The sequence below is a fragment of the Euleptes europaea genome, chromosome 3 (assembly GCF_029931775.1).
Source record: "Euleptes europaea isolate rEulEur1 chromosome 3, rEulEur1.hap1, whole genome shotgun sequence".
Lineage (NCBI taxonomy): Eukaryota > Metazoa > Chordata > Lepidosauria > Squamata > Sphaerodactylidae > Euleptes > Euleptes europaea.
In genome coordinates this window covers 18250995-18321286 of record NC_079314.1, presented here as the reverse complement: position 1 = coordinate 18321286, position 70292 = coordinate 18250995, and the positions used below count along the sequence as shown (strand labels likewise).

The 70292-nt window shown below is 47.4% G+C and overlaps 3 protein-coding genes across 6 annotated transcripts in view; 1 reads left to right on the top strand and 2 right to left on the bottom strand.

Moving 5' to 3' along the window:
• The window catches only part of LOC130475543 (beta-1,4-galactosyltransferase 3-like), a 6868-nt gene extending 1020 nt beyond the window's left edge, over positions 1-5848 (top strand). Inside the window, exons 2-6 of the mRNA XM_056847340.1 lie at positions 689-924; positions 2818-3005; positions 3786-3908; positions 4647-4751; positions 5672-5848. Coding sequence (XP_056703318.1) covers positions 689-924; positions 2818-3005; positions 3786-3908; positions 4647-4751; positions 5672-5819 — 800 coding nt within the window. The 3' untranslated portion in view covers positions 5820-5848. The remainder of the gene's footprint in view (positions 1-688; positions 925-2817; positions 3006-3785; positions 3909-4646; positions 4752-5671) is intronic.
• A 5584-nt stretch (positions 5849-11432) lies between these two features.
• DYRK1B (dual specificity tyrosine phosphorylation regulated kinase 1B) lies at positions 11433-49512 on the bottom strand. 4 transcript variants are annotated; one of them, XM_056847337.1, is made up of 11 exons: positions 49285-49512; positions 21590-21735; positions 20933-21052; positions 19772-19960; positions 19182-19329; positions 18399-18685; positions 17649-17795; positions 16715-16855; positions 14791-15094; positions 12400-12506; positions 11433-12253 (listed from the first exon to the last, which is right to left on the bottom strand). In XM_056847337.1, exons 2-11 carry the CDS (start codon positions 21650-21652, stop codon positions 11858-11860), a joined length of 1902 nt encoding a protein of 633 aa, XP_056703315.1. In that variant the 5' UTR covers positions 21653-21735; positions 49285-49512; the 3' UTR covers positions 11433-11857. The 4 variants fall into 4 exon arrangements, with proteins under 4 accessions (XP_056703315.1, XP_056703317.1, XP_056703316.1 ...); XM_056847339.1 differs by lacking the exon at positions 49285-49512 and adding an exon at positions 38085-38173; XM_056847338.1 differs by lacking the exon at positions 49285-49512 and adding an exon at positions 37310-37414.
• Positions 49513-52039: 2527 nt separating this feature from the next.
• FBL (fibrillarin) lies at positions 52040-69554 on the bottom strand. The gene is made up of 9 exons (XM_056846415.1): positions 69545-69554; positions 69132-69206; positions 65002-65193; positions 64160-64254; positions 62946-63116; positions 60784-60916; positions 58390-58502; positions 56692-56837; positions 52040-52150 (listed from the first exon to the last, which is right to left on the bottom strand). The coding sequence occupies exons 1-9, from the start codon at positions 69552-69554 to the stop codon at positions 52126-52128; spliced, it is 960 nt and encodes a 319-aa protein (XP_056702393.1). The 3' UTR covers positions 52040-52125.
• Between the last annotated feature and the right edge of the window lie 738 nt (positions 69555-70292).

Here is a 70292-nt window from a genome sequence, read left to right as displayed (position 1 = left end):
TTCTCCTGCCCCCCTTTCCATTTTTTGTTAAACATAACACAACTGGAAACATTTTTAATGTATCACCAGGGATAGAATTGGAGGAGAAAACACAGTAGGACTAGGACTGTTATAGTGGGCTTAATCTTGAATGCCTATTACTCTAACACAAGAACTGTGGGTTGCTATGGAATGGATCCTTGGCTTGCCAAAGCCCACTGAACTACAGTGGTGGTTCCCAAAGTGGGCAGTATCTCCCCCTGGGGTGGTGGGATTACCTAGGGGACACTAAGAGGCAAGAGGGCAGCAGGGGCACTAGAGGTGGGCCCCTTCAACTGTGTTGTTCACTAATTTACAATAGATCAAGCTATGGCACCATGCTGGCAAATTTGGTGGAAAATATCAGAATTTTTTCCCAGACTTTGAAGAAGCTAATAGCACTAGATCAAGTTTATCAGTTTTGTTGAGTAAATTTCAACTAAAAAGGTTTAATTTGATTTTGAATAGATGTGCAATTAATTGTTACTGTTTTGAAATTTTATTGTTATTGTCTTTAGTGAGTCATGCAAACCCCTATTTTGAATAATGCTTTTTATAGGATAGGGGGCGCTGGGGTTGAGTTTGTAGAACCAAGGGGGTGGTGGCCTGAAAGGTTTGGGAACCACTGAGCTAGAGGAAGCCTCATTGCTCTCTGTCTGCCTATCTGCAGGAGGCCCCATTCGGGTGACCTTCCCCCGAGGGCTGTCGCTGGAAGATATAGTGCAGAAGAATCCTTTCGTGAGCAAAGGCGGGCGCTACCGCCCCCCTGACTGTGACGCCACCCACAAAACCGCCGTCATCATCCCCCACCGCAACCGGGAGCAGCACCTCAAGTACCTGCTCTACTACCTACACCCCTTCCTGCAGCGCCAGCAGCTCAACTATGGCATCTACATCATACACCAGGTACGGCGCAGCGCTGTCTAGGTCAGGCAGGAGTCTCAAGTATCCGGGGAATGGGTCTCTTATCTTCCCAGTGCGACTCTTGAAGGCCGACAGGCGTTCTGGCAAGAGCCAATGTTGTAGCCTCTTCTCCGGGTGGGGAAGCGGAGGGGAGGTTCGAGATGCAGCACCCACAGTTGCATAATCCGCCTTGAGTCTCGGCGAGAAAGGCGGGCTACAAATAAAGAAATGCAGTTTTGTCATCCTGTCTTCTAAGTCACAGGAAACTGGGGAGGAGATACTGTGGCTGTTGCAGTGTCTCTACCTTGATGTGTGGCCTCTCTTCTGTTGGGAGGAGCGGGTGCAGAGGCCCTAGCTCAGCTATTCTGCAAGGTTTGTACAAAAAAGTGGGTCTTTTTGTGCAGCTGTGAGTGGGGCATGGCTATTTATTTACCCAGGACAGCCAGTGGATTGGAGGATCTTTCAGGATGTAAGCTTTTGAGAGTCAGACACTAGTAGAGTTTAGGTTCATCGGTAGCTATTTGCTATGAAGGTTAGGTAGCCCATGTTCAGAGGTGGTGTGCCTCTAAATACCAACTGTAGGCAGGGACAAATTACAGTTTTGTAGGCTTTTGGGGCTCTGACCTGGATGGCCCAGGCTAGCCTGATCTCGTCAGATCTCAGAAGCTAAGCAGGGACATCCCTGGTTAGTATGTGGATGGGAAACCACCAAGGAATACCAGGGTTGCTGTGCAGAGGAAGGCACTGGCAAGCCACCTCTGTTAGTCTCTTGCCATGAAAACCCCCAAAAGGGGTCGCCATAAGTCGGCTGCGACTTGACGGCACTTTACACACACAGGCTTTGCGGGGGGCATCATAAGGAAAGCCCTGCTGGATCAGACAAAAGTCCATCAAGTCCAGCAGCCTCTTCACACAGTGGCCAACCAGGTGCCTCTATGAAGCCCACAAGCAAGACGACTGCAGTACCATCCTGCCTGTGTTCCACAGCACCTAATATAATAGGCATGCTCCTCTGAGACTGTAGACAATATGTATGCATCATGACTAGTATTCATTTTGACTAGTAGCCATGGATAGCCCTACCCTCCATGAACGTGTCCACTTCCCTCTTAAAGCCTTCCAAGTTGGCAGCCATCACCACATCCTGGGTTAGGGAGCTCCACGATTTAACTATCGGATTAGCCACTGGTGAAACAGAATTCTAGGCTAGATTAATCATTGGTCTGATCCAGCAGGGCTCTCTTCATACTGTGTTCTAGGACCTTGCGCAGGAGGTCCAATTCTGACTGCTGAAGCAGGTGGTAAAGCTTCTTCCCTTTAAAAGTTGGAGTGATTCATGGCTTTGTGCTATGGAGGGTCTTGTCCTCTGGAGAGGCAGGCATGAGGCGAGGGTTCCTAGGGCACATTTGTGCAGACAGAGAGGTGAGGCTGTCCCAGTTTACTGAACGTGTTATGATCCCTGAACAGGGAGGAAATGTGTTGGCGGTTGTGGGTGAATGAAGCCCCATAAAGTTGATTGAGAGAAAGGCAGGGTAGGAACTGGTGGTTGCCCAAACACAGAGAGACGGGAACTGCGATGTGCATTAAACTGAATAGTTTATCAGAGATAGCACTGCCCATGCTAATTTCTGTGGTGCCAACACCCACCCCAATTCACAGGGAGAAATTAAAGCAAGTCAAGTTTCCTAGGGCTCCAAATGTGCATTGGATCAGAGTCTAATTCTGAGCTTTAAACAGAGTGTGTTTGCATTAAATATACAGCCCAAACACATGTTTGACCAGATACAAACACACAGAACAATCCACGGTCTCTTTGGATTGTAAGTCTTCTCTTGGACTCTGCACGCATGGCCCTTACTCCGGGGTAACTGCCATGCCTTCTCTTGTCCTCCTCAGGCCGAGAACTATACTTTCAATCGGGCCAAGCTCTTGAACGTTGGCTTCAAAGAGGCTATGAAGGACGAGGACTGGGACTGCATGTTCTTCCATGACGTGGACCTCATCCCCGAGGACGACCGCAACTTGTACACCTGTGACCGCTTTCCCAAGCATGTGGCTATTGCCATGGACAAGTTCGGCTACAAGTAAGGCTTTCGGGAGGCCCTGCTCCTTGTCCTGCAGATGCTTCCCCTCCATCTCCTTTTCTTCTAAAACAACAAAAAACAATACCAAGAGCCCTTTGCTCTTTTTCAGAAGAGGGGGAGGCAACACTACAGCTTCCTACTGTGGGGCTGGCAAACCAGTTGGGGAGGGAGCCAGGTGAACAGTCCCCACAGCCACACCCAAGTGGCTACTTGGGGGGAAGGTCATTGAATTGACCCAAGGCAGAAATGTGGGCAGGGCAATGGGCAGGGCTTGCTCCTGCCATTCTTTGGCTCCTTGTACCTGGGTGTGGGTGGCACACAGCACCCATGGCACTGGGGTCTGCCTTGGACCCGACTGGGCTGGCAGGGGAGAGTGCTTAGAGCGGCCCAGTGAGGCTCACCAAAGCCAGAGTTGGGTGGGTGGGCCTGCTTTTGTGCAACTGTGCCACATACAGGCGCTGTTGTGCTAATAGCCCGTTCCAATGTTCTGCCCGCCTTTGCAGTTGCCATGCCATACAAAGAATGGAAACTGCATTTCTTTATGTAGAGCTCCCCTGGTAACTCCGTAGGCAAATGTCATTTTGTAGTTCACCCATCAGCTTGGTCTTGAGGCAAGAAACAGTTGCCAGCCCTTTTGAAATGCTTTGTAATGCCCCGCCCCGAATCCTGAGTGGGTATGACACACCAGGGGGCTAGCCGAGATCCTGTATAAATAGTGTTGGCTGGTAGCCGACCTGTCAACCTCACTTTGCCCATTTTTTCCCCCAATCATTCTCATAGGCTTCCCTACAAGACCTACTTTGGGGGAGTTTCAGCACTCAGTCCAGAGCAATACATGAAGATGAACGGCTTTCCCAACAACTACTGGGGCTGGGGTGGAGAAGATGATGACATCGCAGTCCGGTAAGAGTGTGTCAGGTGGGGCATTTGCTGTAGAAGAGGAGGCAGGTCTGTGTCCAGCCATGTAAGAGGCCAACTATAGCCTGTGGTTATCAAGGCTGTCATTTATATGACAATCAGTCAATTCTACGGTTTATGAGAAGGTGGTATAGTTGTGGGTGGAGTTCCAAGAGGGATTGTGTCTCCCAAGCCCATTGCCTTAGAGCACTGATCTCCAAAATGGTACCCTGTGATTGCTACACTACCTACAGACGTGCTTCCTGGTGTCCTGTTACTCTTCCACAAATCAAAGAGCCAATCCTGGTGTTTCTCCATCTCAATGGAGTTATGAAGTGCTTCAGAAAAGCCCAGGAGGCATCTCAGTTGTATGTGCGGGGAAGTACCCATTTGGAAACAGCTGTCTCCATCATAGGACGACTACCTAGAACTTCCCAGTGCTTTGTGATTGGTCCCCAGCCCCGTGGCAGCTACTATGTGATTGGCTGTGCCCCCTGTGATAGTCCATTTTAGACTGTGCCCCCTCAGTGCTCTCAAGAGTCCAAAAGGATCTACCGGCTCAACAAGATTGAGGGACGCCTCCCCCTCCTTTTTACCTTAGAACTTGGCAGAAAGGGATTGAGCAGGAAACCAGGATGGTTCCATATGCTGCAGCTGAGAAAGGCCATCTAATGGGCGTGTCTTGACTGAGAGCTTTGTGCTGGATCGGAGTCCAAAGGCTGATGCCCATGCCCTTTCCTGCAGGGTGGCGCTGAGTGGGATGTTGATTTCTCGTCCATCTGTTCAGTATGGCCGTTACCGAATGATCAAGCATGGGCATGACAAGGGCAACGAGCAGAATCCTAAGAGGTAAGTGTTTGCCGGGGTGGGGGTTGGGTTGGGAGGTCCTCCTTTCTCCACCAGTTGTCTCCGCAATTACCTTGCGTCCTGCTTTCTTGGCCAGTCCCCTCTGGCACTTCTCTCTCCATCCTCCGTAATTATTTAGCCTCTCCCTAAGCACTGGGAAGTTTTCTTCTTTCCTGTTAGTCCCTTCTTGCCTGCATTAGTTCTTTGCTTTTAACAAAGCCTTATTTTATGGTCTTCTTTTGCTTCAGCCTGGTCTCTGAACTCCCTGTTCTAGGATTACTCCCCAGCTTTCTGCATGCCCTCACCCATACGAGGGTCTTGATCCCAGCCAAACTGACAGTATTCCATTCCCTCACAGAAGTTGGGCTGCAAACTGTTTTGCTCCTTAACCAACTTGAATGTTCCAAAGCATTGCCTCAGTTCACCCAATCAAGGTCAGACTTCACTGCCCCAATGGAGATACAGATGATGTGGGTTGTGTTAGGAGCGTCAGAGTATATAGCCCCAGAAGTTAATCATAAAAGAGCACCCACTTAGGAACTCTTGAGTGGCACTTATTCTTCAGGTGAGGGTCAGACATTTTGTGTGTTAAGTTGCTTCCCACTCATGGCGACCCTATGAATCAATGTCCTCCAAAAGGTCCTATCTTTAACAGCCTTGCTCAGATTGTGTGTGTGTGTGTGTGTGTATGTATGTAATCCTTCTCTTGAAAGATTCCTCTTCTTTCAGGCTGCTTTTCTGCAAATGCTAATGATGTCCTTCTACCCTCACTGCTAAACAATCTGTTTTAAATATAAACAAAAAAGCCCCCTCTGAATGCTTACTTTCCCTCTAAGCAACAGGAAGAGCCATTCTGTTGCAAGGTGGGGGTGGGGGGGCGTGAATTCTAGCCATCAGCTCCTCCCTGTGAATTCCTCCTCCAGATTTAACTTGCTGGCCAAGACACGGAGAACGTGGAAGCAGGATGGTATGAACACACTAGAGTACCAGCTGCTGTCCAAGGAACTCCACCCCCTCTACACCAACATCACTGTCTTCATTGGCACTGAGAAGGGGATGCGCCATACGTGACGGGACTCGCCGTGGAGCGGCACAGGACAGAAGCCCCCGACCCCCAGCCGGCACTGCTCGGACAGAGGAAACCAAAGAATCCACAGTGGGCAGAGCCCTGAACAGCCTGTCTTTTAAAAAATAATAATGTGCTGAACACAAGTGTCTGTCAAAGTGCTCGGGGGTGCTGCATTCCAGAGAACAGATGGGAGTGTCATACGAGACTGGCTTCTCTTCTCCCTCCCCCCTTCCCCAGAACTGCTGTTTTAATCTTGGGGCTGGGTGGCGGTGGGGATGCCTGACTTCCTGGGAGATTTGGGTTTTTGGGATGCCTTTCGTACCTTGACTGAAAGAACGGCACGGCGGCTCAGCTAGAGAAGCAGGGACTGATCTTTTTTTTTTTTTTCTGGCTTGAACTCTGCAGCTGCCACACCAGAGATTGTCTTTCTTATTAAAGTGCAATTTATTTTAAAAGCGTTGTCTGGCCAAGTGCGGTTTTCTCTGCTTGGGGTCAAGCATCGAGAAGGAGGAAATGGTCAGGCACCAGAACCGTTGGAGGAGCTGCACTCTATGCCAGGACATAGTTGGCTGGAAGGTTGGAGAAGCTGGGTGAAAGCCAGCGCCGCTTGTGCGGTTTCCAGTCCTGGTGGATAAGTCAACAAACTAGAGCTAAGACCGTTCTGTTCGGGCAACCGCAAGTGAATTGTTGCACTGGATGAAATCTGGCACAAGGTGCAGACTGCCGCTGGTGCCTAGGAGACGGCACTAAAATCCCGAAGGGATGTGATGTTATGAAGACCTCGTTGTCTGGCCGACTTTGTCCACCCCCTGTATCTGTGCTGTAGGAAGAACCCCGGGCAGATTTCTCCTTTGGGTCAACAGGTCGGAGGAAGGGCTGCGGACTCAGTAGCAGAGTGCTGGCTTTGAATGCAGAAGGACCCCAGGTTCAACCCCAGGCAGCTCAAGTCAAAAAGATGCCTAACTGTACATTGGAGAGTAGCTACTGCTTGGATATGGAAGGATTAGCAAGTCTAGCTCAGTACAAAGCTGTGCTCAACTGCTGCTCCATTCTGCAGTGTGAGCGGTTCCTATCTGTTGGTCTGCTCCCAAATCCCAGTTTACCTGCATTCTCAATAGTTTGGGATTCGTCTCAAGCACCAATGAGCAAGCAGCTGTTAAAACTGTCTGCCTGGAAGTGGAAAGAGAAACAATCTATTTCTAAAGCATGTTTTAAAATATGATTTAGTTATCAGATTGACTAGTTGTTCTCCCATCAGTCTCAGAAGCTAGATGAGATGCAAGCTGAGTGTAAACTGCCTTGCCCTAAATGGCTTTCCAGCCGCCAGTCTTCCATGGCCTCTTCCCAGTGTCTTCAAATGAAGCTGCCTTATACTGAACCAAACCCTCGGTCCATCAAAATCAGTATTGTCTATTCAGGACGGCAGTGGCTCTCCAGGGTCTCAGGCAGAGGTCTTTCACATCACCTACCTGCCTAGTCCCTTGAACTTGAGATGCCGGGGATTGATCCTGGGACCTTCTGCATGCCAAGCAGATGCTCTACCATTGAGCCACAGCCCCTCCCTTCAGAAGCAGGAAAGTTTCTTCTGCAACATAACATTTCTCCTGCCCCACATTCAAGTCCTACTCCAACTCCCCCACATCTTTGTTTTCAAAGTTGAGTGACTTCTATCCAACAGAGGAGCGATCTTGGGTCTAAATACAGACTGACCGCCCCCTGCCCCCATGTAAGGGAAGAGCGCCATAAGGAAGGAGGCCTTAATATTAACAGTAAGGCAATGTCGGCTTTGGCTGTGAATTTCTATTCAGGAGGGTAAGAGGAAAGCTTGATGAGTTTAGGGAAAAGTACAGGTGTGGGGAAAGATTTCCTAGCTGTTCCTTCTGCACTGTGTGGTGCGAGCTTTCCATGTGTTCAGACTTGCTCAGTGCCATAAAATTTGCACATAAAGCACTTTAGATTGATGAAATATGGATCTTGCCCCATACCTGCAGCTATCCTCAACTTCCCCCTCACCCTCATCCATAAACATAACTGTACAGTTGCAGATTAAATAGCTTTGGCATTTGTGCTTTAACATTTGTACCCCACCCCAACATCAACTGCTTAGAACAGCAACTTTGGTCCACACCCCCTTGCTTCTTCTCCCACGCCCTGGAATAACGGGAGCAGAACCTGCTCCTCAAAACAATAACATCTATAAAGTTACGGTAGGAGGTTGAGTGCAACTGATCCTCTTAAAGAAGGTTGGGTCCTTTTTTAAAAAAAACATAAAAACAAAGCTTGTGTTGTGACTTGCATACATTGATGCATTGCTGCATGGCTCATTTTGCACAATTTCTTCTACTCCTGGAGAAGTACAAGGCGCTGGCCAGGGGATGCAGCCACATAATTTGAGCAGGTTCAGTAGCTGACACAGCTGTAGTCCATACCTTTTCAGGAAAAGGCATGCCAGTCCCAGTACAAGACACAACCATGCTGTCGTTTTAGAAAAGGCACAACCTGTGCTGCTCTATTGCCACCTGCTGAAGTGCCCTCACCTGGATGGCCCAGGCTAGTCCAATCTCAGCAGCTAAACAGGGTCAGCCCTGGTTTGTACTTGGGAGACCACCAAGGAATTCCAGGATCCCTATGCAGAGGAAGGCAATGGGTGAACTGCCTCTGAATGTCTCTTGCCTTGAAAACCTTACTAGGTTGCCATAAGTCGGCTGTGACTCGATGACACTTTACACACACTCACACACATTTAAAAAAGTTATCCCTACAGTGGGTTTTATGCAAGAGGCATTCCTTGTTGGTTGCCACAATTAAATTTCTAATGTGTAACCATACAGGTGGATTCTTGTGTGAGTCACCCCCTTCCCAACAGAAATAACACACTTACAAAGATTTCTACCTTGTCACTTTGGCTTGTGGGCATCCATCCTATTATTCCTCTTCGGCGATGCCTCTCCAGCTATGACTTTTGACTCCCCACGCACGACCTGACCACCTCCTATCAGCTGCAACGGGCCAAATTGGTTCCAGCTCCATCACAGTTTCCAATTAGTCTTGAGTCATGCTGAACAAGACTGGAGCGCCATAACTCCCGGCCTGTCTTCGTAGCCCGAAGACCTAAAACCTTGTAGAGTAGGGTGATGAAAGCAAGGGTTTTGAGGATGATTGACATTACACCTAATAAACTGATTTGTGGGGTTGTTGTTTTTCCTTCCCTCGGTGCTTTGTGCATAATCGGACTACACCCAGTCTCGGCCACAAGATTTCACAGGAGCTGCTAAATCTCTATCAAGTATCTTTTTTAAAAAAATACAGACAGAACTACCAACAGTTTACAATGGAAATTCAGTTATGGCTATTCCATGATAACAGCAACTACTAATCGGAGCAGGTTAAAAGCTGCCGCCGCAGGTGGGCCACTCTTACCAGTTCAGGCAATTTACTTTACACAGGAGACAAGTCACAGGTGAAATAAAGCTATCGGTTGTCAAGCAGACTGCACGGACTCGCTTCCGAAGGAGATGGAGGGGACGGTGCGTGGCAAACAGAGCCACAGAAAAGCCGGAGGTCGGGGGGGGGGGGGGAGAGAAGGGGCTGGCCCGAGAAAGAGACGAAAAAAAGAAGGGAAAGCAAGAATACAAAGAATCCCAAATGACCATCGCTTCTCAGCATTTATAATTTAAATGGGTGGAGAGAACTAATGGAATACATTCCCGAGTTAAGCGATTCCTTGCGAAACCTTGGTTTGGCTCAAACCGTAACAAACTTAATTCCATCCAGAACCCCAAGGTTGGCCAGCTTCCAGAAAACTACGGCGCTTGCGACGTGGGTGGTGCTCAACGGACGTAACGTGCTCCCTTGCCCAGTGCCTAATGAACATCATGTCTGCTACAAAATTTTTCCAATTTTTTTTTAAACGGCCCATTTACAGCCCACTGCTGACTCTCCAACTTACACTTCCTACCTGGGCACTGATGCTGTTCCATCATCCCTGCGCTGTCCCCCGGCCCCAAAACCCCCCTCCCTCGCTTCCAGTGGCAGCACATATAAGACTGTGTCTATTGTACAGTTAAGGGTGAAAAATCTGCACCCAGAAAGGCTGGATGCGATATGCAGGTTACAAGCTCTGTTCTGTATAACTGTTAACGGGGTGAAAGGCAAGGAGAGCCCCAGAGATCTGAAACGCCGCTCCCTGGCCAATGGAAACCCCACTGAGCCATAAGCTTCCTGCGCCACCCCCGGTCTGTTCTTGTAGCCATTACATTTCCCCCCTGCTTAAAACACGGTTTTCAGGACGCTGAATTCTACACCCTGTATCAAATTGTTCCATGCTACTGTAGTGCAGACATAGGCCTGAGTATGCATTTACATCTTGCACTCGAGTAGACAGATCACATACAACGAGACAAATTCCTGGAGTAAGCTAGCTGTGACCAACAACTTCTGCCCAGATGTGTCCCCCCCCCATTCTGCCTGCAACTGGGCCTGAGGCCAAATGCCCTATCCCTACAGAACAATGGATAGCACTTGCAGCTTGTTCTAGTATCGGTGGCCAATCTGTTCCACAGCGAAAGGGTTTACTGTCGCCCTCGTTTTGGCTGCATTTAACAGTTCCACCACGCACTGACGCCTGGGTGACTTTAGGCCTCTGTGCAAATCAGCAAAAAAAAAACCACCCATTTTTTTGTGTGTGACAACGTAGGGCCGCCCGGAGGCTTCAAACCCTTGTGAAAGGAAGAGCCCAGCCGCCTTGCTCGACAGGAAAAGCACATGGGCATGCCACGCTGCTAATGAAAGCACATTAATAAAGCCTGGCCTGATAACACCCCTCGTGCCAGGCTGTATGGAAAGGCGGGCACCACGTAAGCTAGCGAGTGACAAGCGGCGGGTGGAAACGAGGCGACCCGTTCGGCAGGAGGCTCCCGGTCTTGCTCTCTTTGCTTCGGTTCCTTGCCTGTTCGGTAGGATTTTGATATTCATGTGAAATCAGTATGGTGGTGGGGGTAAGTCAAGTGGGTGAAGGGGGGGCCAACCTCACATGAGAAGAAAAGAGGGATGGGCTGGGTCATGCCCCACATTCTCTGCACAGTCTTCACACTTTCCTACCCAAGAAAGCAGAAATCTTGAGGAAAACAGCCTGAGCTCAGACAGAATCCCGTGCAAAGATGCATGCGCTCAAGTAAGGCAGAGTTTAAAAAGTTCACAGCCGCGGTCCAGGCTCGGGTCGGGTCCCCCGCTTTGCCGCCTCGCTTGGGTAAGGGCGGCGCGTGCGGGGTAAACAGCCCCGACTGTGCCGGAGCCCGGACCTAGGCACTGTTCCCCCCTCGTGTGCACACGGAAAGAGGCAGGTCCAAGAGGGCTGCACGTGAGTCAGCATAAACATTCAATCGTTGGTTGGGGCAACCCTTTATTTCCAAGCGGGGGTGGGGAGGGGGGTTTGTTTTTAGCAGCAATTCCCATGGGACCAACACAGGCCGCCAAGCCTATCCAGTCCACGTAGTGCACAGGAGTCTGTCTGTCCATCCAAGCACACAAGAGTGTTGAAAATCTCTCGCACCAGGGAAGGGAATGGCTGCCAGGCCCATATGCCGCTGAGTGATTCAAGGGGTGGGGTGGGGTCGGGTGGGGGGGAGGCTCGTGGCAGCAGCCAGAAGGAACCACACGAGTCAGAGAAAGAACTGACCAGAAAGAAGGGGGGAGTGGCATCCGGGCTGTGAGGGTGGGAGGATGCTGGCTCCACATGCTTCCCCCCCGGTACTATTTCCCCCCCTCCCCTCCCCCAACACAACGCTTACCACTTGCAGCAGGGGGGGTGTCCCGGGTAGCAAACAGGACCTGGTCTTTAGGCTGGCCACACGAGCCAGGCAACCTGACCCCGTCCCACCGTTAAAAAGTCCTGGCCCACTCGGACTCTCCCGTGCGGAGGAGCGCTCTGTGGGCAACTGGTTCCCTGCCCTACAGTCAGTCCTGGCCCGTCCAGGCTCTGGTGCAACAAGGGAGTGCTCTCGCCGGGCACTGGCTCCTAGCCTGCCGGGCCAGTCCATCATCAGGAGCTGGCAGCCGTGCCCTGGGGCACGCAGACACCCATCAGTGCAGTCTCATCCGTTTCCCGGTGGCCGCGCCCACGGAGAGGGTAGTTGAGGCCGAGTCCCTCGGGGCGCGAGCCACCAGCAGTCCTAGTCCGGAAGGCCGAGGCGCCCAAGTGCAAGGATGAGGAGCCCAGGCCGGTGGGGTTGCAGTCCAGGTGGCGAGGGCCCAGGGACACCTCCATGGCCTCGGGGAGCGGGGGAGACAGCGGGAGCGGAGGGCGCTGGTACGGGGGGTGCCCGGTCGGAGGGAAACATGGCATGGCCTGGCTGGGTGTGGGTTTGTGAGGTAAGATGTGAGGAATACTCTCGTTGTCGCCGCCAGCCCAGAGACGCATCTGCTGCTGAGAAGGGGCCTGCAACAACAACAAAAGAAAGAAACAAATGCAGATGGTGGCGAAAGGGACATGCACGGGGGGTGGGGGTGGGAGAAATGGAGGGTGAGAGGCGTTGCCAGAAAAAAAATGGAAAGCCAAGGGTCAGACCCTGGCCCACAACCTACTTGGGGACTCTGCATCTCGCAGTCTGCATGCACAGTGCCCATGCTGCCATAGTAACGATTGCTGTAACGGTAACCACGGTTGTCGTTGGAAGAGCCACTGGAACCGCCTGTCAGGAGAGAAAGAGGATCAGAGCGAGGGAACAGGGGCCAAACAGGTACCAGGGGGATGGTTCCGCAGTGGGCGGCGCTGGGAACGGCTCAAGGCCCAGACCCCTAAACCGGGCAGAGAGGAGAGGAGGTGGGTAAAGAGCTATGAACTCAGCACCGGAGTGCATTTCACAGCATGCAAAGCATTGCAGATTCAAGGCCTGGTACCTGCAGCTAACCATCGCAGGTATCAAGGCTGGAAAGAGGCCTTGAGAACTGCTGCCAATTTAACTAGACAGTATAGGGCTAGGCGAAGTAGGTCTAAAAACATATCCGCAAGAGCGCTATACAGCTTGAAGCCTGCATACCTACTCCCCACATGAACCCTACCTGACCATTACGGGACCTTCAGAGGCCCTGCTTCAAGCTAGATGGCTGAGGCTAGATGGCTGGCAACCCAGAGAAGGGTCTTCTTAGTCATGGCATCAAAATCATGGAATTCCATCCCCAGGGAGATCAGGCCCCCTTCTATCCGTCAGTGGGTGAAGTTGCCTTTATTATGTCTGTCGTTCCCTCACTGATCGTTCCTCTCGTTCGTATGTTTATGTGTTCTTCTTAATCGTCTATGTGTGTGTTTTTAATCCTGTTTTAATGTTTTTATTGTTCGTTGCTTTGGGGACCAGGTAGAAAGTCAGCTTAAAATGTTTTAAAATAATAAAACGAGAGAACTGGACACATAATAAAGATGGCCATGGATGGTGCAGATGGTGGAAAGTGCTTTACTTTCTCAGACTCTCTCATTAGGTCTGCTTAGTACTGTTGAGGTTTACTCCTCATGCTGAAGGGTTGTTTTGACCCGGACAAGCCCTGCAGTGTTTTTTTCTATGATGGCTACCATCCTCTGGGATGGGTTACCAGAGGAAGTTTGTAAATGATGTTCCTTGGTGAGATTCCACAACTGTGTAAGGCTGGTTCCCTGTTGGCGTGGTTTCCCCAGATTTTGACAACTGGTGCCCCTTTTTAGTGGTTCTGGGGCTCGGCACTTTGCGTTGGGATATGCTGCAAGCATACTAAGACTTATTATTATGGTCCTTACACCAAACATACATTTTTTGCAGTTAGTAACCCAAACTGGCACTATAAAACAATACATTTTGGTTAAAAACGCTATACAAAATATTACTCTCTTCAAAATGGTTAAAAACTGGTCTACAATACAAATTTAAACAATCAATTCCATCCACAACTTTTCATTTCTATGTAGAATTCCGAAAATTAAATACTGTTCTACAAAACCTGGCCACCAACTTTGTTACCTGAGAAAAGTCATCCTTAAGGAGGCTAACTCTAACAGATTCAGGATAACCAGTTCTCTTTCTCAAAAGTGGGCACAGAATCTTCTCCCTATCCTCCTTATAGTAACTGTACCTAAGAAGGGCTATGCTGTGGTTCAACAATGGTAATACAATTTTGCTTTTATATCTCTGTTTTATTAAAAACACTCTTAGGTGTTTTATACATGGTTGCTTTAACCTCCTTTATTCCCCATTTCAGCCAGAATCAAATTTGTCAGTATACACAATACCTCATTCCTTGGAAGCTCAACGCTGTTTCAATGCAAAACGAACCTGGCTTTTCCCATTCCTCTTCTGGCCTGAATTAAACCGTTCATCCTGGCTCATTCTGGAGTCACAGAGCGTGCATACTCTGTTCTCGGGTTGAGCTTCCCCTTGCCATCATGCCCCACCCTTTTCCAACTCCTTCTTCAAAGCCTCATGCAGGGGAAAACAGAAGATTGGCTTCTCTCACAGCCAATCACAAAGCAGCGTGTAAAGGCGGGGATTCAAGTGCTTCCTGATTCCTGCCACCTTGGAGCTCTTTCTGAGCAAAAGAAAGGCTTTTTAAAAACGAGGCTTGGATTTCTCCCCCCCTTCTTTCAGATTGCTCCGTTTTTTGTTCTTAAAATGCTGTTTTTATATGTCAGTTGGGTTTGGGGGGGAAGGAAATCTTCTCTGCGAGGTAAGCCAATTACAGAGCAGCATTTAAAGGGGTGGGACTTGATTTGAGCTTGGGAGACCGTTTTTCTGTATTCATGGTTCCATTAGCACAGTTTCGTCCCTGATCATTCAAGGCAATGTATACAGTTTCCCCCAACCCGGGTTACTTTAATCTGTGATGAACCCAGATCCAAGCAGGGAGATCCAGCCCATGCATAAAATACCTTAGTGATTTTTGTTTTCTTTTAAAAGCTAGATAGCGGTAAAATTAAAAAAAAACTTTTAAAAAGCAAAGAGGGATGCATACCAGAGCTGGACACCGAACTAGTGGTGCTGGTGGAGTGACTGTGCTCCGTGCCCAGACTTGGCGAGGTGCTGGCGCTTGTGTTGGTGCCCTCGTCGGCTGTTTTCTTGAAGAAGTTGTGCTGCAGGGCGTAGAAGGGGGTGATGCGGCTACGGGGCTCGTAGTCCAGCATGCGCAGCACCAAGTCCTTGAACTTCAGGTAGTCGGAAGGCGAATGACCCTGCTCTCCTGCACGACGCCCGCCTGGGCCCCCGCTCTCTACCCCCAGCACTTCATGCAACCGCCGGGTTCCTGGAACCTTATAATCCTGGAAGGCATCAGAGAGCAGTAAAATTAGCTGGAGGAGGGCTTGAGGCAAGGGGCAGACAGGGCGGGCGAGCGCCTTGCGCTACAATATCCAGTACGTTTGGCAACATGATCTGCTGTGCCCAAAAAGGAAGCAGCGTACAATAAATCTCTCTGTTCTGCATTTGGAAACAGGAAAAAAAATACACTTATATGCAACATGAACCAGTTGCTTTCTGTTCTAAGGAAGGTGTTGAAACTCCACTAGCATGAAGTGTAAAGAAAAAAAAACACAATGCAAAAATTAAGTGTCACGATGATGAAACAGCCCTGGCTCTGCCTCCTGCCTGCACCCTTTGCTTCCAAGAATGTGATACAGGAGGTATTTCCTTTGGAGTGTGGCCAAGGACAGCCGCTAATGTAACTTGCACCAAGAAGTTTACAGAGGAGGTGACCTGGGAATTTGTTAATCTTGGTTTCTATGCCATCGACACAAGACAAAACAAGACAAAGCTCTTCGTCTGTGCTCGTGCATTCCTTAGAATGTACAGCCTGTTTCATGCTCTAACAATGTGCCCATACTGGTAGTTCTGCCAGAAATGGCTTGTCTCATCTCTCTGTTGGCTGAGTCGGTTCTGGAAGACGGGTGCTGTAGGAACCCAGACCGGCCAAGACCTTTTCACACACATGGGGGAGAGAAGTGAACAGGAGCTTTTCCTCCTCTCTGCGGGGGCAGGGGAGTGTGACCACAGAAAGGACAGCATCCTCTGTATGCATACACCCTCTGGCATCTCCCAACAGGGAGGGGAGATGATATGCTCAGATATTCTAAGTACCAAGTAAGGTTAGCAATCATTCACATTTCATTTCTTCTATTAGTCTGCACCATAGCTCTGTACTAGAACAATGCCAGCAGAATAAAGCTTGTATTTGTTTAAGAAGAAGAGTTGGGTTTTTTATATCTCTACTGCTTTCTCTACCACTTAAGGAAGAATCAAACCAGCTTACAATCACCTTCCCTTCCCCTCCCCGCAACAGACACCTTATGAGGTAGATGAGGCTGAGACAGCTGTGACTAGCCCAAGGCCACCCAGCTGGCTTCACGTGGAGGAGTGAGGAAACCAACCCAGTTCACCAGATTAGCCTCCGCCGCTCATGTGGAAGAGTGGGGAATCAAACTCGGTTCTCCAGAATAGAGTCCGCTGCTCCAAACCACCGCTCTTAACCACTACACCATGCTGGCTCTCTAAGAGATAAGAGACTGCCTACATTACTACCTGCGCACCTCACTGTGGCTAACATGACCAAAGCAGCCTTGGTTTGATGATCCTCCTGGTTCCAAACAGGTAAGGGGGCAGATAGCAGGAGGTGACAGCAGCTACAAAGGGGAAGATCCCAAAACTCTTGAAGAGGGTGGCTGGGGAACAGCGGAGGATTCCTACTGTGAAAAGTGGGTTTCCCTCAACAAAAATGACACCCCCCCCCCCAGCTTCTGAGCGGTAAAAACCAAAGGCTGCTCGATGCTTTGCGCTGCATGTTTTGAGTGCATCGAAGCACCTACTGCTTTTGGCTCTTTGAAAAGGGCAGGGATGGCCCGAGTGGGAACGTGGGTGGCGAGCGGAAAAGCTGTTAAAAGCATTACCTTCCTGCCATCTTTGCCCCGCCGGAGGACCCAGCCCCCCTCGGGCAGCTTTTCAAAGTATTTGCGAGCCTTCGGAGCCTGCTCCAGCATGTGAGGGGGTGGCAGCCCCAGCACCTCCACTATCCGGCTCATCTGGTCCGCCTGCAAGGGGAAAGCAAGAGAAGAGGAGCACCAGGCCAACACCTCCCAGCCCCCACAGATCTCCTCCTCACCTCCCACCACCAGCATCCCTATTTGTGTGCTGGCCTCCCAAAATCCATCTACATACTCTTCCACTGCTCTGAGGCATGGATGCTTCCACTTGCTCTGCTGTTCCAGCCAAAACATGAAGGGGTTTTTTGTTGCTGCACTCATCTGCCCAGACAAAAGGATGCTACCCGAAAGGAGTCCAGCAGACACCCTGGCCAACATCTGGTTGCTGAAGCTAGCCTTCTGGAGTAAACTCCCCAAAGGGCCAAAATCTTCTCTCTTTAGCGCTCTCTTTCTTTTCACGCAACAAGTGATTAGTGGGAGTAATACTGTCCTTTTTCTTGACCGGTCATTCCTTACCTACACATGAATACATGAAGCTGTCCTATCCTGAGATCCTTGCTCTCTCAAGGTCAGCACTGTCTGCAGCTCACCACCTACTACATGATACTTTTAACAGGAGATGCTGGGGATGGTTGAACCTGGGACTTTCTGCATGCAGAGTGGATGTCTCTACCACTGAGCCACAGGCCCTTCCCGTATGCATGCACAAAGCTGCTTCTATTGGGTCAGATCCTTGGTCTATCGAGATCAGTATTCTCTACTCCATCAGGCTTCTCCTGGGTCTCAGGGAACAGGTCTGTCGCATCACAGACTACCAGATCCTTTAACGGGAGGTGCTGGGGGCTGAACCTGGGCTCTCACATTGAGCCATGGCCCTCCCCACAAAGAAAGGCCCACCTACCTCATTGGCACCGCTGAAGAGCGGCTCTCCTGTGTGCATCTCCACAAGGATGCAACCTAAGGACCACATGTCAATTGCCAGGTCATAAGGCATGCCCAGTAGCACTTCAGGTGAGCGGTAAAATCGGCTCTGGATGTACTGGTAGATCTGTGGGGACAAAAAGGCAAGATGCCATCAATCGTCCCACTGAAGGGCCAGATGCTCATAGCTCTTTTTCTCCCCCATTATGTTCTGGCCTGTCCTCGGTACACAGAGCCCCGGAAAGGTTTCTGGCAAACATTCCTTCAGCATTACAGTTACAGTGAGATGTTGACAGATTAATCTATCTGCTATCAGATAAGGACCTGTATATTTCCAAAAGAACGGCACTGTATGGCCTGGTGGCCAAGAAAATCAGGGTGAAGCAAACCATAAAAGGTGGTAAAGCTGGTTAGAGCTGAACGGGCGTATTTTAAATTCTAATTTTTTGTATTCTTTTAATGATTCTGGTTTTGTATATTTTAACCTGCTGCTATACTGTTTTAGATTGTAATGGCCTATGGCCTTATACAATAAACTTGACTTGACACTTCCTCTTGCATCGAACTCTGGGTGGGACAAGATCGGTGCCTTCTTATGCGGACACCGTCTGCCTGGCCAAGTTCAAGTTGAGAAGCCCTAAGAACAAGGGAATTTATCGAAGCTGACAGACAAGGCCAAAGATGACCCCCCCACCATGGCTAGGAAGGTCAGAACTTTGGAGCCACTCACCCGCTGGCCCAGCTGGCAGGAGCTGCCAAAGTCCACAATCTTGATGGCGCTGCGCTTGGGGTTGCAGAGCAGGATGTTCTCGGGCTTAAGGTCACAGTGGATGATGCTGAGCTCGGGCGTCGCCAGGAAAAGCAGCGCGGTGCACAGCTGCTGGGCAAACTTGCGCGTGAGGTTGAGAGACACGCCACGGAAGTTGGTGTTTCGGAGCAGGTCATAGAGGTTGTAGGACAACAACTCAAACACCAGGCACAGGTGGCTCCGGAACATGAAATGCCGCTTCAAGTGCACTGTGGGGTGGGAGGTAAGAGAGGGGGAAAGTGTTGCGGCGGCACCACTTGCACCGTAATGCCACACTCACACTTGGAAAACACCCATGCAACTCTCTCAAACACTCTTGGATCACTGAGCTTCCAACCGCACTGCTTCCTATAGTCCCTGGGACTTACAAATGTATAACATAAACGTCACTAGCTTCACCACGTGCAAACATGCCAAGTTATCACCGATATGCTCCCTGGGGCATTTTGGCCAGTGAACCCTCACCTCTAACTCGTGCTGTAACCAGCATCTCACGGAGGCTTCATCTCCTTTCCATCCCGTAGTTTACCTCCATCGCACAATGCCTCTCCACAACTTTCACCCATTAGGCAGGTACCTTCGAGACCCTCACTAATGTTCACCTCACTAGTGTGGTTCTCCCTAACACATAAGATGGGTTACATACATAAGATGAAAAAGCACAGCCCCCTCCCCTAGCAGACACACCGCTCCCCAGCCTCTCACCAATATAGTATTTCATCTCAGTGTCGTGCTGGTTCATGAGCTCCAATAACCGCAACTCAATCTGAGCCTGGCTCAGAAATGCCTTCTTGTTCTTGATTATCTTAATGGCCACCCACTCCTGAGCCTGCTGGTCATAGGCCTTCACCACCTAGTAAAGAGAGAAAATGGCCATGTCAAGATCATCTTCTCATCCAGGAGTACCACCATGTAGTTTTTTAGGGACATAATCATGGGAGAATCACTAGATCAGGGTAATAGGGTGCACACACACACACACTTCTGCAGTTCTTGGAGAAAGAAGTACTGCTTGTGATGAGATAGACACTGTAGCCTCATTAAAGCCATGTGTGTGTGTGTGTGTGTGTGTGTGTGTTTGAACTAAAACCAGTGGAGCAGAAATGTTTTAACAAAGTAGGTTGTAAGAGGCAATATTATTGTGGCTTCGGGGCACACACATTGATCTGGTCAAAGGTATTATTTGCTGGTAAATAATCTGCAGGCTCTGGCTAACATTTACAAGAACCTGGGTTATGACCCGTCATGCAGTATGGGAGAAAAGATAGAACTGTCCACTCCCCCCTGTCTCTAACCTGCCCAAAGGATCCCTTGCCAATGAGTGAATCGATTTCGTAGCGCTCCAGCCAGCGCTCGCCGTTGCGGACGATGTAATCATAGTTGTCGTCATCGTAGCCCTCGTTGTGCACTTTCCGTTCCTTTTTGGTACTGGTGTCCTCGGGTGCGACCTGCAGGGCTCGACGTTTCTTCTTGGCATAATAGACCTGGACAAGGAGAGGCAGGATCATGGTTCCGCAGAAAACGAACCACTTTCTGAAAGACTGGGAGCTGCATCCCTCCCCCCCACACATACTCCCCACAACAGCCAGTGCCCCTGGTGACTCCCCCAACACATTCCACTCCTGCAAGAAGAAGGCAGGGCAAAGGAGGTAAGGAATGGTTCAAGGCCATGGTCTGAGGGCAAAGAATGCACAGCCATGCCAAAACTAAGCAGGGTCTAGGGTCAGTTAATGCCCAGATGGGAAATGGCCTGGAACCCCAGGTACACTGTGTCAGGAGTGGATATAAATGAAATAAACAAAGATGGTGAGGGGTATGGAGAACAAGTCCTATGAGGAAAGGTTGAAGGAGCTGGGTATGTTTAGCCTGCAGAGGAGAAGACTGAGAGGTGATATGATAACCATCTTCAAGTACTTGAGGGGCTGTCATATAGAGGATGGTGCCGAGTTGTTTTCTGTTGCCCCAGAAGGTCAGACAGGAAACAACGGGTTGAAATTAAATCAAAAGAGTTTCTGCCTAGACATTAGGAAGAATTATCTAACAATCAGAGCGGTTCCTCGGTGGAACAGGCTTCCTCGGAAGGTGGTGAGCGCTCCTTCCCTGAAGGTTTTTAAGCAGAGGCTAGATGGCCATCTGTCAGCAATGCTGATTCTATGACCTTAGGCAGATCATGAGAGGGAGGGCATCTTGGCCATCTTCTGGGCATGGAGTAGGGGTCACTGGGGGTGGAGTGGGGGAAGTAGTTGTGAATATCCTGCATTGTGCAGGGGGTTGGACCAGATGACCCTGGTAGTCCCTTCCAACTCTATGTTTCTAAACAAACTAATTAGGAGATGGCACCACTGATCATGCATCCTGAAGGAAACAAAAGATTCTGTGGCACTGAGAACACCCCCGACTCCCACTGGCGTCACATAAGAGTCAGGGACTGATTCTATGGATAAGGGGCCCCTTACCTCGTTGATATGTTTGTATGTTTTGATAAGATCCACAGACAGCTTGCGCAGCGGTGCCGTGGCAGAGTCCCGAAAAGTGAGCGGGATCCTTCTCTGCAGGATGGCCAGGTCCGGCATGATCTGTGTGGGACCAGAAAAAAAGGAAGGGGGGGGAATGAGACTCTCAGCCTAAATAGCCACTGGAGCCACAAAGACCAACAACCACAGGGCAACAGTGAAGCAGGCAAGCCATTCAGGCATCCTGCAACCTTGTTTTCTTCTGTGCCACTTCCCCGGCAGGGAACAAAACTTCAGCAGGAGAGAAAGCTGGTAAAGCCAAGATCACCCTCCTCTAAATTTGGCAGATGCAGTCTACCTCCAAACCCTCTCCCTAACATGGCAACAAAGGTGTGGGCACCTCCCCAGGGGGCTTTGGCTACCTTGGATAAAGCAGCTCCTACCATACACCACGGCTGCCTTTGGTGATAATTAAATTTCCCTCTGTCCCAGTGATGTCTCCTTCTACAAGCTTTAGCTGCAGACTGAGCTCAGAGCCTTGACAGTAAAAAGCAGCTGAGCCTATGGTGTGAGCTGAAAAGGATGCATCGTCTGCCTGTACTGAATGAGAATGGGTTGCAGAATCAGAGGACCGAGTAGGACTCTCCCAGTTATTATTACCTGCTGATGCTCAGCCATGGGCTGGATGCTGGAGAAGGGTGCATGGCTGTGCTGGCTCGACATGATTGTCTCAGTAGGAAGAGAGCGGCCCAGAGAGGCAACCTGGCTGCAGGGCGGCAGCTGGCATTGTGGGTTGCTGCTGCCACCTAGAGGACGATATGAGGGGAAAAAAAGATTCCAGTGAAGTTTCTCGTCACCAAGCCTAAAACACATGCCTGCCTTTCCCAGAAATAGCTCACTGCTCTGACCACAAAACACATTCCGATTTGAGAACAAGAGTCAGGGCTCTTGATTTACAGTAGGGGGTGAGGATAGGGCCAGGAACTCAAGTTCTATTCCTGGCTTTTAAGGGTGTCAGAGCAAGGATCCAATTTTCTGAAACAAACCCAGGGCAGACAACTTCACCCCAGTGATACAAAAGAGTCAAATAAGCCAAAGGGGACTGCATTCCATGCAGTTATTCAGCAAGTTAAGTAACCAAATTTGCTTTTGCAACACTGCATGCCACAAGGCAGCGCTAAAAGAGTGTGGCACGCTCATAAAGCCACTCTGAGCAGTTGGGAAAGGGCAGGATAAAAACCAAATAAACAAACAAATGAATACATAGTAACATATCCCAGTTCTGCATGTTTATTTTGACCATCAGTTTTTTTAATAACTATGTAAACTGGTTGGCTATCACTGAAAGCCTGCTTGTGCTGTGTGTGGGGGGCTATCACAGCTAGGAAGCAAATGCCCCCCCCCCAATTATTTTCCCAGGCCCAGGAGGACATTCTGAACAACAGCGTTCGCAAGAAGAGCTGGAAATGGATAAGCATTGAGGTCAAGGAACCGTAAGGAGAGGGGGAGAAAGACTGTGGAAGATTCCCAACTAGATTCTATCCTCTGTAAAGGATAGCTCTCAACTTCTAAACACTTTGGGGTCTAAGGACAATTCTCTCCCTTTCTTTTACATGCAGCAACGCATATTTCACATGCACACCTTTTCCACCAATATATTGGGGGGACTGGATTCCAAAGGAATCGGTGGGGGGGATGTTGTGCAGCAAGAAGAGGACATGTGCGGGGAAGGACCCTGATTACATAAGCATCAGGTAGTAGGAGGGGCAATGAGTGCAAAATCTGGCCGAGGTACATGCCCCTGTGTGCCACAGAATGCCGAGAGGGGACTGGGCTTGTGAGCACTGAAGCCAGACTAGACAGCAAGAGTGTTATTATCCAAGCCACACCTCACTGCTACACACAAGGTCTCCCATCTTGAATGTAGCTGACAGCTTCAAAGCTGAACGGAAAGTCAGTGCTGGCACTGATTTGCCTCATGTCTCCCAGCTGTGGGTCTCTTCTTCCTCTCTCCCAAGAAACAAACACGTCAAAATTAAATACTACAAACGCCACAAAACCAGGCAAACAGCATTCATTCCCCCATGCATAGGGAAGTAACCAAAAGATCAACTCTGACTGAGGCTACTGACAAGACTGTAAAGGCTCCGGTGGAGGACTTGGTGATGGTGTTGTGTTGAAAGGGGCCGGGGAAATGGCGCAGACTGGTGGACAGGCTGGAAGCAGCAAAATAAATGGCTCTTGTGCATTTCCCAACCTGCACACTAACTCCTACATGAATTGCAGCATGATCCCAGAGGTGTATCCTCAGCAGTCAGAGGGCTTGGGAATGTTAGCCTAGGTGTCAGGTTGAAAAATTCTACATAATGCTTCATGTTTAGAAAGCTGCATCTTCCCTCTCTCTGCAGAGGCTCAGTGGCAGGGCATCTGCTTGGCATGCAGAAGGTCCCAGGTTCACTCCCCAGCAGATCCAGTTAAAAGGCAGTAGGTGAAAGACCTCTGCACCTAAGAACCTGGAGAGCCGCTGCCAGTCTGAGTAGACAATATTTGACCTTGATGGGCCAAAGGTCTGATTCAGTATAAGGCAGCTTTATGTGATCTCCACAGAGGCCCAGCAGTTTAATTCTTACTTCTTTTAATTCTCACTTCGTGGCTCAGTAGTAGAGCATCTGCTTGGCATGCAGAAGGTCCCAGGTTCAATACATGGCATCTTCAGTTAAAGGGACTAGGCAAGGAGGTGATGTGAAAGACCTCTGCCTGAGACCCTGGAGAGCTGCTGCTGGTCTGAGTAGACAATACTGACTTTGATGGACCAAGGGTCTGATTCAGTATAAGGCAGCTTCATGCGTACATTCTCTTCCCCACTTGCAGGTGTCTCTGGGTCCAATCCTGAGCCTTGAGCATGGGATGGCCACTCCTTTCTGAACAGCCTCAAGCCCAGCAGCATGGGAATCATGACAGATTCAGAAGCATGTAATTCCTTAACACTGTTTGCCTGCAGAGCTTGGAAAGGCAGTGAATTTTTTTTTCTTACTGTCTGCTCATGCGGCCTCTCTCCTTCCTCAAAGCAGCAGCCGAGGAGGAAGATTCAGATTCCTAATATGCAGCACATAGAGGAAAACATCCTTGGCACCACTGCAGCCTCACTATGCACAGCAGGGGTCATAGCTTCTGGAGCTGCCGCTGACCTGGAGGCTCACACACACAAACAGCTTCCTGGGCTCTCATGAGCAGTATAAAATATTATCAAGAATATAAGGAGGTGCCTTTCTAGGCTAATTATGCTATTTTAATCACTGAGGGCAATGCACTGCTCAAACTGGTCTCTGTCAGCCATGGGGACTTACAGAAACCAGCAGGCCCACACCTTTGGACCGAGGGATTAAGAAACACACACACACACAAAGCCCCATGCTGCCTTTTGGCAACTGCTTGTGGGCTTCACAGGAAAAACTTGGGCACACTGTCCTCATGCACAAGTCAGATGGAAATAGATGGGGATTGCACAAGAGTATGATAGGGATCTTGCACAGTGGTCATATTGTAGTGTTCTCGTGTGGCATACATTCATTCAAACATGGCATGTGCAGGAAAACCCAGGAGGTTTTGCCCTACCTAACTCTTCAACTGACGAAGATACAAAACTGTCTCATTTTACTGATTTCCAGGATTCAAATTTCCAGTTTGCAATTGTGGACCAGGTTCTGTTGTCCCAAATTACATACATATATCAAAGCACATTTCTGCATATTAACAGAACAACCTCATTATTATAAATGTGTCATAGAATCATAGAGTTGGAAGGGGACATATAGGCCATCTAGTCCAACCCCCTGCTCATGCAGGATCAGTCTAGAGCATCCCTGACAAGTGTTTCTTTAATCTCTGCTTAAAGACAGCAGGTGAGGGGGAGCTCACCACCTCCCTAGGTAGCTGACTGCACTGTCGAGCAACTCTTACTGTAAAAACAATTTCCCTACTATCCAGCCAGTACCTTTCCACCCACTATTTAAACCCATTATTGTGAGTCCTATCCTCTGCTGCCAACATGAACAGCTCCCCGCCCACCTCTAAGTGACACCACTTCAAATACTTAAAGAGCGCAATCATGTCCCCCTCCTTCAACCTCTTCTCCTCCAGACTAAACACTCCCAACTCCCTCAGCCTTTCCTCACAAGGCTTGATCTCCAGGTCCCTGATCATCCATTTCTACCCTTCCCAACCCTTCTAACATAGGGGTCAGTCAATGGCAGTTCCAGGGCCAACTTCAACTTTGTGAGAAGGGATGACATCTGTTGCCAATTTCTAGTTCCAGTGGCAAGAAAGGGATATAAATGAAAAGTATTTGTGGTATGAGGTTGTTTCAGGCCCTGTCTTGCTCATGGTGTCCCACCAGCAAAAGTAGTTGCTGACCAGAGCTCCAGCTACACACTACCCTGTTCACAAACAGATTTTTCGTTTCAGTAAGTAAATGTACAAATGAAAATACCTGTACATAATAAAGCACCTTTTATAAATAAATGCACATTTGCTAATTGAATCTGCTAATCATGGGAAGAGACTGAGCGGGGCACAGAAGAGCAACTCTTAACCAGTGGGAATTGCAGAGTAACTAATGAGATTGCACCAAGCCACTGTCCTGCACTTTCAATGCTACCCGTAAAGGATATAAGCTTGGAAGCTGAGATTTCTTAGGACAAGGAATTCTGTAGCACAGATCAAACTCTGTGCTATAGCAAGATCAATGTGATTGCCGGTAAATGCAGAACAGAAACTCATTGTGAGGGTCAAGTCTACACAAATAATTCCCACAGTTGAATCCCAAGAACGAGAATCCAGTGCCAGGCTTTGCAGACAGGAGCAGTCCCTATACTTTGTGGCAAGTGGCAGGAGCTCTTTGCCCCAGGCACTCAGGCAACAAGATGCTTAAGCCCTGACTGGAGGGCATCCTTTGGTTTCCTCCCATATAAAGGAACAGCTTCTCCTACTGAAGTGAACAGCAAAGTCAAGCACTGAGCTTAGAGACTCCATTACAGGAGAGGTAAAAACCAGCCATTTGTCTCACTCACTGGATGGCTCGGTCTCCCAGTGACAGGATTCTCATGAGGCGCTCCAATACATCTCTGTGGACAGTGGACAAAGGGGTTAACAATACACTCCACAGGGGCCGCTGAAATTAGGGAAGACTCTCCATCAACACACATCCTACCTTTTACAAATTAGGCACTTCTCTAGTAAAGACTGTAAATTAAAAACACTTTCCAAATTAAGTGTCATATAAATCATAAGTGGTAACAGCAGTAATATTTTAAAACTCTTTTTTATTATTTAAATTCTGCTCCTCATATGGGGCCTCCCAGCCAAAGGACTGATGAAGTCCCACATCTGCTTAGTTTCAGCAATGTGGAAGCATCGGCGGCTCCTGAAAATCATTCACTGGGGCCTGACAGTAACAGTAAATTAAAAACAAAAACAGGAAGTTCAAGTGTAGCCTTTAAAGCTAGCTGCAAGCAGCATAAGCCAATCAAATTAATTTTTTGCCAGTAGTCAAAATCAGCAGACTGGGGCCAAATCACACATCAGCCAAGCAAGTAGATTTTACACTCAGCGGGTATTGTTTATCCCTTGCATGCTATTTGTTGAATTTTTACCCTAACAATTCATGATAATACATATAAAGGAACACCTTGTCCACAAATTTGCCTGGAATCACTGCACTGAGCTTCAAATAATAATAATAAAGTACCCTTAAGTTGCAACCCACTTATGGGGATCCCATGGAGTTCTACCTCATAAGGTTTTCAAGGCAAGAGATGAGCAGAGGTGGTTTGCCAGTATATTGAACTTGAAGACCTACTAGTTCACAGACACTCCATTCATGAAAGTCCTCCTCCACTAAATTTCAAGTCTCCTCCTTTATTATCCTAAACTGTTGCTACCACAATTTCCATTTTATTAGGCAGCCGACTCTAATTTATCTGTGGACGTATGAACCAAGCAGCCAGGTTAATACAAAGCTTATTATAAAAAGAGAAAGTAGAAAGGTTGAAAGGTCGCTGGGGCCTGGGGCCAGATCCTGTAGGTTGTGCTTCCGAGCATTCAGAAAACAAGAGGTAATACTGGCCTAACTCAGACTGGCAGAGGTAGCTTTATTCAATTTATATTCCATCATACCAAGAAGCCCCCCAAATAGCTTACATTTTTATCCTCACAATAAAACCTGTGAGATTTGGTTCAGGTTAACTATGGCTTGCTGCAATATGAATGAAACAAAGGGCTTGTGCTCTTCCCTCTACCCCTTACGCACACCCAGATAAATTAGATATTTCCGTTTTGTGGCAAACCACAGGTTGCTGTTGTGGCCAAGGATCCTGCAGGCTCATTCATGTGGGAAAAAACCCTGTTAAGTCTGAACCAAGCTTAAGAAAACAATTCACCCAAGGTTACCCAATGTAGGCTTTATTGGCTGAATAGGGATTTGAGCCTAGAGCTCCAAAATTCTCACCACTACGTCATACTGGCTGTTCATTTCATGTTATAGACCAGCGGTTCCCAAACATTTTGAGTCATGGAGCACTTTTCAGGAGAGAAATTCATCACAGCACGAATTTTCACCTAGCACCTATATACTAAACTGAATGACAGAAGTATTTTTCTTTCCAGTCTCTTCACAGAAACATCTAGGACAGTGATGGCGAACCTTTTAGAGACCGAGTGCCCAAACTGCAACCCAAAACCCACTTATTTATCGCCAAGTGCCAATACAGCAATTTAACCTGAATACTAGACATTGTTGCTAGGGTTGCCAGGTCTCCAGCCACCACCTGGAGGTTGGCAGCCCTAGTAGGGGAAGGGGGAGGGATGGAGAAAGGAAGGAACTGGGAGAGGAAAGAGAATGAAGGAACTGGGGAAGGAAGGAAGAAAGAAAGGGGGGAGGGACAAAGAAAGAAAGAAAGGGGAAGGAAGGTAGGAAGGACCTGGAAAAGGAAAGAGAAGGAAGGAACTGGGGAAGAAAGGATGTAAGGAAGGAAGGAAGTGTCCTGGGTCGGGCCTCAAGCCCCACCCAGGACTTGCTCCAGGATGCACACCTGAAGTTCTCCCCCCCCCTTTACCGGCAGCTCTGGGGAGGCAGCGAGGCAACGGTGCGGGATGGCGGAGACGTTGGGCCCCGGCGCGGCGGCATTGGGCACCTGCTGTCGGGGGCAGGGGAGGAGGAGGCGGCAAGGGCAAGCGCGCCAACACTTGCGACCCCGCCAGCCTGCGGGCGACCTTAGGGGGCGGGGAGGGAGAAGGCAGAGGCCACGCAGCCATGCCCAAGCCAGAGGACTCGAGGGTGGCTCCGGCTACCCCACAAGCTTACCGCAGGAGTCAGGGACGAGCGCGAACGGGGGAGAGGGGGAGGACGGCAGGAGATGGCAGGCCTTTCTCCGGCGGATGCGCGGCTGTTGAGGGGCCGCCTGGCCCTCCATGAGCGTTCGGAGGAGGAGGAGGAGGTGGGCGAAAACGGCAGGGGGAGAGGCGCCTGAGGAGGAGGACAATGGCGGCGGCAGCCTGGAACTGGACTGCTGGGAGCCGTCTGAGGGGGACAAGGAGGAGGAAGGCGGTGAGGAGGAGCTGCTGCTGGAGGCTAGAGGAGGAGGCCCCGCCTCGTTGCTGCTGGCCTCCCCGCTGCCTATCAGCTGTTGCGGGGCAAGAGGGGGGAAGAGGAAGAAGCCAGCCGCGTGCGTGCGAGGCAGGAAGCTGACCCGCCGACACACGCACAGCAGGGGGGGGAACTCAGCTGAGAGAGGGAGGGGCACAGACGACCCAGGAGGCCTTTTGGAGCTCACCCACGCGTGCCAGCAAAGAGGGCTACGCGTGCCGGAAGTGGCACGCGTGCCATAGGTTCGCCAACACGGATCTAGGAGATGTTTCGCAGAGCACCAAGTGCTCCATGGAGCACAGTTTGGGAACTGCTGGTATATACAGTACATCGCCAGAGAAACTTCATATCTCCTTTCACGCAAGACCTATCTAATACTGCGGAAGCATTCAGAATACAGGACTTGGAAGCATCCAAAATTTAGAGTTACCCTTTTAGAACGATCGCTATGATTGACCTAAGATGATGCTCATTTTAGACATAAAATGCAATTTTATTATCTCTAGTGGTACCTCAGCAACCACCACACTATTCTTAGCTGTAGAAGGGACGTGTTACAGTGGCTGGAATGGGATACAGTGGAAGACAGGCCAAGGGAACTAAAGGTTTCTATTCCTAGCCTGGTTATGCTGAGGCACAAAACCCAGTACTGACTTGGCAGGAAGAGCACCTGCTGAGGTCCAAGTGCATCTAATTCCTGGCAACACAGCACCCCTCTAGCACCAAGCGCACTGTGGCTGCATGTTTATTAAGACCAGTCAAACAATGAAAGGCTTTTTGAAGCTGTGCTTCTGCCATGTAGGAACCAACTGGCTGAGATCAAATTCCTGGCCAGGCAGGGCGGTCATATCCACCAAGAGCTTGCTTAACAAGAGGCAAGAGAAAGCCAGTCCTTCTACTAAAATGTAAACTGGTACAATTAAAAATAACCCAGGCTCTCACAGGTATGTATAATGATAAACCTTTCACTCAGACACAAAGATTGGGAAGTCCTGTATAGACTCATCCCAGCTCTGGAGATTTCACAAGCCTCTTAGTACTGTGAAGGACTACAACTTTCCTCTTTAAAGTACCTCCTGATTTTCAACAAGTAGCAACCAAAGTCTCTTAAGAAAATAAAACCAGAGCTGTGCATGACTTGTTTGTCACGCGAAATACAGAGTTCAACACCCATTATTTAAAATCAGGTTTGAAGCTCACTGCTGAGCAGCAAAGCTTGGAAAAGGTGCAAGCAGTATCCAATAAGCTCTCCAGTAGTCAAGAGAAAGGGGCTCTGCTTTGCCCAGTTCAGACGCCTAAAACTTCCTTGTCTTTTGCCCACATTCACTATATCCTGTTCATTGTTAATTTCCTAGCCCTGCCCCAAAAAACCAGATTTCTTGAAAGCCATTTGAAATCTCAGGAAGAGAATTATGTAGATAAATGTACATTTTGCATAATATATTCTGACCTGGAATCCCTATGCCCCAAAATAAATGCATATAGATGGAGGTAACTGAGTCACAAAAACGGAGGTTGCATTCTCTCAGGGTATATTCTGCTTTCTCACATTCAGGCTCAGTTTGACAAGTGTTACAGTTCCAGAGTAGTTTCAAGTATTTCACCAAAGTCATACTCAACAATTATGATCTCCCTTTCTACCTATAGCTCTCTCTTTTAGAACCTCTGCATTTATAAACAAAGGACTGCTGCTTAACTCAAGGTGATTTCCTCCTTTACCTGTAGTAGAAACAGTATCTATCAACATCTTGTGTTAATAAACACAAAACCCTTTCCCCTCAACTAGCATTTTTATCGTACAAGGACTGGCTCGTACAGCAATATTTTTTGACACCCCGGTGTGTGAAAAAATACCACAAACTATATTAATCCAGAAAAAAATCTGGAAAAGCATTTTCACTTCATGTAAGCGGCAAAAACCATCAATTACCAAGGCAAGTACCAAATCCACAAAAGACAACAGCTGGTTCCTTAGAGGCGAAATACAGTTCTTTAACCATGAGGTTCAAAGATCTCAAAAAGCACATACAGGACACAGGAGTTGACTTTCCCCTCACCACACTTTTTTTTTGTCAGAGTGGTAAATTACAAGCATGTTCCTATGATACATCAGCATGTCTATGGGTTCACCCTTTGAAATTCCTACAAACTCAGTCATGTAGCTTACACAGCACTAAGGACCTTGGCTTCCTGCCACAGCCCTAGAAGTAAACTCTGACTTTCTGAAGCTTTCCTCTCACCCTGCTGAAGACATTACATCTCTTGTATTCCTAGAGGTTGTGCTCCTTTATCTTCTACTAAAAACCTCCCCACTCAAAATCCTTAACCTCATGGTTTTCTCCCTCCACTGGAAGTACTTTCGGATATGTGCTTCATTTTACATCCACCATGACACCACTAACATTAGAGATTCTTCTCAAACCTCAAGACACTAATCTCCCTCTCCCAGTCATGCGAGTGAGACCTCCTTATTCCTTGCTGTTAACAGTCTCCCAAAATTCTTCTTCATCCCCTTGTCCTGAAAGTAGGCAGGTAACATGCTCCTCAAATCTATATTAGTTGTTCCCATGTCACTACCATAACCCCACAGGTTCAAACAAAGATCCCACTCAGTTGCAAAGCTGCACCCACCCTTTCGCTGAAGCTCCTACCTGTAACCATCTTCCTGTTGTAGCAGGTAGAGGGCAGAAAGCAGGAAGGCTCTTGACGGGCCCAATGAGTCTGTAATGTCAGCAGCATTGTGTCAGGCAGTGTCTCGGTGCTGGAGGGGATCACCATGGAAAGGCCACTCCTATCCAACCACACACAATCCACTCATGTCCCACACCATGAAGACCTGATCCTTCAAGGCCCCACCGCTTGCCCAAGCAAACAGCTCTGCAGCCGGACTTCCAGACTGTAGCTTGCCCAGGTTGAGCTCCTGAGAGACCGAGTCTGAAAGCCACAATGAGCTAAACCAGAAAGCCGTGCTACACAGCTGTCACTGCAGAGGCTATGGAAGGTCAGCGGGCGTGTGGAATGCTCTCTTGGCTGGATCAAAGCAAACAGCTGGTTACGTGCCACAGCCAAGTGGAAACTGATCAGAGGAACAGCTGACAAAAGTTTTCTAGAGGCAGGCCAGAAAAATCACTAAGGAGAGGGCAGGGAGATGCCAGTTTCTACCTGTTCTTTTCTGAGTAACTTTAGTTCAAGGAAGTCATTTGCCTCCTTGAACTTTCCCAATGGAATGAACTCATTAGTACTGGTATCTGAAAATCTGAATGGTCCCTGAACAAGCTGTTTCAGTTGAATCCTGAGAGACAGAAGGATATCAGAAGAGAGAAAGCTCAATCCACACACAAAAAAATTAAAATGTTTTGTAAAGGTAACTGCTTTTTTTTTTTTTTAGAAAGCAAGGCTTGCAATTTCAGTATATTTATTTAAAAAGTATACATTTACTCCAATCACATACTTGAGGATAGGAGAGGAGGAAGTATTTAGCACTAAATTCCCTAATTATTTGTCCTAAAGAAGTAACTCATAGTTCTAGAGAATCCCTTTGAGAAATTTGGGGTGGGGTGGAGGAAACATCAAATCAAATCAATGAATGACTTCCAAAAGAATAATTTAAAAAATCAAGCCTGATTCCCTGCATCATAGAAATGCTCAATGGAACCCACCCTCCAAAAACAATTAATCTCTTTAAATGCCAAAAATGGGAAATATTCAGCTGTGACCTGAAACTCCAGTCTCTTCCTAAACCTGTACAGGACACAGTACTCTTTTAGAACAAAGTTTCTGGCTCCAGCCACATCCAAAAACCAGCCAGCTGGTCTTCTCTATTAGCATCCAAGTTCTGGTTCCTCCCATTACCAAGAAAGTCCAAGCCCGCTGCATGCAAACACATTTCTGGTGAGGATAACACCTGGAGCATGAACATACCTCTTCAGAGAAAAAAATCCACAATAAAACCAATTCTGCAGGGAATATCCTAACATAGCTTTTCCTTGGTAGCCTCAGCTGCAGGTCTACATCAGTGGGAGGTCTACATCACCTCTTCACACCAAAACTGTACTTGTCACAAACTTGTCCTAGTGGTCTGGGGTCCCAACAGCCACATATGCAAGAACTTCAGGGCCAAACTAGGAGTGTTGGGTATGATCCATGTGCCCCATGTCCACATCTAAACCAAGGGGTCTGCACATTAATACCATCAAAAGAGTTATGTGGGCAATGAAAAATCAAGCAGCAAGGTAAGGTACAGGGTTTAGTTCTCCTCAGACACATACTCAATTTTTGTTTTAAAAAAATAGCCCCTGCCTGATTTACACACGAATGGACACATTATAAAAACACAGCCCCCCCCCCTCACATCTAGTTTGGGTCCGATATCTGTTGCTTAACTCAAGCATTCTTCGGGATGCAATGCAAGCTTATGAAAAGCTCAAGCAGACGCGCACAAAGCTAACTGAAAGTTAACAAAATAAACAAATTTGTGTCATTTATTCTTATCAGATCCTCCCTTTGTACCTGCATAATTTTTCTCTCCCTAGCAGAGTGCTTCCAGAACATGGCTGAGACCAACCAGACTATTTCCTATGAGAAATCCATTGTATTCAGCATGCTGAAATCTCTCCAGCAGTTGGCCATGAACCAATCACTTGAGCCCACGCATCTCTGTGCCACAAAAACCACCCTGGGAGCCCTATGGTTCCAGTGCTCATGAAGAGACAAGTTGCAACGGGAGCTGGGCTCTACTCTTCAAGTTCTAGATCCTGATGGTCACCCAGTTTGCTGAAGTGCTGCCCAAAAGCTTGATACACTGCATGCTGAGAGGCGTTGCTCCACTGAACCCTGGCACACAGCAAGTGAAGTATTTCAGTGCAGAGATGCTGGCCCGCCTAACCAGGCCAACTACATATCCCATGAATCAAAGGTATGTCAGAGTCCTTAAATCTACAGGTAGCTGAGGCTTTGCTTAGCCTCCTCCTGCGATCTAGTTATTTGGGCTACAGCACTGGGGTAACTCAGTAACTGGGGTAATTTAGGTACAGCACAGTGTACCTAAATGACTGATACAAACTATTGTGGGTGGGAATAATTCCCCCTCACAATGGTTTGTATCAGTCATTTAGGTACACTGACCAGCTCCAAGTTGGACCCAATTCTCAAATCTTGTGAGCTGGCTCCACCTTACTAGAGATTACCAGTCATCTTTCTGAGATGAGTTGTACTGAAGGAGATTATGTCATGGGTCTGACTGATAAACATCAGGGAAAAGGTGGGTTTAAAAAGTATTTTAAATAAATAATAAAATGAATGAATGAAAACTGAAGACACACGAGCAGGTTCAGACAAACCCTCCACGGGAGATGAATTCAAGGGCACATGCCATTCTGTAGTTCAGCTTGCACAGAGACAAGAATGTCTTCTTAACCAGAGACAAAACTGACAAAGCTGTAGTGCTTGAGAATTTCCATGCTAGAAGTCAGATCAGGCCTCCTTCCTAGAGCCATCTGCTCCCTTCCCAGCTCTGACTGTCCCTTATTAATTTGGCCATGCCCTAACCTCTGGTCCAGCCCCAACACCATTCCTCCAGAATAAGTCTTACCAAGAAGTTTTTTTTCTACAGACTCCCCAGGGCAGAGGGAAGCGATTTTCCCAGGGCAGAACCCACAAGATTCCAGAGCCCACATGGGCAGCTGGTAAATATAACTCTTTATATACTGCTGTACAATTTTTGCTTGTATTAGAGAAAGGGTGTTGCACATGAGTGTGAAAAATGCACATATGCATGTTTCCAGTGTTGCCACTTGCTCCTCTGCGACAAATGCATACAGGGGATAGGAGGCCAGTTCAAATATATTACTGGTCATAACAAAAGAATATCAGGAACCACAATCAGAAAGGATCTCTTTGGACATCTACTTCAATCTTTGCTTTTGCAAGATACCCCGTACCCTCAAGCTTACCACCCTCAGAAACCTCCAAAGAAGATTCCACAGCTTCTCCATGAAGATTATTCCACTGCTGAACTGCTCTTTCAGTAAGGATGCTTAAATCTGATTTAAAGTGGTTTTTAAAAATTCAACTTAAGAGTGAATACAGTAAACACTCTATTTTTAATAACTTTGACCTGTGTAAAGATCCACTTTAAACTTCTCACTGGGGCCATTATTATGGCAAAAGGCTGGTGCTTTAGTACTTATTTCTCCTATAATCTAATGTTTTGTTTTATAACAAGTAACCAAGAAGCACCTTGACCTGGGTGGCCCAGACAAACCCAGTCTCATCAAATCTCAGACGTTAAGCAGAGTCAGCCTGGTTAGTAGTTAGATGGGAGACCACAAAGGAACTCTGGGGTTGCTATGCAGAGGTAGGCAATGGCAAATCGACTCTGACCATCTCTTGCCTTGAAAACCCTACAAGGCCACCTCAAGGCGGCTGCAACTTGACAGCACTTTCCACCACCACCAAACAAGACACAACCCCTTCATCTCCTTCAGACAGCTCACTGGAGTGATTTTCAGCCTATGGGACTTGTGATGAGCTGTTTGAAACACTGACAACACGTCCCATAGTCTGTTCCATCTTTTTTGGATTCCTTTGACTTTTCCTTATGGCTGGCCTCCTAAACTTTCTCCCACATGAGCGTTGTTTTAATATCTGGATCTAGCTGCTCTGCTAAGCAAAACTTGAAGCCTTCCTCCAGCCTAAGGAGACTTCCTCCAATGTAAGTGGCTCGTTTTCCAACAGTATCTCAAACAAGGCCTTACCAGTGTCCAGAAGACCAATACTATTAATTCCTGATTCAACAAGTTTCTCCTCACTTGTCCCAACAATAGATGTTTTAAAGCTTTCTTAGAGACCAAAATAAGGTGAAGTCTTTCCACAGATAACCCCAAAGTGCTCAAGTAGTCTCAGGAAATGGAAGTTTGATACACCTCTGCCATGCAGGCTTGATGGCTATGCATCAGAGAACTCAAAACAGCTTGTTTGAGCAATGGCCTTCCACTTTTCAACTTTTCTCCACATTCAAACTGTTTCTTTGACGTTCCATCCAGATTCTGGTACCTGAAAGGATCTTCTGAGTCTCTAAACTCTGCTTGCAGAGCACAAAAGCTTCCATGACTACATGATCCATGCTGCAATAGTCTTTACTTGATACAACTCCCAGTGGAATCTGGAGGATGTGCTTCCAACCTACAAACATCCAACAGCTGAAGCCTTGAAGAGAACATCTCTGCCTCATCCTGTGTTCCAGTGAGCCACTGCTACTCCTCTAGAACTCCTTGGGTATGGAAGCTCATTTCTTGAGAATTTTCGGAAAGTCCAGACTGGCCTCCAATTTTGCTAAAATGCTGCTGCAAAAGTCTTAATGATCTTGGAGAACAATTCAAGTTCTATCTTGCATGCAATGAAATTCCCACGCAGCAAACCAACTTGAGCTGGCACCACGGTGCCCAGGGTAAACTCTGTTAGTGCCATGAACGAACCTTTGGGATAAATGCACACAAAATTCCTAATAGTATTCCAGGTAGTCAGAATTTTCATAGCTGAAAATACTATCAGTCCTGAAGGCAAGGACTATACAAATTCTCTAGTATGCTGTCTGGACCTTCAATGTGCTGGCCCCTTTCAACAACTTTTGGTGCACTGAAGAAAGTTCTAGATGAACACATTAGTGACTCAAACCACTCAACTTGCAGGAGAAAGCAAAAATCCGTTGAAGAGATAACTTCCCAAAATGAAATTCTGAAGAGGCCCTCCTATTTTTGCCCCTTCTCCTTGTCCTAGATGATCATCCCTTGAGATGTTGTGTTTATATCCTTTCAGGAGGAAGATGCTGCTATCTCTTCTAAGAGGGCTGGAGAGGAAAAATAAGATGTCTGCCCATGACCACCACCCAATCCTCCCAAGTACTTCTCCATCTTTCCCAATCATCACCAAAAATCCCACTGGGAGAATTCCTGCTAATTGTCCATTTGCTGATGCATGTTTACCAGCCTGGTGCCTGTTGCAGAAATGCACTCACTGGATCAGCCCTGTCCAAGGTCCTGTCTCATGTGGATGCCTTATCCCACACCACAAATGGAGGGTGCCAGGTGGGAGCAGGTTAAAACCTACATCTACGCTCTGTGTGGCCTGCTGCATTGATCCTCTCAGCTGCAATCCCAAAAGGGGGATGGGCAGAAGCTTAGTGGCATGTTGAATGCATGCCGGCTGAAAGGGAGGGGCTCGCATAAAGCAGTCAGCTCTTGAAATCAGAGGCTAACCAGCTAGAGCTGGATCTCTCTACTAGGCCTCTGAAGAGCAAAGAGGACAGGACAGGAGTTCACTGGTGTAGCTTGAAATATAACACTACAGGGTTCATGCAACAAGGCAATTTCCTCAAGTCATCACGAGCCACACAAAAAAAGGATGATCAAAGGGCAACTGATTTAAAAACCAAGCAAACAATAGTATCAACGGTGGTCGGGAGCGACAAGAAGTGGGTGCTGAAAACAGCTAAGTGACTGCAGCGTACACTAAAGCACACATTAAGATGCTTTATACTGAGTCAGACTACTGGTCTATCAAGGTCACTACTGTCTGCTCTGACTTGCAGTGGCTCTCCAGGGTCTCAGGCAGAGGGGTCTTTCCCATCGCCTCCTACCTGACCCTTTTAACTGGAGATGTCGGGGACTGAACCTTCTGTATGCAAAGCAGATGCTGTACCACTGAACCACGGCCCCACCCCTGAAAGAACCCAAACTTACAATTTCAGACTTTCGTGGGGTTGCCCCATGATTTCTGAACGTTTCAGCATTGCCACAGCTCAGCCACTGCAACGGTTTCACAGTCCTACTTCGATGTAACCGTACAGTAACGGAACAACTCAGTCCCTACCCAAGGAGAATTCACAACCAGCTTTTCTAGGCTGCATGCATCCTTTGCCAGAGTAGCTTCTTGCTATGCAAAGGGGGGGGGGGAGAGAATGCAGATTGGGGAGGGGTCAGGAAGGAGGGGCATTTCACTAGCTCTCTTTGCAGCGGAGTAAAAATTAGCCAAAAAGCTGTATTTCTAGCATGCAGGGCTACCTAGGGAAGTTTCAGTCTGTCAGCCCACCCTGGCAATGTACGTCATTGGCACAGGTCCAAGCCTGCACTCTGCTTCCAGGCCACGGGCTACACATTAACCCTCTGCTTGGTCCCTGTTCTGCCCTGCAGATTTCCACCAGGCAGCAAATTCAATCCCCGCCTCTTCGCTCGTTTCTGTGCAATGGTGCCTCTGCCATGGCAACAAGCTTATCATTGGAGGACTGGAGCGCCTGGGAAGCCAATGGGAAGGGAGGCTGTGTTGCTAGGTTCTCCGGGATGCAATGGGCTGATCATGCCCAAACAAAGCAAGAAAGAGGAGAAGGCGAGAGTCTCCAAAAATACCTCCGTAAAAGAACTGGCTCTCCTTCCAGGAATAGGGGCTAGAAATAACCTGCTAAGGGAGACCCAGCAACAACAGGGCTCATGCTACTGGCAGCGTGCCACAGCCACTCACCAAAGCCGTGATCTCCCCTGCTCTGTGACTCTCAGAGCTAGCTGGGTACAAAACTCTCCCTGTCCAGAATTCCAACGGTTGCTTGAGCTGCATTTCATACTGGTCTCCATCCTCCGACGTAACAGCAAAGCTAACCCAAAAAAAAAAGGAGAAAGCAAGCAGGCTGCCTCTCTTGGTCACAAAACCCCCTAGCTGCGCCTGCCTTCTTGTGCCATCGTATTCAGCGCCCCTTTGGCGGAAACGTGCTGCCACAGCTTTGGCAGAACAGACATTCAAGAGACTTCCACAGATATATGAAAAGTATTGGAGGAAAAAAAAAAGGCTGGATCTCCACCCACAAGTCAGCTGGTCCTGCACCACTGAACCATCAGAAAAGCTGCCCTACATCCCAGAGACTTAAGGCGCTATCCAAAGTCCACTGGAGTTAGCTGGAAGCTTTTTCTTTCATTTGTCAAGATCTGGTACCTGTTACTGCATGCTCTAAGGCTGCATTAGCTTTTTATTTATTTTGCCAGAAAGGTTCGTTTTTCTAATCCATTCCCTGGTAGAAGAAATTACATACCTAGAAATCCAACTCAAACCACCAATGGCAAAGAAGTGCCTAAGCAATACCCAGCAAACACAACCTGAGCTATGCACCTCAGAAATGTACTCAAAGGAACTTAAGGCAACAAACATAACCAAATGCAGAAACTCCTAAGGGCATAACAGATATGTGGAAGCGTGCCAACCACTTGCCTGCCTTTAACTAAAAACACATGATTTATTTCAGAATGTCACCCAGGTCATCATCAGCTGGGGAGCTTTCACCTTAAACAAGAAACACTGAACAGCATCTTGGCTGACAATACTTTTTCTTTTGGGAGGAATCTATTCCATGCTCTGCAGGAGCTCTTCCCCTCACTGCAACTTAATGACTACAGGCATAAATCAAACCTGGCAATCAGAAAATACTAGCAATGGTCATAACCTGTTCTAGCATTCAAGCCAACCTAATCCAGCTTTTTACAGAGTTATACCAACAGTAAAACGCAATGATGAACTGCCATGTTCAACTTCAGTTTCAAGCCTTTTGTACGAACAAAGTACACACAGCAGCACCCTCATATTTACATTATCTGGAAAGAACTGAAAAGCAATGGCCATTGCCATGAAAATAAACATAACCTTAAAAGACTAACATCTCTAAAACTATGCAATGTAAAATATGCCGAACTTCAGGGGGGTTGAGATGGAAGGGCAAAGGCAAAGAGATAAAATCCAGTGAAATATAGCATTACAAGGCCAGAAGACTAATGCAGGAGGACCAAAGTCAGAAAAGTCAAGCTTCCCCCAGAAGTAATTCTTATGGATTTCAATGGAATGTGTTTTCCAAGGGAGCTTAAGATAGCAGCCTAGCGTTGAAATCCTCAGTTTGCACATTTGGATGCCAGTTTCCAACAGTTTACATGAGACATACTCCCAAGCAAGTGCAAAGGTTTAAGATACATAGATATGGATTCCAGGAAACGGTCACGCACAATGCCTGGGAAGGGGATCACAGCAAACTTGGGGATCGGCAGCACTTCAAACCAGAATGAAAGAAAAATATTTTCAGAGCAACGAGATAAATGCCGCCCTCCATGACATGGGGAAATTTTACAGCAGCGAATGCACGGTAAAGGAAAATGCCGTATTTTTCCATCTATAAGACGCCCCCATGTATAAGACAACTCCTTTCTTTAAAACCCAAAATCAAGAAAAAAATAGGGGTCGTCTTCCTACTATAAGACGATCCCCAATTTTGGGGCAAGATTTTTTTAAAAATACGGTACTTCTGGTTCAGAATTACATTCAGCTTTGCTACTTGACGGTGTGTGCGGCAAAACTCACACGAATTCACAGAACTTGGAACTGAGGTAGGAGGAAGACCAAGCAGCAGACTGCTGACAGACATATGGATGGCACAGATTAATCTACTAGCCATGTCTGGGTGTGAAAGAAGCTGCCTCAGTGCAGAGTTTTCAACAGAAGGCCCATCCAGCCAAGTACTGTGTTTCCAAGCAGCGATGCTGCTGCAATGTTTTAACAACCCAGGATAACAGCGGAGCACTTAATACTCTCACTTCCAAGCTTTTGACAGTTTCACTGATTGGTACCATAGGCATGGATACAATGAACATCCTCCTAACTGATCACTGCTGATATGTCAATTTTCCATTAAGTTGTCTAACCCCTTTCAACTTAGTTATGCTACTGACCACTACTACATTTGGTGTAAGCAAGCGCCACATGCTGTGCACTATGGGAGTTTAAAGAAAAATCTTGCCTGATGTTCTCCGATCTCATGCTGCATTCACTATTTTTAATCCAGATGCTTTGTCTTTTTGAGGAGCTCTGATGTTGTAAAACTTTGCTCGTATAGAACAGATTCACACATCAACCACTCCTAATACATAAGGTGAACAGAACAAGATGTAATATCCAAGATGCGGATACAACAGTACCAGATGTCCAGTAGGTAATAAACACCTCTATGCAGCATTTATAAATTCCAGCATTTATGCTATGGGATCCTAACCCTGCAGTTTCATCTTATCCCCCATGCTATTTAATACCTTTATGAAACCACAGGGGGATTTGGAGCGAGGTGCCACCAATATGCCGACGACAATCATCTCCTTAACATCTAAACCAGGTGGGTCTGTGAAAGTCCTGAATAGGTGTCTGGAGAACATATGAGGGCTAATAAATTGAGGCTCTGTCCAGACAAGACAGAGGTGCTACTGGTCAGTAGAGAAGCAGCTCAGGGACTGCACAGACAGCCTACCCTGGAGGGGGTTGAGCTCCCCCTGAAGGAGCAGATCTGTGGCTTGGGGGCGCTACTAGATCCTGGCCTATGGTTGAGGAGGCTCAGGTCTCCTTCGTGGCATGTGGCATGTGGTGACTTTTATCAGCTCCAGCTTGGTTGCCTAATAGTGATCCAAGCTCCAATCACATCCAAGTTAGATTACTGTACTGCACTTGACATGGGGGCTGCCTTTGAAAATAGTTCGGAAATTTCCATTTGTCCAAAATGCGGCAGCCAGACTGTCAGAAAGATTGGTTACAAGGATTGTATCACCCCTGAGCTGAAGGTATGTGCTGGTTACCCATCTGTTTCCAGGCACAATTTGAAGTGCTGGTTCTTACCTTTAAGGCCCTAAATGGCTTGGGGCCAGGGTACCTGAAGGACCATGTCCGATACCATCCAGCCTGCCAGTTAAGACCTGCCTATCAGGCTCTACTCTCTGTGCCTCTGCCTTCAGAGATCAGGCAGATGGTGATTAGAGACAGGGCATTTTATTTGGTGGCACCTCGCTTTGGGGAAACCCTCCCTGTTGAGGCTAGTGCCTACTTTACTTCATTTTGGCCGCCAGCTAAAACATCTTTTTTTACAGGCTTTTTACCTCACCAGCTCTTTAATGGTCTGCTTCTGATGTATGCATAGTTTTTTCGCCACTTATGTCTAATGACTTTGGTTGTTATACTGCGATTTTTAATTGTAAGCCACCTCAAGCAGGACTCTAGAGGCAGCAAAAAAATAGTCTAAATAGATAAATAAAGGGGTACGTGTTTCTGTGAGCTGTGGTACCTTCTGAATTACTTTCTCATTCTTCCTAAACTTGTTAGGATTCTTTCCCCCTGCCAACCACAAAGCACCAGTCTACAGTTTTTAGGGATGACCTTCAGAACTCTTCCTATTTTGTGATTCGGGTTCATATTTTTTAAATGATGCTTCTGGAATGCTAGAAATTGCCTACTGCTAGAATATGAATTCCAAACTACATTTATGTGTGTGTGTGTATAAATAAATAAATATAAATATATAAATAAATAAAAACATAGTTACATGCGTTGAATATTTTTCTTTTTTTCCAATTCATGGCCTAAAAAAATCCATCAAATTAATGTTAAGCTGGAAGAACTGATCAAACTATCGTTATTGTGGATCACAGTGATTTTAATGGTTCAGGAGGTAAGGTTTAGGAAATTGACAGAACCTCCTCCATTTAAATAACGAAACTCCCTTGGTTCTTATCACAGTTTGGAAAGCAAAAAGATGTTCTGGCAGGGGGAAATCCATTTGGTCTTCATCTTCTTAGTCCTGGATTTGAAATGTATATAAACCAGGAAGGAGAGCTGTATACACAAAACACAGAAAACACCAAGAGCCCATTCTTCAATGGACTGGAATTGTGTTTCCAACTCACCCATTCACTGGAGTCCTCTGTAGACCAGGAAATGAGACCTTCATTCAGTCCACAATGCTACTCTCCTTGCAATCAAGGGCAATTTTTTTCACGTTTACTGCCCACATAACCACAGAAGGTCTCCCCATGTACAGCAATGACCAAAACAACACAGTGATCAAAAGAATCAAGGGGTATGAGAAAGTCCTATGCAAATGTAGTTCCAGAACATCTCACTTTCTCTTGATGTCCAAATGCCTGAGATTGGGGAGGCAGAAAGAAAGAGCAACAGATGGCTTCTGAAACTGCCTCCTCCAGGTCTGAAGTGCAGCAAGAAATACGCCAAACATAGCTATGCTAGCAGAACATGATCTTTTTTAACATGCAGATACCCTTGGAAAGGGATCAGTCAAAGGGTACTCACATCAGTGCTCAGGGAAGAGAAAAGGGTATAGCAGAAATTGAGAACAACAACAACAGAACTGAAGTGGAGTAAACAAGGTAGTTGGGTAAGGAAAGCTGGTCACATGAGGCACAGATACAGCAAATGAACTAATGTCCACATGGTTCAGAGAACTGGGTTGTTGCAGTGCTGTAAATGCAAGCACTAGTCAATGGAGGCTGAACACATATAAAAGCATCGCACAGAACATGATTGAAGTTCAAATAATGTATGCTACCAGATTTTTGAAGGAGAATAGTATTTCCCCCCCATGCTGCCTACAGGTCTATGACAACCATGTCCCATCTGACAGCATTCAGTCTGCCCACTTTGTGGTTGAAAATCCCCTCCCACCCCAAAAAAACCCAACCAACAACTTTATTTCATAACTTTTAGGCCAGACACAGTAAGTTTTAGGTAGAAGCTAGTTTGAGCGTCATGATTTTTTCAACAGAGGGCTCAGAAGCGCATTTTGCCAAATATTTATCAGGAAGCAGATGACCACAAGACCACGACCTAAAAAAGTGTCAAGGATGCAACAGCACAAGCTGGAATCCTATGCAGCACCACTAGCCCTCAATGTCCGTACTGCCCCAAACATTCTGGGGAGTCTTTATACAGGTACAGTCAACATTAATATGAGAGTCTCACCAATCATAGTGCTTCCCACTCTTCAGGTATATTTTTTTGTACCCAACCTGGGACACCATACACTCCAAACTTCACCTCCAGAGACACGTGTAGATGCTTACTGTGACGTCCAATACCATGGTGGCTATAGGAAGAGTATTCTCTACAGTATCCCATCAGAAATAGCATGGAATCAAAACAACTTGCTGTGCAAGCCTAAGCAGGTTTACTCAGAAGTAAGTCCCACTGAGTTCAATGGGACTTGTTCCCTAGTAAGTCTGTTTAGGATTGTGGGCTGAGAATCACAAATGTATACAAAACCTTGACTGAACAGTCCCCTCCTGTTTTGTTAATTTCCCCCCGCAACCTAACTGTCGAAACATGAACCAGTTCCTGAAACTTTCTTAGGTCCATCATCCAGGAACAATTTGGTGTTTTGCTAACATTGTGGAAAAACAAAACAGTATTACTAGAGTACTGACACAGCACCTCTATGGGAACTATAAAGCAACTATGTCATAGGCTACACGTGGTTCAAGGAAATCCTCTTTCTGGATACCTGGTCCATGCCCAGGCTCCAACAAATGCAATCATTTCTCAAGTGGACAGACCATCTTCTCAGTGTTAATTTTAAGAGTCCATACTATGAGTTGCCCATCTACCAAGTTTCAGTTTCTCTTTGGGAGCGGAAATAGCATGGATGGCCCCATCTTCTTCATCCAAAGGATCACTGCTCTACACTACAGGGATTCTGAAACTGGCCCTTGAGCTGTGGCAGGAGTTAATCATATTCCACACAAGTCAGAAGAAGAAATGGATGCTGTGGTGGCTTTATCAAGTGCCTGATGACTGCAAATGAGAAACTGTGCTCTGACAATCTATTGAACTTGTTCCAGAAAAGCTATGTTAATCTGTTACAGCAAAGACATAAAAAGTTTGGAATGCAGACGTATATGGTGAAGTAAGCTCTTGAATTAGAAAGTTCATATTGCAATAAAGATGTTCACAAGGTAGATTGCATGGATGATCTGTGAGACCTGCTGAATGGAGAGCCCAACACGCGTGGAGGCTGAACAAGTTGTTTTTGGTCCTTCGACCCAGGGGCTCTATACAATTTATCCTTCTTGATTACCTGAAACATCTTTTCATGTAGCATACATATCAGAAAAACCTAATACATCCAACCACCCGAAAAAAAAACCTTAAAACATCCAACCACCACATTTGCCTTCTCTGCAGTTAAATCACATTTGTTGCTCATAGTCATATTGTGTTTCGTCATGACCACAAGATTTTTCCCCTTCTTTATGTGTTATTTCTAGCAAAAAATATGTATTGGTCTCCGAGTAAATTCAGTAATATACCCTTTGACTATATTACTGAAATTACATCCAGATGTTTACTGTCATTATGACATCACCTAGCTCCATCATAAATGACCTCCTGATCTGAACCTATGTAGACGATACCTATAAACAAGCTGTTAACAAACATATTAATAGCAGTTTGCCACAGGAAGTTCCTCTAGCATGGTCACCTTTGCATTTCCCATGGCAATTTTGCCTAGTTAGTGTGGAAAAATCCTGAACTTTTACCTGAAGTGTGAGAAACTCCAGAAGGCAAATGAATAAAGAGATAAAGTTCAGCCCTCCACCTGTGCACTATACTGGAGAAATCCTGTAGTAGAATATTATGGGCAATGGAGAAGAAATGACCGATCTTTCCACCTTGCTCAACTGCCAAAGTGATGAGCCTCAGAATACATTCCCTATCCATCCAGGGCATCATAACAAGGTACAGAAATTATCTTCTCCCTCCAGCCTACAGAAGTGTTCAGCATCAGTCTACTGGTACTTTATCTCTTCGCCAATAAAGGTTTGTTGATTATGATGGTACTTTCCCATTGGCTTTTACTATGTAGAATGAAAGGAATTTCCACCAGGGTAAATCTACCAAGTGTTTCATGGATGCCACTTGCTTTGCAGGACACATTTACCTCACTAGCTTCAGTGATGCTACCTCATGAAAAATAGGAAGGGCTACCAGAAAAAAAAGTGTGGCTGGTTTTAAGATGGCATCAGGGTTTAGTGAGATCACAGAAATTCTGGCTGATGCTGAACATCAGAACTTCATGTACATTGGGACAATGTGCTACCCTTCAGCAACCCAACAGAATGAATGCCTGTAAGTCCATCCTTTCTTAATTTCTTACAATGTATTCACCCACAGGTAAGTAAATGCAACATGAATAAAATATATTTGGGACAGCGTAAGTTCTCACTGCAATGTTTTTTATTAGTAATTTAATATTCAACCAACTCTTTCTTTGCATGTTGGAGAGTCTGAACATAGTCTGATGATTCACTGGAAGCTAAAGCTACCAACAGAATACTGGGAGCCTGGAGCAGCCTTCAGTTGAGATTTGGGATGGGTAACTGATATGCTCAGATATATTTCCAGCAATTAGAAGTTCATCTCCACATGTTATAAAATGAGCTTTGCTGTCCATACAGTTTGCAAGCGTGGCCAAAGCCCAGAAGCTAGGTCCACTCTAAATTCAAGGCCTTTACAAATTAAAAATAAAAAGACCGATGGTGATTTATTTTATTTATTAAAACATGGCTCAATTTAGCCTTACATCAGCACCATTCACATTCTTACAAAGAATCAGGACCATCTATAGGAGTCTGAAGACAAATTGGGACCAAGGTGAAAATTACAAGGTAGCATAGAATAGATTTCACCATAAACCTATTCCAACCTGACTTGTGGCCAAACCTATCAGGGCCAACTCTGGCACATCTGATCATACAAAGAGCCCAGCCTAACACCCGAGATCAAAAAAAGATCAGCTTCTCAGCCAACAGAAATCTTTAAAGTTATAAGGATCAATACAAGGGTTTCCCAAAAGTGAAGAGCTAACAAATATTTCTAGGTACTGACCTTTTAAGAATGAAATCATTTGTAATTAGCAACAAGTACCGGAAACCAGCACTGGCGTAATTGCTTTAGAAAACCAAAGAGAACGTCCATTGATACAAAGCTACAGTTGGCAGAAAACCATATTCACCAGAGCATATTACTTCTAAAAGCACTTGGGTCATTAAGTCAGCACTTACAAAAGCAGCTACCAGTCCAGGGTGCACAATTATAATGAAGACCCATCATAGCAAATAGGCAAATGTTTGGTGAGAGGTTCTATTCTACCTGTTTAATTTATTCTTTAGATATATACATGCTGTTAAATTCTTGTCATCACCACAATCCTCGAACAAGGGCTCCCCTATTTGTACTGTCTGCTTAAAACAAATGTTTTTTTTAGTACAATTCACAGCTACTGTTAATATCATCACAATTTATTAATGCAGTTATTTTTGATGGCATTATAGTTTTACCATAAGGAACTGCAGGAAGGAGTACAGAAAAAAGTAATGAAGCATATGGGACTAGAATCATTAATGTTAAAAAGAAGTACTTTAGGTTCATTGGACCTGATCTGGGCAGGGAGTAGGAGTGAACACATATGCTGAAGGGGGGGGGGGAATGATCCTCATTTTAGGGCGCAGGCTACACATTCTAGATGGATTATTCTGGTGCAGTGTAGGAGTGTAGGATCAAGTTGCCCCATGTTCGCATACCTACAAAACTTACTGGGTGACACTCGGCTAGTAATTCTCAGTGTAAACTACCTTGCAGGGTTGCTGTGAGGATAAAATGGAAGAGGACAGCACCATGTACATCATCCTAAACTAACTGGAGGAAGGGTGAGATAAAAATGCACTAAGTATGGCACGAAGGAACAAAATCCAAGTGTAGTCACTAGCTTTACATCCCTCAACAAAACTAACGGACCACAATAGTTAGAAAATCAAAATGTGAGGGGTGGGGAAATAAACTGCTGCATAGATTTTTTTTTTAATAAGAATCAACCCACATACTACTAAAAGTAAACAGCAAAACTCCCTCTGATTTTTTAAGACCCAGGGTTTCTTTAATTTTTTGTTAAAAATCCCACCTCCTTAAATACAAAACAAACATGTATTTATACAGGACTTTCTCTCCCCATATCTCTTTAATTCAAGCATCCACCCTAAAAACATGAACACTGGGGCAATAATTTACCTACTGTACTGAAGGGGGTTAGGAAAAGGAAATTAAGGTCTCTATCTGGTACCAAGTTGAAAGCAGACCTAGTGATCTCTTTTACCCACCAGGCAAGCACAAAGAATGGTTACAGAGTTACATATGGATTTTAAAAAAGATCTTTCATATACACAAATAAATGTGTCAGTAATTCACTTTAATAAAACAGGAGTCCAACAGCACCTTACAGACTGACAAAATGTATTCCAGCATAACCATTTGCAAGTCAGAGTTCACTTCCATCAGATGCATGAAAACACATGCTGCAATAAATGTTGCTAGGACTTTAAAGTTTATGTTGGAATAAATTTCATTAAGTCCTTAAAGCTTACTCTGGAATAAATTTTGAAGCATATATGATTTGTGAGTCAGAGATCACTTCATCAGGTGCATGATGCAAGTTTAGGTTGAAATACATTTGATTAGTTTTTTCAAGTTTATCCAGGGATAAATTTTGCCAAATCATTAACAATGCAATTCTACCAAAAAAAAAAAAAAAAACACCTTTCACAGAATTAAACCCCAATGAATAGATCACAGTATAATTTTGAGTACACCTGTTTGGGATTGTTGCTTAAAGCTTATGCTGAAACAAATTTAATTAAAATCTTAGGCCGCAACGAGATTCCAAATTCTAGCAGTGTCCGTTCCTTGCAGCAAAACGAAAGAGTGGTCCAGCGACACCTTAAAGGCCCGCAAAATTTATTTCAGCATCAGCACCAACATATCAAGAGCTCACTTCATCAGATGCACCAAACAATGGAACGAAACGTTCAGCCTTTTTTTTTTTTTTTAGGCCAGTCTTCGCAATTTATAAGCTTTCCCCTTCCGTCAAGAGCCCTGCTCCGACAAGATGCAACAAAAAAAAAAAAACGCAACGAAAAGCCACGCTTCTGAGCCTTTTAGGGTTAGCCCTTATCCCCCCCCCACCCACCCACCCAGCACAAGCTTTTCCCAGCGAGCTCTCGGCTTCATCACAGGCATGATGAAATACGCATAATGAGAAAACGAGAGAATTTGTGGGGTCTCTCCCCTCCTGCCCGCCGCCCCCCCCCCGCACGAACTGAGCTATCCCCTCGTTTTAATCTCTCCCCCCCCCCCACTCTCCGTAAGGACACCCGAGCAAGAGGGCCGCGCTTGCATGCAGGCAAGCCAGCCGCGGCGCGCGGGGAGCGAGCGAGCTCCACCAGCGGGCATCCTCGTGTGCCGATCAGCCCCGAAGTGTGTGTGTGTGTGTGTGGGGGGGGGGGGGTCCCGTCCATGCACACGAAGCGGCGCCCAAGGAGGAATTTTTATTGGGGGGAGAGGGATGAACTGAGCCGAGGCTGGGCCTAAATGAGGGGGGGGGGAGGCGGTGGCTGCGCTGCGGAGGGCAGAAGTTGGGGGGGGGAGAGAGAAGGAAGGAAGTGGGCGAGGCGGCTGAGGAGGAGCAGCAGCAGCAGCATTCAGGGTGGGGTCGGGCGCCGGGAGGGGGCGAGGGCGGGGCAGGCCGGACAGGGGAGAGAGAGAGAAAAAAGGGGGGGACCACAATTGGGGTCCCGCCTGAGGCGAAGCCCAGCCAAGCCGGGCAGGGGCGGGGCCTGAGGAGAGTCCGGCTCTGGGCGAAATCTTCCCCTCATCGGGGATGGAGGAAGGCGGGAAAATGGGGACGGTTTTTTTCTTCTCCCCCTTCCTCTCCCCTCGGTGTCTTTCCCCCCCCTTTCTGGGGAAGGGCCCCTGAGGCGGCGGCGGCGACTGGCGGGCGAGGAGGGAGCGGCCGCCGGGCGGGTCTTACCTGAGGCGGCGGCGGCGGCGGCCCCGCGCGGCGTGTTTCAAAAGCCGGGGCTGAGGAGAAGCGCGCTGGGGGCGGGGCGCGGCAGACGGGCGGGCGGGCGCCCCCACCCCCAGCGCAAGGGGCGTACTCCGCCGGCGGCTGCTGCTCCGGTGCCGGGATTTCCCAGTAATGCAACAAAAAATGGCGACCACAACAAACCGCCTCCGCGGGCCGACGAGCGGCGCATGCGCACCCTTCTACTCCCCCCCTCCCCGCACCCGACGGCTTGGCCCACGTGAGTGAGCGGGGCGAGAGAAAGAGAGAAAAGGGGGGGGGAGAAGCGGCGCGCGCGCACTTTCTCAGCGCGTCTCTTTGAGCCCGCCTCCTTCGCCGCCCAAATGCGTTTGCGCAGGCGCGGGAATCTGCAACACCCCCCCCCCCCGCCATTTGTTTTCTGCCCTCCCATTTTCAGAATGTCAACCACGAAGCCTTCTCTAACGTGGCTGGGGGGTGTGGGGGGGGGGAGAGATTTTGAACTATACCACTTTCGGAAGAGGGATTCAGGCCTGTACCATTGTAAAAGGGAGGGGGATCCTGAGCCGCATCACTTTGGGGGAGAATTCTGGCCTGTACCACTCGATTTAACAATTGAGGGGTTCTCAGCTGTACCACTGCAGACGTTTGGGGAAGCGGGAGTGAATCAGGCCTAAACCATTATAAAGGGGAGGCGATTCTGGGCTGCAGCACTTTGGGGGGTGGGAGGGAGGGATTCTAGCTGTATCACTGCAATGGAATGGGCATTCTGGGCTATACCGCTGTAGATTTTGAAGGAAAACATGTATTTTTTTAAAGACCAAGGAACACCCCAAACGATCTTTCCTTTATAGAGCAAACGTTAACACATGCAGGGAAATGGTTATGGGTGAGGAAGCATTTAGAGACAGGCAAAAGTGTAGTATGGAGAATGAATGACTAATCAGAAGTTCCTGCCTACATGTTTTGACCCTGCCCCTTCTTCAAAGAGCTCAGAGCAGCACCCTTGGTTCCCCCACTCCCAACTTTAGCCTAACAACAGACCTACGAAGTAGGTTAGGCAAAGAGAGACTAACCTAAGGTGGCCCAAGTGAGCTCCAGAGCCCAGCAGCAGGAAGAAACACTTCCAATCATTTGCTTGCTTGACTTGACTATTACCTATTTCACTCTAGCCTAAGAGCCAACAGGCAGCTACAGAATGCTCCTCTCGACAGTCATTCCGGAAATGCTGTTTAGGGTAAGATCTCATTCACAAACAGTAAGCTTAAAGTATCAGGCTCTACCGCTTAATCAACATTTGACCCAATGGACTAATGGAATTGGGTTAAGAGCCCAGGCTAGCCCAATCTCAGAAGACAAGCAGGGTCAGCCTCGGTTAGTATTTGAACGGGAGACCAGCCAGGAAGTATAGGGTCACGCTGCAGAGGAAAGCAATGGCAAACCTCCTCTGAACATCTCTTGCCTTGAAAACCCCACAGGGGTTGCCATAAATTCGCTGCCATTTAATGGCACTTTCCTTCACCACCAGGGTTTAAGACTGCAGCATAGGAGAGTACAGGAACAGGGATGAAAGCCTGGCCTTCGGAAACCTCATCCTATAGTCTAGTGGCAATAGTACCTAGTAAATAAAGACCATCTAAATTCACCCGTCTTATCCTAATGCAAGCTACCAGCAGGTTACCTAATGCAAGCTACCAGTAGGAGAAGGACTCGGGCCCCAGTCTTCTCCATCCACTGTGGGAGGGGCAGCCTGACAAACCTAACAGGTACCTGCTTTCACTGACATTTTCTGCAATAGCTGTTGGGGAACATGGGAATATTTGGCAAAAATCAGAACTACTGCCCGTTCCTGAAGAGGTGTATTTTTTTATGAGTCAAGACTCATCTTTTTCCTGTACCTAAAACTACAGGCTAGTCTGATCTCGTCAGATCTTAGAAGCTAAGCATGGTCTGCCCTGGTTAGTATTTGGATAGGAGACCACCAAGGAATACCAGGGTTGCTGTGCAGAGGAAGGCACTGGCAAACCACCTGTTACTCTCTTGCCCTGAAAACCCCCCCAAAAAGGGGTTGCCGTAAGTCGGCTGCGACTTGAAGGCACTTTACATACACAAAACTACAAGACCTATTTAACATTAGACCACTTTTTAAAAAACACATGCAACTTTCTCCTGCACTTATCATTTCTTCCCCTATGATCTCCTAAAAAGAAAACCCTGCATGAGTCGAAGGCATGCGATGCAGCAAATTTAATGAAACTTAAATAAGTCTGTTCAGTGCGTGTATGGGAGGTTGGGCATCCACAGGGTATGAAAGAACAATGGGGGAGATCCAATGGGGCCATGGACACAGCCCCTATTTAGAATTAGAATCAGATCCTTTTCTACACCGTTGGTTTGTATTTGGTGTAATCCACAAGTGGGTCACACCTGAAGCCACATGTACAAACGAGGCTTTATTTCCTAGTCAATGTACATAGAACTGAGCCCTCAGCCCAACACCACGTGAAGCCAATGGTCTGGACAAGTGTATAGGGTCGCCAGACGGGCCAATTCCTCATCTTGCTCACTATGCGAGCAGAGAAACGCTCCTCCTCCCCTAGCCCACAGACAGAACCTGTAACTGCCTCTAGGTTTCTTATTTTAATAAAAATATACACATATGAAAGCTCCGTAGAGGACAGATGCAGAACAGCATCCCTGAAGTGAACACAAGGCCCTTTAGAAGCAGGGGCCCAATCGGTAGAAAAGAGTCCTGTCCCCCAAAGTGTCAGGAGAAACTGCTCTGGCCTACAGTACTGATACAATGGCCACTGACAGCTTCTGTGGTCTCTACTTCTTCTGTTTGGGAGGAGGTCTGAAAAGGAAGGGAGAAAAAGAGAGACTGTTAGTATCACGATATCCCGCAGCAAAAGAAACTGGCTGCTATACTGGTCATAAAAAACAGACCATTTGCAGACAAGGCAGGAATTGTCTACATTCTCAGGTAAACTCCCCAGGTATTCAGGAGGGGAAGATATGAGACTTTATAAGGTAACCGGGGGGGGGGGGGGGAGAGAGAGAAGAAACAACTGGTCTGATGAGGACTGAGCATGCCCATAAGTCTCGGAATATTGACATCAGCTCAATATTCCTGATTTGATACAGTAAGGAAAAGAGGAAGTCATCCCTTGTGCTTATTCCTCCCCCCTCTTTTGTCTTCCCCCACTTGCCTAACCTGTCTGATCTTCCTAGATGCCTGCCTTTTCCTTCCTCTATTTTTATTGCCCCCCCACCTCTTCTCTACCACTCTCAACTTGCGGTTGGTGTCTCTACAGTACTGGTTAAGTATCCCTTATCTGGACTGCTTGGGACCAGAAGTGGTCCGTATTTCAGATCCTTCCATGTATTGGAATATTTTGGGATTTTTGCATTTACGTAATGAGATATCTTGGGGATAGGAGCCCAATTCATTTATGTTTTATATACACTTTATACACATAGCCTGAATGTAATTTTAAACCGTATTTTAAAATTTTGTATACACTGAACCATCAGAAAGCAAAGGTGTAGCTATCTCACCAGAAAACCTGTATCAGCTGTTCAACAAGAGCAACAAACAAACAAACAAACAATGGCAGGCTTTCAGTCTCCACCTACAGTGTGGTGAACATTGTGGGTTTTTTTTAAATTAGGTGAGAGGAAACATTGAAAGCGGGCAGCACGGATCTGCCTGCATGCCGGCTCCAAGGGTCTGGTTTTCAGATCATATGGGACATCCGGATAAGCGATTCTCTACCTGTATTGTGGGTTGCCAAAACGTAACTGTCACCATGGCCAGGCCTCCTGCTCCCTTTGCATTTTGGGAAAACTGCCTACAGGGTTTAGTATCCTCAGTTATATCTCAGGCACGTCAGCTGGCCCTCAACGCTTGGCAAAGGGCACTAAGGCCTACAGCGTAATGGGAGGCGGAGGACCTCAGCACCTCCACAAAAAATTACTGTGACAACTGAAGTCTTGGTCAGCAGCAACAATCTCTGGGGGTTCCTTTCTGTAATGTTGCTGTTATGGTTTTGGGAGGGTTAAAAGCCAATTTTTTAAATAAAAAAGCAGGCTAGGTACTACCCAATTTCCCATTGGCAGAGGCAGGAAGAGGACACTTTGATGACAGAAGTCTACGCCAGCGATCCTGGCATCCATTTGGATTAAAACCACATGAGGTGGTGCCTACTGTGTTTGTGTGTGTGTGTGTGGGGGGGGGGAAGAGGTAAATTTGAAGCTTTTGAGTGGAAAAGCTGGAAGGAGCCAACCTAATGCATTGTTATGCAAACCTGGAGTTCTCCCAAATAAGATTTATAAAGCACGATGATGAAATTTTGTTTTGCACTGGGGGAGGCACCACCCATGGCTCTTAGATATATAAATGATGGGGTGGTGTGTGTGGAAGGGAAGAATTCAAGTCCTTGAGGGCTAAAAAACCCTCAAAGGTAAGGGGTAACAGGCTATTCGAGGAGGAGGAATAAATTCAACGCTAGTTGAACCTCAAGTGCCTGGCTGCATAAAAATGTTTTCACTTCATTTGTCTCAGCCTAAGACTAGGGAACAATCCTAAGCAGGTCTACTTAGAAAGCCAGTCTCGTTACATTCTATGGGTCTTACTCCCAAGGAAGGTGTTCATCACATTTCAGCCTCAAGAGTTTCTTGAATGCATCCATTCCACAGATGGCAGATTTTGCTCCTAGCAGAAGCTGATCTCTGCTGCCCAGGGAGATGGAACTTTGAGCAGAGCCTCACTGGCTGAACTCAGAACCCGGGCAGGCTTCAAAGGGAAAACGTGCATCTTGAGAGGGAGGGCCCAGGCTGCATAGAGCTTACAAAGCTGGAAGGATTTTTGACTGGGTACGGAAGCAAACATTGGTCATCAATGCAGAGGGGTCAGAGGCTAATGCTACCGATTCTTGTTAGCTCATACCTACTGACAAAGGGGCAGGGGACCTTCAGCGCCAGTTCACCTTCTGCGCCATTTTTAAGGGCAACCCAATGGAGGGCATGTTACACTAACCCAGGGCACAACTGGGGAGAGGCTGTGGCTCAGTGGTAGAGCATCTGCTTGGCATGCAGAAGGTCCCAGGTTCAATCCCCGGCATCTCCAGTTAAAGGGACTAGGCAAGTAGGTGATGTGAAAGGCCTTCCTCTGCCTGAGACCCTGGAGAGCCGCTGCCGGTCTGAGCAGACAATACTGATTTTGATGGACCAAGGGTCTGATTCAATATGAGGCAGCTTCATGTGTTCATGTGACTGGCAGGAGCTCAACCTTTCTTCCAGCAGTGGGCACAGTTATGCTGCGACTGGCAAAAGGCACAGGGCCACATCCTCCACCTGAGATATTTGCAGAAATTCTGGTCCAGGGGTATTCCTCAAAACTATCCAGGCAAGCACAAAACTAATAAATCAGAGTTGGAAGGGGTAGTACAAGGCAGGATTTCTACCAACTAGCCTATAACATGTGCAGACCTCTCCAGATCTCTCCCCCCCACACACACACACACACACTGAAAGCATAAGGCTAGCAAATTATCTGTAACTCCAGCTTTTGGCTAATACAGCCTTTGAGGCAAACAATGAAAAACAGATCACAAAACCAGTTGAGCAAAACAGGTCTTAATAGCAGCAAATAGTAGGGAAGAGCTGTAGCTCTGGGGCAAAACAGCTTGCTTGTTGGGCTGAAGGTCCCAGGTTCAATCCCCAGTATCTCCAGTTCAAAAGATTGGCTAGCAGGTGGTGAGCAAGACCTCTGCCCAAGGCCAGAAAAGATGCTGCCAGTCAAAGCAGGCAACAACCAATGGTTTCGGCTCAGTAAAAGGCAGCTGCATGAGATATATTAACCCAACACCAAGAGTCAAATCTGAAAGCAAGCCCCATCACTAACAGATTATCTCAAACATTCTATACCCCTAAAGAAAACTTTTCCCACTCACTAACAAAGTGCTGCCAGAAAAGGTCCAAATTGGTTGTTTTTTGTTTGTTTGTTTGGCTGTGTTGTATAATTTTGGCTCTGCAGTTCAGAAGATCTTCATTCGTGTGGCCATTTCAGCAATTGGACATAGAGAGGCGCCTCAATCTTGGATATCCTCGGGCATAGTTAAATTGTGGAACTCCCTGCCCCAGGATGTGGTGATGGCTGCCAACTTGAAAGGCTTTAAGAGGGGAGTGGACATGTCTATGGAGGAGAGGGCTATCCATGGCTACTAGTCAAAATGGATGCTAGTCATGATGCATACCTATTCTCTCCAGGATCAGAGGCACAGGCCTATCATATTAGATGTGGTGGAACACAGGCAGGATAATGCTGCTGCAGGTGTCTTGTTTGTGGGTTTCCTAGAGGCACCTAGTTGGCCACTGTGTGAACAGACTGCTGGACTTGATGGACCTTGGTCTAATCCAGCATGGCCTTTCTTATGTTCTTATGGCTTATTTATGTCATGCTGCTATCTCAACATAGGAGACAAGAACTGCTGGAATACTCCCAATGACAATCTTGGCAATTAGTCTATATCCAGACTAAGATTTCTGCTAATCGAAGAAATGGGGGCAATTTCCATCAAGTTCCCCTTCCCATTGCAGATCCCGATTCCCTCCCAATGCCGTTATAGCGGGTCCCCTGTCAACAGCATTTCAGGGAGATCAATGGGCTGCAGTGGGATGGCGAGGAGGCAGGAAAGTTCTGCTCCACTGACATAACTGCCTACTGTTAAGCGGAAAATATAGACCGGATCCAATCTGTAGCCTTGGCCCAAATGTGGGCCAGCCTCAGACCCACTTGTCTAGAATACGGGTAAATACTAGTCAGCCTTCTTGGCTGTAGAATCCTTTCCTGAGTTAATGGGTGCAAAGTATTTTGGACCGCTTAAGCAGGAAGTATAAGAAGAAGAGTTGGTTTTTATATGCCGACTTCCTCTACATTTTAAGGAGAATCAAACCAGCTTACAATCCCCTTCCCTTCCTCTCCCCACAAAAGACACCTTGTCAGGTAGGTGGGGCTGAGAGAGTTCGGAGAGAACTGTGACTGGCCCAAGGTCACCCAGCTGGCTTCATGTGTAGGAGTGGGGAAACCAACCCAGCTCACCAGATTACAGTCCGCCGCTCATGTGGAGTGGGGAATAATACCTGGTTTTCCAGATTAGAGTCCACCGCTCTTAACCACTACGCAACGCTGGCTCTCTCCATATATGTTTTTCCTTCCTTTGCCATTTATGCAACTGCTTTTCTTTGCCAGGGTATACTGGCCTTACCAGTACAGTGCTGCCAAGCCCATAAGAAAATCCATCTTCCCTGTTTGATGGCAACAACCAAAGCTCATCTGGTTCTTCCAGCCCCAAGCCCACTTGTGCTGACTCTTGTCTTGGGCTTCGAACATACCTGTAAATGCCCACCACCACAGCGTGGTCTCGCTCGTAAGGCTCCAGAGTCAACTGCTCCTGGGGCTTCATGTTTTCTTGCTGCATCTTCTTCACCTCTGATGCAAAGACTGCCTCAGGCGCTGCTGTTGAATCAACGCAATTGGCCTGGAGGAGGTGGGGGGAAAGCAATCAAATTTGGAAAAACACAGTAGACAAGATGGGGTGTAGTAGTTAATCAAGTGTCCATCTGGGAAATCTGAATTCAAATGCCTGCTCTGCCATGGCCCATACCTGGATGGTCCAGGCTGGGTTGGCCCTGAGGTCAATGTTTGGATGGGAGACCACCAAGGAAGTCCAGGGTCACTATGCAGAGCCAGGCAATGGCAAACCTTACTCTGCCTTGAAAACCCTACAGGGTCACCATAAGTTGGCTGCAACTTGATGGCACTTACACATGCATGGACACACACAGTGCCATGAAGCTTGCCAGGTGATCTTGGACCAGTAACACACAGCTAGCCTAGACTACCTCAAAAGGTTGTTGGTAAGGCTAAAATAGGGAAAGGGGAGCCATACACACCACTCCCAGCTCCGTGGAGTCACTGTGGGATAAGCATGTGGTGGAGCGAGGTCTTTGTCAGCCAGCCCAATCATAAAGCCCAGGAATGCCTGGGTGGGTGACAGCATACCACTCCCACCCTCTCAAAGGAGGATGCATGGAGACAAAATAAACCTGAGCCAGGATCAGATTGCCAAAGCAGCACCGACAGAGCCAGAGTAAAATGGCTATCTCCCAGCCAGGATGGATTAGATTTAAATCAAATCGATTAAAATCACAATTTAAATCACTAGTCAGTAAAACTAGATTTTCACGATTTAAATCACTACTCTGTGAGACTAGCTTTAAATCATGGTTTCTACATAAACAGTACTTTATGTGAAGTTGTTTCATTCGGGCCACCAGGCCTTGCATTTCTTTGTGGCAGTGTTTGCATTTTGCACACATGCCTGCCTTACTCATAAGTAGGGAACTTGATTACAATATTCCCAAACTGGGTCTCTCTTACAGCCTGCTGCAATTATAGGTTTTCTCCTCAGGGGAGAGAATAATATGATAAACCTCAGCCTATACAAAGCTCCCAAGACTTGTGGAGAATTCTGATCAAATGGTTTTATTTTCATTTTTACTGCTTGTTCCTCCCTCCTCACACCAAGCTCCTTGTGCAGATCTATTCCACTCCAATCAATCTTCTATTCATTGAACTTCTTGAAGCTTAGCACTTAAGAGGTAAGGAACTGATTCTGTGTAAATAGATTTGCAAAGGAGCAGTGGGATTTAGGTCTTTCTCAACTTTGTATGTTTATTTTATAACATTTTTGCAGTGAAGAAGAGGCATGTTATCTCTGCAGATACAAATTCACAGTTTTGAGAACTATAAAAGCAAGCATATGCAATGTCTTCTAGATAGAAAAATTGCCCAAAATAATCTTACAGAAGAGCATGACATCGTGAATGGATTAATGGAATTTGTTTACCAAAAAAAGGTAAACATTGCATGAATAAAAAAACACTCCGATTTAAATGTTAAAAATCCGATTTAAATTAAAAAAATTATTTTGGATTAAAAAAAAAATCATTCCTTGTTATCCACCCTGCTCCCAGCTCAAGCTCACACGGCTAGGGAAAAAAATATTTAGACCCAAACTGAGCCACTACCTTGATGGAAATGACAAAGTGCCCCCCATTCTTCAGGAAGTTATGTGCATTCAGAGCCACGATACGCGACTGGTCGGGCTGAGCCACGTCTGCAAAAATGACGTCCACCATTCCTGCGGAGAGAGACGTTGTATAAGACATCAGGATTGGCAAGCTACTCCCCCGATCTTCACTACCCTCCCTACATATTTTTTTTTAGATCATCCAAGCTTGCTGGTTGAACTTCCTGGGGCTTTTTTTGGGAGGGGAAGAGATTTACCCCCTAGTTTTGAAAGAGAAAAAAAATGCATTTATTACTGGCAAATGAGAGTGGCAAGAACACCCAAGGCACCTATCTACACTTATTTCCCACGCAGAATTGAACTGAGCCCCACCGACATTCCCCTCTCCCTTGTGCCGCAGAGCAATTGAGATTCTGTTGAATGCTACCCAGCCCCAAGAGAGCGCTCACTTCCCATTTTCTCACTTTTCCTGCATTTTGGAGAGTGAGCTGCAGCTGTAAGGGAGTTCAAACCCACTGAACACTGACTGTAAGTAACGTGCCCGTCCAGAAAGGAAGCTACCTCTTTGGGCATCACTGACTACTATGGATTGTATTTTATTTCTAAGTGCTCTATCCCCACAAGGGGGGGGGAAGTGTTCGGCAAACTGAACTACCCCCACAAATACCTTATTGGTATTCGGGGGGGGGTTCCTCCTGGGGGGAAAAAGGCGACAATTTAAAGAGAGTAAAAAAGCAGATCCCGAATAATGCCAAAATTTTCTGACATTTTTCGGGCTGCTTTGGCCACACCGCCATTCAATTTTATTTTTTTTTAAGACTGGAGGTGGGGAAGTCTACTTCCTCCTTCATTTGCCTGCTGGCCAGCCAGGTCGGGGCAGAACTCTGCCGCCAGCATGCTCCAAATGGGGTTTGGAGGCGGTGGGTGGCACAGAGCTGCGCCACGGGGCCCAGTACAATAAAAAAAAAATCAACAGGTACAGGGGCAAGCGCCTTCTGAATACACAGCCAGTCTCCCACCCCACTCTGGGAGTGATCTTTTCCCCAGCTTACAACTCAGACACAGACAACCAACAGGACAGTGCAATAGTCTCATTAATAAAATTCTTTCCAACACTGGAAGTGTCTGGCAGGACAAGTCTGAGTCCCTTCCCTAGGGACCGAGGAGGATGCAGCTAAGCAGCCTTGTCTGGAAACACTTCCCCCTCCATCACCAACAGCAGCCTCCTTGTCCATATGCAAGGCTGATGCAGTCTACTAGCTGGTCCTTTTGCCTAGGGTAGAGAGGTGCCACAAAGAAGAGGTTCTGCCCTAAGGAAATGCTCTGCACGACATGCAGGCACAAGGAGGCTGGCTTATATGACTGCACACATTTACTTACCTTTATCATCCCCCTTTCTCAACAAGACTCAAGACAGTTAACACAGTGCAGCAAAAGCGGAGCTCACAATTTCAACCACGGAATAAAAAATAGTAGAACAGAGCCAATGGCTTGGATTTCACAAACAGCAGGATCCCGTGAAACTTGGTTTCACAATTAAGAGGAAGCAAGACAAGGTATAAATACAGCCAAGAAACAACGTGGTATGAAGGTGGAGGAAAGAGGCCTGAAATTTTCTACAGGCAATCACCTGTATATATATAAAAAAATCTGCAAAATTCTGTTTTACTGGACCTTTTATGAAAACTGTTTCGCTTTACACTGTCTGAAGGAAATGAGAGAACTGTGGGAGCCTTCCAGACCTCATCAAGAAGAAGCGTTGGTTTTTATAGGCCAACTTTCTTTACCACTTAAGGAAGGATCGAACTAGCTTACAATCGCCTTCCCCTCCCCACAACAGACACCCTGTGAGGTAGGTGGGGCTGAGAGACTGTGACTAGCCCAAGGTCACCCAGCTGGCTTCATATGGAGGAGTGGGGAAACAAATCCAGTTCACCAGATTAGCCTCCGCCGCTCATGTGGAGGAGCAGGGAATCAAACCAGGTTCTCCAGATCAGAGTCCACCACTCCAAACGACTGCTCTTAACCACTACACCACGCTGACTCCAAACCAAACCACTACATCAAGCAGGCCAGTCAACCAAGTTGGGGGGGGGGGGGCGCTACAACAGAGAATATTCAGGTGTGGGCAGTTGTTAAGCAAAGCCCCCCTGTTGTGTGGTACGATCATGTTGCAAGCTGATCTCTAAGACCAAACTCCTGCCTGTGGTCCTCTGCCCAACCCCACAGCACCTGGCATTCCAAAACCAGCCACCTCTGAACATGTGGAATCTATTTAGCCTTCAAGGCTAAAAACCGCTGATGGATCTAAACTCAATGAGTTAGCTGCTGCTGCTACATTTTGCGCCAATGGGTCCTGCAAGGTCATAACAACGCAGAAGAAATAACTTACCAAGCAACATGCGGTATTTGTGTGGGTGCCGCGCATCCTCGATGACAGGGATAATGTTGGTACGCTTCTTTGCCACGTTGATGAGGTCGCGGCCTGAGCGATGGGAGAATTCCACGGCATACACCAGCCCCTCCTGCGGAACCAGAAACAGGAAGGAGTGAGAGCCGGCGCTGTAAGTCACATGGTGGCCACTGAAAGCACAGATTGGGAGATAGTAACCACAAGAGGAGCCCACCATAGCGCCACTGCTAGAGCTGTACTCGTGAACTGTAACATCTGAAGATGCGATGGTATTAAAAATGTGCCATGTAAACTTTGTATTCTTCTTATGTTTGAGTCATAGGTAGCCTGAGTGCATAGATTTTAAAAAATCCACATGGGGGCGGGGCACTTCAGGCAAAGGTAGTTGTCTGCAAACAGAAAGGAAGCCCCAGGTTTGCAGAAAAAGCATTCAGAAGTCAGGGAGTCTTGGAGGGAGACAGGAGGAATTCCACCCCCCTGCGATTCCTTGCTGGTTACAACCTTAACCAGTAACTACCGTCGGGAACAAAATACTTGGGAACACCTGGCACAAAGTAAGAACATAAGAAAAGTCGTGCTGGATCAGACCAAGGCCCATCAAGTCCAGCAGTCTGTTCACACAGTGGCCAACCAGGTGCCTCTAGGAAGCCCACAAACAAGACGACTGCAGCAGCATTATCCTGCCTGTGTTCCACAGCACCTAATATAATAGGCATGCTCCTCTGATCCTGGAGATAATAGTTATGTGCATCATGACTAGTAGCCATGGATAGCCCACTCATCCATGAACGTGTCCACCCCCTTCTCAAAGCCTTCCAAGTTGGCAGCCATCACCACATCCTGTGGCAAGGAGTTCCACAATTTAACTATGGAGGGGGGAAGTACACACTTATAGAAAGGTTTTAAATATATGCCACCTTCCCACCCAATTCAGGGACCCCCAAGGCAGCAAATATTAAAACATGTCATATATATATCATTATATAACAGGGATGGGGAACCTCAGGCCCGGGGGCCGGACATTTTTTGTGGCCCTCGGGAGCTCTGGAGCCCTGCCACGGAGGCGGGGCACAGGGCAGCCCTCCCCAAGGGTGTTCCTGGGGCCGCGGCTTACAGGGACGCTGCGGCGCCATTTGGACCTCCTCTCGCCGACTGTCGGCTGTTGGTCGGCGAGGGGAGGGGGAGGGACGCTTCCCCCAAGGCTGCCCCCTACAGTCGCGGCGTGCAGGAACGCCACGGCACATTGTAAGCCCCTCTCGCTGCCTGTCGGCTGTTGAGCTGCAAGGTGGGGGTGGTGGAAAGAGGCCGGTGGCTCCCGGCGGCAGAGCATGCATGCGGGAGCCGATCGGGCTTCGGGGGGGGGGCCTTTTGTGGACTCTGGGGGGGGGGAGGGCATGGAGACTGGGGCCCGGTGTGGGGCCGGCGTGCATGGGTGTGTGTGTGGGGGGGGAGGCTTTTCTCTTTTCTTCCTGTTTTTCTGTCACTCCTTCTCCTTTCTCTCCCTCTCTTTCTCCCACCTGGGAGAGGGGAGCGGGGGTGCCCTGCAGGCCTTCTCTGTGTGGCCTCCCCTGGGTTTGCCAAGCTCCAGGTGGTGGCTGGAGACCTGGCAACCCTAGCCTTTCCCCCCCACACACTGGGAGATCTACACCTGGTATGGCCCCTGAATGATGTCATAAATGTGCAAATGGCCCTTGGCAGGAAAAAGGTTCCCCACCCCTGTTATATAACATTTAATAATGTTATATAATGCCCCCCTTTTTCATAGTTCACGATGGTAAAATTTATATTGCTTCATAGTGATAGTTGTGAGCCACGTGCTGTTTTTTTGTTACTACTTGACATAGTGCAGCATACGGGGTTTATTGTTTGTTTATAGCAGGCTGCTCACCAGCTGCAGCTGGTAAAAGGTATCAGTGACCACCGCTGATACTTGCTTACCCAACAGGAGACCTGGGTCCGGCAACACCAGCAAAGTATGAATCTGCTCCTTTAGGGGGAACACACCCCATTCAGAACAACATCCCAGTTCCTACAGCAGAGCGACCCCCTATCAGTTTTTTTGGGACTGAGTTTCAGCTTGTTAGCTTTAAAGGCCATTCAAATTACAATTCCTGTTTGGGGCACCGCAGCGAACTCCTTACCGGCCCGACGATGTCAGAGACATGAGAGACTGTCGTCCCCGAGGCCGCTCCCAGATACAGCACTTTGGCGCCAGGTTTGATGTGGATCTGATCGATACCTCCAAGGATGGCGGCAGCCAGTTTGGAGCGGAAGGGGTTCCAGGCTCGGTATTCCACCTTCACTTCCCCATCCTGAAGAGACAAAGTGTTACCTACGTTACAGGACTTCCAGTTTTGGACCTGTGGGTCAGAAGCACCACCCATTCCCAGAATGTCCCCTTGCCCCAGTCTTCTGATATCGATATCCTGATTTTCAAACAACTGTCTCTCAAAGGGATTTACATCAATCAACAGATGCAGGCCTCTCCCCTCAGGGGAACCTGGCCCTATTTCCAGGCAGCAGAGCATGAGACAAAGAAAAAGGAATAGAAGGCAAAGATGTAATTTACACTCCACATTCCAGCTACAGCTGAGTAACTCTTATCCGGACATCCCATATCCGGACTGACCCCAAAACAGGACTCTTTGAGCCAGCATGAGCACATGAAGCTGCCTTATTCTGAATCAGACCCTCGTCCCATCAATGTCAATATTGTCTATGCAGACTGACAGCAGCTCTCCAGGGTCTGATGCTGAGGTATTTCACATTGCAAACTTGTCTAGTCCATTTAACTGGAGATGCCAGGGACTGAACCTGGGACCTTCTGCATGCCAAGCAGATGCTCTACCATTGAGCCACAGCCCCTCCCCAGCCTCTCCGGACTTCCAAGAGGCTGGGCAGTGTGGCCGCGAGTCAGATTGAGTGTCGACCATGGCGGGGAGGGAAGCTAAACTGAAGTCTAGGCTTGCTTGCAGCACGCCCAGACTTCAGTTTAGCTTTCCTCTCCGCCGCAGTCAAACTTCAGATCCAAAATATGGACCGATCCAAAACACGGACCACTTTGGGTCTCAAGCTGTCCGGAAGTAGGATACTCAACCTGTATTTGCTACTGAGATGACTGAAAAAAACACATCAGAGGTAGCCAGAAATTAACCCAGCTCTCCCAACTACTGCCAGAAGAAGAGACTTTGTTCTCTCCCCCTCACCTTTTGGCAAGGTGGATCACTGCCAAAAGGAGTCCAAGGGGATAGATGGTAATGTGGTTCAGCGGGCCCAGAGGAAGGGGCTTTGTTCTCTTTCCTCCTGTGGGGGCATGATTTTGCTGCCCCCCCTCCCATTTCTCCAAGCCACACACCTCCACAGAGATCCTCTTCTCTCCGTAGACAGACTCGCCCGGTACTAGGTTCCGGGTCACCAGCGCATCTTCCTTTCCCCGGCAGATGAAGACTCCTGCAGATTGGGGGGAGGGAAATAGAAGACCTGGATTATTTAGACAGAAGACACTTTGCCTTAGTTTTGCTATGGCTAAAGAGACAATGTCATGTATCTAACCACCCTGATCCAAAGACTTTAGAAGAAGAGCTGGTTTTTATATATTTCTCTACCACTTAAGGAAGAATCAAACCGGCTTACAATCTCCTTCCCCACAACAGACACCCTGTGATGTAGGTGGGCCTGAGAGAGCTCTAAAGAGCTGTGACTAGCCCAAGGTCACCCAGCTGGCTTCATGTGTAGGAGTGGGGAAACAAATCCAGTTCACCAGATTAGTGTCCGCCACTCATGTGGAGGAGTGAAGCATCAAACCCGGTTCCCTAGATCAGAGTCCACCGCTCTTAACCACTACACCATGCTGGCTCTCTATGCTGGAGGAATGACAGTTCACTAATCTAGGAAGCATCCAAGAAGATTTACACCGCATTTTCACATCAGATATAGCAGAGAGGACTTCAGACTAAAGAGGCATGGGTAAATTCTGAAGATATGTAACACAGCAATCTTACTGTGACCAAGCTGGTCTGGATCTGGTCACATGGCCAATTCAAGACCGTTTATCCCCAAAAGGCTCTATGCAATTCCTCTTTTATAAGACTTAAAACAAAGAAGCCCATTTCTTTTGGGTTATCATTACAGGTAGAATTTACGATGCCTCCTTAAACTGAACTAATGATCTATGACTCCAGCTACCGAGTGACTTACCTTCATGCCTGTGGGGCTCTACTGTAACCTTCTTACCACCTCTGAAGCCTCCCCGCCCTCCTCGGCCCCCGCCTCGACCGCGTCCACCGCCTCCTCCACGTCCTCCTCGGAAGCCTCCTCGGAAGCCCCCTTCTCCTCCTCGGAAGCCTCCTCGGAAGCCCCCTTCTCCTCCGGGAGACCTAAATCCACCTCCTGAAGATGAGAAATGAGAATAAGACCCATAAAAGCAAGCAAGAGGGGCATGTTCAGAAATAATACCCAACACAGAATTGGGCAGATAACCCCCAAAGACTGTGTGGTTTATATGAACATGGCCCACTGCTCTTGCAAGAACACTGCACAGCATTGAAGAAGAAGAGTTGGTTTTTACATGCTGACTTTTTCTACCATTTAAGGAAAAACCAAACTGGCTTACAATCTCCTTCCCTTCCCCTCCCCTCAACAGACACTCTGTGAGGTAGGTGAGGCTGAGTGTGACTAGCCCAAGGTGACCCAGCTGGCTTCATGTGTAGGAGTGGGGGAACCAACCTGGTTCACCAGATTAGCGTCCACTCATGTGGAGGAGTGGGGAATCAAACCTGGTTCTCCAGATCAGACTCCACCCGCTCCAAACCACTATTCTTAACCACTACACCATGCTGGCTCTCCTGTTCCATTTACCTGATCAGTTGTTCATGTAATTTAGTGCATCATCAGCCTACTGTTTAAAGTTATGCCTGAATGTCACCTAGAAGACCTAAATTGTAAAAAGGCAAACCTTATAAACAAACCAAACACTGATTTGCAGACATAAGGTCTTTTTTTTACTTCAAGTACTTACTGCTCAGCAACAAACATGAAAAGGGTTTTTTTTAAAAGCTAGGAACCTCTGTGCGTGATTTTTGCTGTGAAGTCTCAGCCGACTTAGGATAACCCTGCAGGTTCAAGGCAAGAGATGTTTGGAGGTAGTTTGCCATTGCCTGCCTCCACGTGGGCTGAGAGAGTTCGAAGAGAAATGTGACTGACCCAAGGTCACCCAGCAGGCTTCATGTGGAGGAGTGGGGAATTGAACCCAGTTCTCCAGATCAGAGTCTGCCGCTCTTAAGAAGAGTTGGTTTTTATATGCCGACTTTCTCTACCACTTAAGGGAGACTCAAACTGGCTTACAATCACCTTCCCTTCCCCACAACAGACACCCTGTGAGGTAGTCGGGGCTGAGAGTGACTTGACCAAGGTCACCCAGCTGGCTTCATGAGTAGGAGTGGGGAAACATATCCAGTTCACCAGATTAGCCTCCGCTGCTCATGTGGAGGAGTGGGGAATCAAACCCGGTTCTCCAGTTCAGACTCCACCGCTCCAAAGCACCGCTCTTAACCACTACACCATACTGGCTCTCTAGGAAGCCCTACAAAATATTTATTGAATCTTACCCTATTCTCTCCACTGTCTGTGTCTTACTTTTCTATTAACACAAGCGGGTGACCCGCAAGGATTCACAGGGGGGTGTCTCATTTTTCCACCCCCCACTGTTTTCCTTCCCTTTCCCTAAACCCCCTCATAGCTTTTCCCTGCTACGTTCTCCCCTTTCCACCCAGCAGCCAGCCTACCTTTATTCCCCTGTCTTCAGCTTTCCCTTCTTCTGGCAACCCTTACATGGGAAAGCTATGGCTCAGATGTGGGAACATACAAGGACTTAAAGGAGGACAACCTCTCTTTCACCTGCACCTCACTCCCCACTATGTCCTCTTCTGGCAATCCACCCTTTCTTCCTTCTCTCTTTCTCATCCAACAACCAACCTACTTTTTACCCATCCCCCGTCTTCAGCTATATCTGTATTTACTTCATTTATTCCCACCTTTCACCACAATGAGGATCCAAAGCAGCTTAAGGCATTCCCTTTCCCTCCATTTTATCCTCACAACAACCCTGTGAACTCTGTGTAAATGGCTCAAGGTCACCCAGTGAGCTTCCTTGTGAGACGCGGAGCCTAGTCAAATGGAGCAAGTTGCCTGGTGGTTACTGTCGGGCCCAGCCCCCACGAGTTCCCCCTCCAAGGCCAAAACAGCACTGTAAAGGGCCCTGCCACACCCCTCTGCCTTTTAACTAACTCATGTGACCTTTTGGTGTTCAAGATTTACAGCAGATCGGGAAAGATATCTGGAAATATCTTGCTACAGTTATCAGGGAAGTAAGATTTGGATATGCTCGTAATGCTGTCGCTAGAAAGAGATAAAAAGATAACATCGCAAATGGCAAAGTTTATTGCCATGGTTGCTAAGATTAAGATAAATTTAAGATATCATGATGCAAGCCCTACTGATGAATAGTTTTATTATGATAAGTAATTTTAGCTTAATTCATTGTTATGGAATATATTATGAAATTAACCTGTTATTATGGTGGCAAATTTTATACTATAGACAAGTGGTTCCCAAAGTGGGCGGTACCACTCCCTGGGGGGCGGTGGGATTACCTAGGGGGGCACTAAGAGGCAAGGGGGCAGCAGGGGGGTGCTAGAGGTGGGCCCCTTCAACTGTGTTGGATAAGGTAGGGGGGGCTGGGGTTGAGTTTGTGAAACCAAGGGGGCGGTGGCCCGAAAAGTTTGGGAACCACTGCTATAGATGGTGATGTAACTGTTAGTGTTTGTTTCTATTTGTGCTATAATTTCATAATTCTGAGCTTGTTGTTTTGTATGACTTTTAGTCAATCCAATAATAAATTTTTGTTTAAAAACATGTCCTTTAAACACAGATATTTCCATTTTAAACTCCATCCCCAGTAAGCAAATCCACAGAGGTTTTTTTATTTATAACATTTATAAGCCTGCGCTTCGCCCTGTCAACTGGGAACCATGAACCACAAGCATGAACAAAACACAAACTTTATTTATTTAAAGTATCTATATACCCATCTTTCTCCTGAACATCTCAAGACCCAAGGCAGGTAACAACGGAAAAGCAATTTTATAAAACAAACATTAAAACCAATCTGGAAACACATTATGCCCCCATCAGCAGGCATTTCTCCTCCGCCTCTGCTCAGATCACCACCAAAACTCTCTGGGACAACTGTTGTGCACCCTTGCTGGTAATCCAGAAGAGAAAGGAGCCCCCTGACCAGAGGGTTGTGGCTCAGCAGTAGACCCATTTGCTTGGCATGCAGAAGGTCCCAGGTTCAATCCCTGGCATCTCCAGTTCAAGGGGCTAGGTAAGCAGGTGATGTGAAAGACCTCTGCCTGAGACCCTGGAGAGCCACTACCGGTCTGAGTAGACAATACTGACTAATGGACCAAGGGTCTGATTCAGTATAAGGCAGCTTCATGTGTTCATAGGCAGAGAGCAGACACTAAAAAGTAAGCACTCTCTGTTGCCAAACATGCCTTAGATTATGGGAGCAGTCAAAGAAAACCCTACTAGGAAGTTGCCACAGAAGAACATGAAAGGACAGGCAGTTATGTACAGGGGTCACAGGTCATGAAGGGATTCAAATATAAGCAGCAGCACCTCGAATTAGACCCCAGACATCACTCTGCAACCAGCGAAGGCAGGATGCTGCTGCAGTCGTCCTGCTTGTGGGCTTCCTAGAGGCACCTAGTTAGCCACTGTGTTGTGGATTTGATGGGCCTGGGCCTCATCCTGCATGGCTTTTCTTATGTAAGGGGCATCAGAATAACAGCGACATGACCCCACCAATTTGCACTGGCTACAGCTTCCACATTATCTCATTAAAAAGCCTATCAACGCAGGCTAATTTTTCTCTAACGGACACCAAACCACATCTTAATTAAAAAAAAAAGCGAACCAATAAATATACCAATGACATAATATTGTCGAAGGCTTTCACGGTCAGAGTTCATTGGTTCTTGTAGGTTATCCGGGCTGTGTGACCGTGGTCTTGGTATTTTCCTTCCTGACGTTTCGCCAGCAGCTGTGGCAGGCATCTTCAGAGGAGTCACACTGAAGGACAGAGAGACACTGTCCTTCAGTGTGACTCCTCTGAAGATGCCTGCCACAGCTGCTGGCGAAACGTCAGGAAGGAAAATACCAAGACCACGGTCACACAGCCCGGATAACCTACAAGAACCAATAACAATGACAGTTATATATATATATTTTTTAAGCGGGGAGAGAGGGCAGACATAACTACTCACCTCGTCCTCCTCGGAAGCCTCCGCGTCCGCCACGATCCCCAAAACCACCTCCACGCCCTCCACGCGGACTAAAACCTACATCGGTAGAGACGCACGCCAAAAAAAGAAAGAAATAAAAGGGTCAGGCAAACACGTGTCCCTCCCGGCTTCCCAATTCCCACGTGCTCGGACGGGCCTACACAGAAAGTTAATTCACAGTGGGTAGCCATGTTAGTCTGTCTGCAGTAGTAGAAAAGAGCAAGAGTCCGGTAGCACCTTAAAGACTATCTTATCTGAAGAAGTGAGCTGTGGCTCACGAAAGCTCATCCCCTGCCAGAAAATATTTTTGTTCGTCTTTAAGGTGCTGCTGGACTCTGGCCCTTTTCTACTACAGTAAGAAGGTAATTCCACCAAACCCTTTTTCCACCCCTTACCAGGCCGCATGACTGGAGGAGCAGTAAGAAAGGGCCGGCTTCGGAACCACGCGCCCCAAAATCTCTTGGGCAAGAAGGCTCTACACGCGTTGAAGAAAACACGCGCAAGAAGCCTGGAGGCGCACCGGAAATACGACAGGACACGTGGGGGCGGGTGAAGGAGCGAAGGGGAGCGCGCGAAGGTTTGTGGGAAATGGAGTTCTTTTGCTCCGCACGCTTGCGCAGATGTGCGGGCGTGCCCTCGATCTCTTCATTATGGCGTCCTGTGGGTCCCCCCCCTCCATGGGATGGGGGGGGGGTCGTTGCGCTTTGTTCTAAAGTGGGGTTTAGATTGGAGCCCCTTAGTTTGGTTTTCAATGCAAAGCCTCAGTTTTAGGAACATAAATTATGGAGATAATTCACAGCGGGTTAGTGTGTTAGTGTGCCTGCAGTAGTGGAAAAGGGCCAGAGTCCAGTAGCACCTTAAAGACTAACAAACATATTTTCTAGTAGAAAAGGGCCAGAGTCCAGTAGCACCTTAAAGACTAAAAAATATTTTCTAGTAGAAAGGGCCAGAGTCTAGTAACATCTTAAAGACTAAAAAATATTTTCTAGTAGAAAAGGGCCAGAGTCCAGTAGCACCTTAAAGACTAACAAAAATATTTTCTAGTAGAAAAGGGCCAGAGTCCAGTAGCACCTTAAAGACTAACAAAAATATTTTCTACTAGAAAAGGGCAAGAGTCCAGTAGCACCTTAAAGACTAACAAAA

What these genes read in the sequence shown, in the direction of transcription:
- FBL (XM_056846415.1), bottom strand. An exon ending in TCTCTGACATCGTCGGGCCG is followed by an intron (nt 60,917 to 62,945) that starts GTAAGGAGTTCG and finishes CTGGTTCCGCAG; the next exon opens with GAGGGGCTGGTGTATGCCGT. An exon ending in ACTTTGTCATTTCCATCAAG is followed by an intron (nt 56,838 to 58,389) that starts GTAGTGGCTCAG and finishes CACCTCCTCCAG; the next exon opens with GCCAATTGCGTTGATTCAAC.
- DYRK1B (XM_056847336.1), bottom strand. Translation starts at nt 31,349, where the DNA reads ATGGTGATCCCCTCCAGCACCGAGACACTGCCTGACACAATGCTGCTG. An exon ending in CATACAAACATATCAACGAG is followed by an intron (nt 19,961 to 20,932) that starts GTAAGGGGCCCC and finishes CTCCTTGTCCAG; the next exon opens with GTCTATTATGCCAAGAAGAA. An exon ending in GGGGCAAAGATGGCAGGAAG is followed by an intron (nt 15,095 to 16,714) that starts GTAATGCTTTTA and finishes GATGCCTTCCAG; the next exon opens with GATTATAAGGTTCCAGGAAC.